The 72089-nt window shown below is 46.8% G+C and overlaps 1 protein-coding gene across 1 annotated transcript; it reads left to right on the top strand.

The window, feature by feature from the left end:
- The first annotated feature begins 16116 nt into the window (after positions 1-16116).
- On the top strand, positions 16117-47716 carry LOC132825024 (aldo-keto reductase family 1 member D1-like). Its single transcript, XM_060840025.1, has 9 exons — positions 16117-16257; positions 19129-19296; positions 20393-20509; positions 22092-22169; positions 32107-32229; positions 34426-34535; positions 41852-42017; positions 46987-47069; positions 47415-47716. Exons 1-9 carry the CDS (start codon positions 16165-16167, stop codon positions 47455-47457), a joined length of 981 nt encoding a protein of 326 aa, XP_060696008.1. The 5' UTR covers positions 16117-16164; the 3' UTR covers positions 47458-47716.
- Positions 47717-72089: the final 24373 nt, after the last annotated feature.

The raw sequence follows: 72089 nt of genomic DNA, 5'->3' as shown, positions 1-72089 counted from the left end.
CATATTTGTATCTCTATCTCCCGCTCGCTGGTCAGAAACCAACATTGGTTCAATCCCAACGTTGTTACCGCACACTTTCTATTTCTGCTCATATTGCCACACTATTCGAGTCCTCCATAGTGCCCTCCTTCAGCACAGCTGTGATATCCTCTCTAACCAGTAATGCAACTCCTCCACCCCATTTACCTCCCAGCCTATCCTGCCGGAAGCATCTGTATCCTGAGATATTTAATTAGATTAGATTAGATTACTTACAGTGTGGAAACAGGCCCTTCGGCCCAACAAGTCCACACCGACCTGCCGAGGCGCAACCCACCCATACCCCTACACCTAACACTACAGGCAATTTAGCGTGGCCAATTCACCTGGCCTGCACATCTTTGGACTGTGGGAGGAAACCGGAGCACCCGGAGGAAACCCACGCAGACACGGGGAGAATGTGCAAACTCCACACAGTCTGTCGCCTGAAGCGGGAACTGAACCCGGGTCTCTGATACTGTGAGGCAGCAGTGTTAACCACTGTGTCACCGTGCCGCCCAAACTTGCAATAACACCATGTTCCCAGGTACTAATCCAAGCCCTAAGTTCATCTGCCTTATCTTCCACATTTCTTGCATTAAAAAAAATTGCACCACACACCATCAGTCTCTTTGTGTTCATCATCTGCTCCCTACCTACTCTTCGCGTTAGTCACACTGACTTCACTATCTAGTTCCTTACAGGCTTTAGTTACTAACTCCTTACTGTCCACCAACCTCCTCATTTGATTCCCATTCCCCCTGCGACATTAGTTTAAACTCTCCCCAACAGTGTTAGCAAAAACACCCCAGAGGATATTGGTTCCAGTCCGGCCCAAGTGTAGATTGTCCACTTTGTAATAGTCCCACCTCCCCCAGAACCAGTCCCAAAGTCCCAAACATCCATGCCCCTTTCTCCTGCACTATCTCTCAAGCCACTCATTGATCCTGCCTATTTTTTTCCTTTCTACTCTGACTAGCAATCCTGAGATTACTACCTCTGAGGTACTACCATTTAACTTGGCTCCTAACTCCCTAAATTCTGCTTGTCAGACCTCATCCCATTTATTACCTATATCATTGGTGCCCCAGTGCACTTTGACAGCTGGCTATTCACCCTCCCCTTTCTGAATGTTCTTCAGCTGATCTGAGACATCTCTGCCTGTGCACCTGGGCGATAATATACCATTCAGGAATCCCCTCACCCACTCACCTCCTCACTCTCCCACTCACCTCCTCACTCTCCCCACTCCCACTTAGCTCCTCACTCTTCCCACTCCCACCCAGCTCCTTACTCTCCCCACTCCCACTTAACTCCTCACTCTCCCCACAAGCACTCACCTCCTCACTCTCCCCACACACACTCACCTCCTCACTCTCCCCACTCCCACTCACCTCCTCACTCTCCTTGCTCCCACTCACCTCCTCACTCTCCACACTCCCACTCACTTCCTCACTCTCCCCACTCCCACTCAACTCCTCACTCTCCACAGTCCCACTCACCTCCTCACTCTCCCGACTCCCACTCACCTCCTCACTCTCCCCACTCTCACTTTCCTCCACACTCTCCCACTCAGCTCCTCACTCTCCCCACTCACACTCACCACCTCACTCTTCCCACTCCCACTCACCTCCTCACTCTCCCATTCCCCATTCAGCTCCTCACTTTCCCCACACCCAGTCACCTCCTCACTCTCCCCGCTACAACTCAGCTCCTCACTCTTCCCACTACCACTCAGTTACTCACTCTCTCACTCAGCTCCTCACTCTCCCCAATCCCACTCAGCCCCTCACTCTCCCCTCTCCCACTCAGCTCCTCACTCTCCCCTGTCTCACTCAGGTCCTCACTCTCACAACTCCAATTCAGTTCCTCACTCTTCCCACTATCACTCAGTTCCTCACTCTCTCACACAGCTCCTCACTCTCCCCAATCCCACTCAGCTCCTCACGCTCCTCACATCCACTCAGCTCCTCACTCTCCCCTCTCCCACTCAGCTCCTCACTCTCCCCATTCCACTCAGCTCCTCACACTCCCCACTCCCTCTCAGCTCCTCACTCTCTCCTCTCCCACTCAGCTCCTCACTCTCCCCACTCCCACTCACCTCCTCACTCTTCTCACTCAGCTCCTCACTTTCCCCACCCCCTCTCAACTTCTAACAATCCCCGCTCCAACTCAGCTTCATTACTCTCCCACTCAGCGCCTCACTCTCCCCACTCGCACCCAGCTCCTTACTCTCCCCACTCCCACTTAGCTCCTCACTCTCTCCACATGCATTCACCTCCTCACTCTCCCCACACACACTCATCTTCTCACTCTCCCAACTCCCAGTCACCTCCTCACTCTCCCCACTCTCACTCTCCTCCACACTCTCCCACTCAACTCCTCACTTTCCCCACTTACACTCACCACCTCACTCTTCCCACTCCCACTCACCTCCTCACTCTCCTTGCTCCCACTCACCTCCTCACTCTCCACACTCCCACTCACCTCCTCACTCTCCCAACTCCCAGTCACCTCCTCACTCTCCCCACTCTCACTCTCCTCCACACTCTCCCACTCAGCTCCTCACTTTCCCCACTCACACTCACCACCTCACTCTCTCCACTCCCACTCACCTCCTCACTCTCCCATTCCCAACTCAGCTCCTCACTCTCCCCAATCCCACTCAGCTCCTCACGCTCCTCACATCCACTCAGCTCCTCACTCTCCCCTCTCCCACTCAGCTCCTCACTCTCCCCATTCCACTCAGCTCCTCACACTCCCCACTCCCTCTCAGCTCCTCACTTTCCCCACTCACACTCACCACCTCACTCTTTCCCACTCCCACTCACCTCTTCACTCTCCCATTCCCCACTCAGCTCCTCACTCTTCCCACACCCAGTCACCTCCCAACTCTCCCCGCTCCCACTCAGCTCCTCACTCTCCCCACTCCAACGCATCTACTCACTCTCCCCTCTCCCACTCAGCTCACTCTTCCCACTACCACTCAGTTCCTCACTCTCTCACTCAGCTCCTCACTCTCCCCAATCACACTCAGCTCCTCACGCTCCTCACACCCACTCAGCTCCTCACACGCCCCTCTCCCACTCAGCTCCTCACTCTCCTCACTCCAACTCATTTCCTCACTCTCCCCTCTCTCACTCAGCTCCTCATTCACCAGCTCCCACTCACCTCCTCACTCTCTACACTCCCATTCACCTCCTCACTCTCCCAACTCCCACTCAGCTCCTCACTCTCCCCACATCCACTCAGCTACTCACTTTCTCCTCTTCCACTCAGTTCCTCACGCTCCCCACACCCACTCAGCTCCTCACTCTCCCCTCTCCCACTCAGCTCCTCACTCTCTCATTCAGCTCCTCACTCTCCCCACTCCAACTCAGTTCTTCACTCACCCCTCTCCCACTCAGCTCCTCACTCTCCCACTCAGCTCCGCACTCTCCCCACTCCCACTCAGCTCCTAACTCTCCCTGCTTCCACTCAGCTCCTAACTCTCCCTGCTCCCACTCAGCTCTTCACTCTCCCCACCTCCTCTCAGCTCATTACTCTCCCGCTCAGCTCCTTCATTCTCCCCATTCCCACTCAGCGCCTCACTTTCCCCACTCCCACTAAACTCCTCACTCTCCCCTCTCCCACTCAGCTCCTCATCCTCCCACTCACCTCCTCATTCTTCCCACTACCGCTCAGCTCCTCACTCTCCCATTCAGCTCTTCACTCTCCCCCTACTACTAAGCTCCTCACTTTCCCACTCAGCTCCTCCTATCCCCTTTCCCACTCAGCTCCTCACTCTCCCTGCTCCCACTCATCTCCTCACTCTCCTCACATTCCCCACTCCCACTCAGCTCCTTCACTCTGCCCATTCCCACTCAGTGCCTCACTCTCCCCACTCCCACTCAGCTCCTCACTCTCCCCTCCCACTCAGCTCCTCACACTCCCCACTCCCACTCAGCTCCTCACTCTCCCCACTCCCACTCAGCTCCTCACTCTCCCCTCCCACTCAGCTCCTCACACTTCCCACTCCCACTCAGCTCCTCACTCTCCCCTCTCCCACTCAGCTCCTCACTCTTCCCACTCCCACTCTCTTCCTCACTCTCCCCACTCACAATATCCTGCACACTCTCCCACGCAGTTCCTCACTGTCCCCTCTCCCACTCAGCTCCTCACTCTCCCACTCAATTCCTCACTCTCCCCACTCCAACTCATTTACTCACTCTCCCTTCTCCCACTCAGCTCCTCACTCTCCCCACTTCCACTCAGCTCCTCACTCTCCCCTCCCACTCAGCTCCTCACACTCCCCACTCCCACTCAGCTCCTCACTCTCCCCACTCCCACTCAGCTCCTCACTCTCCCCTCCCACTCAGCTCCTCACACTTCCCACTCCCACTCAGCTCCTCACTCTCCCCTCTCCCACTCAGCTCCTCACTCTTCCCACTCCCACTCTCTTCCTCACTCTCCCCACTCACAATATCCTGCACACTCTCCCACGCAGTTCCTCACTCTCCCCTCTCCCACTCAGCTCCTCACTCTCCCCACTTCCACTCAGCTCCGCACTCTCCCCTCTCCCACTCAGCGCCTAACTCTCCCCGGTCCCACTCAGCTCCTCACTCTCCCCACTCCCACTCAGCGCCTCACTCTCCCCACTCCCACTCAGCTCCTCACTAGCCCCTTTCCCACACAGCCCCTCACTAGCCCCTTTCCCACACAGCCCCTCACTCTCCCCACTACCTCTCAGTTCCTCACTTTCCCACTCACCTCACTGTCCCCTCTCCCACTCAGTTCCTCACTCTCCTCACTCTCCTCACTACCATTCACCTCCTCACTCTCCCCACCCCCACTCAGCTCATTACTCTCCCACTCAGCTCCTCACTCTCCCCATTCCCACTCAACTCCTCACGGACCCTTTTCCCACTTGCCTCCTCACTCTTCCCACTCAGCTCCTCACTTTCCCCACTCCCACTTAGCTCCTAACAATCCCCACGCCCACTCAGCTCATTACTCTCCCACTCAGCTCCTCACTCTCCCCTCTCCCACTCAGCTCCTAACAATCCCCACTCCCACTCAGCTCATTACTCTCCCCACTCCTACTCAGCTCCTCACTCGCCCCACTCCCACTCACCTCCTCACTCTCCCGACTCCCACTCACCTCCTCTCTCTCCACACTCTCACTCTCCTCCACACTCTCCCACTCAGCTCCTCACTCTCCCAAATCACACTCACCACCTCACTCATACCATTCCCACTCACCTCCTCACTCTCCCATTCCCCACTCAGCTCCTCACTCTCCCCGCACCCAGTCACCTCCTCACTCTCCCCACTCCCACTCAGCTCCTCACACTCCCCACTCCCTCTCAGCTCCTCACTCTCCCACTCACCTCCTCAATCTTCCCACTCAGCGCCTCACTCTCCCCACTCCCACTCAGCTCCTCATACTCACCACACCCACTCAGCTCCTCACATTCCCCACTCCCACTCAGCTCTTCACTCTCCCCACTCCTACTCAGCGCTTCACTCTCCCCATTCCCACTCAGCTCCTCAGTGTCTCACTCACCTCCTCACTCTTCCCACTCAGCTGCTCGCTCCCCCCTTCCCCACTCACCTCCTCACTCTCCGCACTCCCACTCAGGTCCTCACTCTGTCCACACCCAGTTACCCAGTCACCTCCTCACTCTCCCCGCTCCCACTTAGCTCCTCACTCTCCCCACTCACACTCACCACCTCACTCTTCCCATTCCCACTCACCTCATCACTCTCCCATTCCCCACTCAGCTCCTCACTCTCCCCACACCCAGTCACCTCCTCACTCCCCCCGCTCCCACTCACCTCCTCACTCTCCCCACCCCCACTCAGCTCCTTATTCTCCTCACTCTCCCCACTCCCACTCAGCTCATTACTCTCCCACTCAGCTCCTCACTCTCCCCCCTCCCACTCAGCTCCTCACGCACCCCTCTCCCACTCACCTCCTCACTCTTCCCACTCAGCTCCTCACTTTCCCCACCCCCACTCAGCTCCTAACAATCCCTACTCCCACTCAGCTCATTACTCTCCAACTCAGTGCCTCACTCTCCCCACTCCCACTCAGCTCCTCACTCTCCCCTCTCCCACTCAGCTCCTCACACTCCCCACTACCTCTCAGCTCCTCACTCTCCCACTCACCTCCTCAATCTTCCCACTTAGCTCCTCACTCTCCCCGCTCCCATTCAGTCCTCACACTCCCCACTCCCACTCAGCTTTTCACTCTCCCCTCTCCCACTCAGCTCTTCACTCTCCCCACTACTACTCAACGCCTCACTCTCCCCAATCCCACTCAGCTCCTCACACTCCCCACTCCCTCTCAGCTCCTCACTGTCCCACTCACCTCCTCCCTCTCCCCGCTCCCACTTATCTCCTCACTCTCCCCACACGCACTCACCTCCTCACTTTCCCCACTCCCACTCACCTCCTCACTTTCCTTGCACCCACTCACCTCCTCACTCTCCCCATTCCCACTCAGCTCCTCACACTCCCCACTCACTCTCAGCTCCAAACTGTCCCACTCACCTCCTCACTCTTCCCACTCCCACTCAGCTCCTTCACTCTCCCCACTCCCACTCAGGTCCTCACTCTCTCCATACCCAGTCACTTCCTCACTTACCCCGCTCCCACATATCTCCTCACTCTCCCCACAGGCACTCACCTCTTCACTTTCCCCACTCTCACTCTCCTCCACACTCTCCCACTCAGCTCCTCACTCTCCCAACTCACACTCACCACCTCACTCAAACCATTCCCACTCAGCTCCTTCACTCTCCCCACTCCCACTCAGCTCCTCACTCTCCCCACACCCAGTCACCTCCTCGCTCTCCCCACTCCCACTCAGCTCCTCACTCTTCCCAATACCACTCAGTTCCTCACTCTCCCACTCAGCTCCTCACTCTCCCCAATCCCACTCAGCTCCTCATGCTCCTCACACCCACTCAGCTCCTCACTCTCCCTCTACCACTCAGCTCCTCACTCTCCCACTCAGCTCCTCACTCTCCCCACTCCAACTCACTTCCTCACTCTCCCCTCTCTCACTCAGCTCCTCTTTCTCCCCGCTCCCACTCACCTTCTCACCCTCTACACTCCCACTCACCTCCTCACTCTCCCCACTCTCACTCTCCTCCACATTCTCTCACTCAGCTCCTCGCTCTCCCCACTCCCACTCACCACCTCACTCTCTCCACTCCCACTCACCTCCTCACTCTCCTCGGTCCCACTCAGCTCCTCACTCTCCCCACAGCCAGTCACCTCCTCACTCTCCTCGGTCCCACTCGGCTCCTCACTCTCCCCAATCCCACTCAGCTCCTCACGCTCCACACACCCACTCAGCTCCTCATTCTCCCCTCTCCCACTCAGCTCCTCACTCTGCCACTCAGCTCCTCACTCTCCCCACTCCAACTCAGTTCCTCACTCTGCCCTCTCCCACTCAGCTCCTCATTTTCCCCACTCAACTCCTCACTCTCCACACTCCCGCCCAGCTCTTAACTCTCCCCCTCCCACACAGCTCCTAACTCTCCCCGCTCCCACTCAGCTCTTCACTCTCCCCACCTCCACTCAGCGCATTACTCTCCCACTCAGCTCCTTCACTGTGCCCTTTCCCACTCAGCTCCTCACTCTCCCCACTCCTACTCACCTCCTCACTCTTCCCACTGCCACTCAGCTCCTCACTTTCCCACTCAGCTCCTCACTATCCCCTTCTGACTCAGCTCCTCTCTCACCCCACTACCACTCAGCTCCTCACTTTCTCACTCAGCTCCTCACTCTCCCCACTCCCACACTGCTCCTCACTCTCATCACTCCCACTCATCTCCTCACTCTCCCCACCCCCACTCAGCTCATAACTCTCCTCACTCTCCCCATTCCCACTCAGCTCATTACTCTCCCACTCAGCTCCTTCATTCTGCCCACACCCACTCAACGCCTCACTCTCCCCACTCCCACTCAGCTCCTCACTCTGCCACTCCCACTCTCCTCCTCACTCTCCCCACTCACACTATCCTTCACATTCTCCCCACACCCACTCACCTCCTCACTCTCCCCACTCACACTCACCTCCTCACTCTCCCCATGCCCACTCAGCTCCTCATTCTCCCCACTCCCACTCACCTCCTCACTCTCCCCACTCCCACTCAGCTCCTTACTCTCCTTGCTCACACTCACCTCCTCACTTTCCCACTCATCTCCTCACTCTCCCCACTCTCACTCTCCTCCACACTCTCACTCAGCTCCTCACTCTCCCCACTCCCACTCACCACCTCACTCTCTCCACTCCCACTCACCTCCTCACTCTCTCCACTCCCACTCACCTCCTCACTCTCCCATTCCCAACTCAGCTCCTCACTCTCCCCACTCCCACTCAGCTCCTCACTCTCCCCACTCCCACTCACCACCTCACTCTCTCCACTCCCACTCACCTCCTCACTCTCCCATTCCCAACTCAGCTCCTCACTCTCCCCACTCCCACTCAGCTCCTCACTCTCCCCACTCCCACTCTCCTCCTCACTCTCCCCACTCACACTATCCTTCACACTCTCCCCACTCACACTCACCTCCTCACTCTCCCCACTCACACTCACCTCCTCACTCTCCCCACTCCCACTCACCTCCTCACTCTCCCCACGCCCACTCAGCTCCTCATTCTCCCCACTCCCACTCACCTCCTCACTCTCCCCACTCCCACTTAGCTCCTCACTCTCCCCACTCCCACTCACCTCCTCACTCTCCTTGCTCACACTCACCTCCTCACTTTCCCACTCAGCTCCTCATTCTCCCCACTCCCACTCACCTCCTCACTCTCCCGACTCCCACTCACCTCCTCACTGTCCCCACTCTCACTCTCCTCCACAATCTCCCACTCAGCTCCTCACTCTACCCACTTCCACTCAGCTCCTCACTCTCCCATTCCCCACTCAGCTCCTCACTCTCCCCACACCCAGTCACCACCTCACTCTCTCCACTCCCACTCAGCTCCTCACTCTCCCCACACCCACTCAGCTACTCACTCTTCCCACTACCACTCAGTTCCTCACTCTCCCACTCAGCTCCTTCACTCTCAACTCTCCCACTCAGCCCTTCACTCTCCCCACACCCACTCAGCTCCTCACTGTCCCCCCTCCCACTCACCTCCTCACTCTTCCCACTACGACTCAGTTCCTCACTCTCCCACTGAGCTCCTCACTCTTCCCACACCCACTCAGCACCGCACTATCCCCTCACTCACCCCACTCCCTCTCAGCTCCTCAGTCTCCCACTCACCTCCTCACTCTTCCCACTACCACTCAGTTCCTCACTCTCCCACTCAGCCCCTCACTCTCCCCTCACCCACTCAGCACCGCACTATCCCCTCACCCACTCAGCTCCTCACTCTTCCCACACCCACTCAGCACCGCACTATCCCCTCACCCACTCAGCTCCTCACTCACCCCACTCCCTCTCAGCTCCTCAGTCTCCCACTCACCTCCTCACTCTTCCCACTACCACTCAGTTCCTCACTCTCCCACTCAGCCCCTCACTCTTCCCTCACCCACTCAGCTCCTCACTGTCCCCTCTCCCACTCAGCCCCTCACTCTCCCCTCACCCACTCAGCTCCTCACTGTCCCCTCTCCCACTCAGCCCCTCACTCTCCCCACACCCACTCAGCTCCTCACTGTCCCCTCTCCCACTCAGCCCTTCACTCTCCCCACACCCACTCAGCTCCTCACTGTCCCCTCTCCCACTCAGCCCCTCACTCTCCCCTCACCCACTCAGCTCCTCACTGTCCCCTCTCCCACTCAGCCTCTCACTCTCCCCACACCCACTCAGCTCCTCACTGTCCCCTCTCCCACTCAGCCCTTCATTCTCCCCACACCCACTCAGCTCCTCACTGTCCCCTCTCCCACTCAGCTCCTCACTCTCCCCACACCCACTCCACTCCTCACTCTCCCCACTCCCACTCCGCTCCTCACTCTCCCCACTCCCACTCAGCTCCTCACTCTCCCCATTCCCACTCAGCTCTTCACTCTCCCCACTCCCACTCAGCTCCTCACTCTCCCCATTCCCAACTCAGCTCCTCACTCTCCCCACTCCCACTCAGCTCCTCACTCTCCCCACTCCCACTCTCCTCCTCACTCTCCCCACTCACACTATCCTTCACACTCTCCCCACACCCACTCACCTCCTCACTCTCCCCACTCACACTCACCTCCTCACTCTCCCCACACCCACTCAGCTCCTCATTCTCCCCACTCCCACTCACCTCCTCACTCTCCCCACTCCCACTCAGCTCCTTACTCTCCTTGCTCACACTCACCTCCTCACTTTCCCACTCATCTCCTCACTCTCCCCACTCTCACTCTCCTCCACACTCTCTCACTCAGCTCCTCACTCTCCCCACTCCCACTCACCTCCTCACTCTCCCATTCCCAACTCAGCTCCTCACTCTCCCCACTCCCACTCAGCTCCTCACTCTCCCCACTCCCACTCTCCTCCTCACTCTCCCCACTCACACTATCCTTCACACTCTCCCCACACCCACTCACCTCCTCACTCTCCCCACTCACACTCACCTCCTCACTCTCCCCACTCCCACTCACCTCCTCACTCTCCCCACGCCCACTCAGCTCCTCATTCTCCCCACTCCCACTCACCTCCTCACTCTCCCCACTCCCACTCAGCTCCTTACTCTGCCCACTCCCACTTAGCTCCTCACTCTCCCCACTCCCACTCACCTCCTCACTCTCCTTGCTCATACTCACCTCCTCACTTTCCCACTCAGCTCCTCATTCTCCCCACTCCCACTCACCTCCTCACTCTCCCGACTCCCACTCACCTCCTCACTGTCCCCACTCTCACTCTCCTCCACAATCTCCCACTCAGCTCCTCACTCTACCCACTTCCACTCAGCTCCTCACTCTCCCATTCCCCACTCAGCTCCTCACTCTCCCCACACCCAGTCACCACCTCACTCTCTCCACTCCCACTCAGCTCCTCACTCTCCTCACACCCACTCAGCTACTCACTCTTCCCACTACCACTCAGTTCCTCACTCTCCCACTCAGCTCCTTCACTCTCAACTCTCCCACTCAGCCCTTCACTCTCCCCACACCCACTCAGCTCCTCACTGTCCCCCCTCCCACTCACCTCCTCACTCTTCCCACTACGACTCAGTTCCTCACTCTCCCACTGAGCTCCTCACTCTTCCCACACCCACTCAGCACCGCACTATCCCCTCACTCACCCCACTCCCTCTCAGCTCCTCAGTCTCCCACTCACCTCCTCACTCTTCCCACTACCACTCAGTTCCTCACTCTCCCACTCAGCCCCTCACTCTTCCCTCACCCACTCAGCTCCTCACTGTCCCCTCTCCCACTCAGCCCCTCACTCTCCCCTCACCCACTCAGCTCCTCACTGTCCCCTCTCCCACTCAGCCCCTCACTCTCCCCACACCCACTCAGCTCCTCACTGTCCCCTCTCCCACTCAGCCCTTCACTCTCCCCACACCCACTCAGCTCCTCACTGTCCCCTCTCCCACTCAGCCCCTCACTCTCCCCTCACCCACTCAGCTCCTCACTGTCCCCTCTCCCACTCAGCCCCTCACTCTCCCCACACCCACTCAGCTCCTCACTGTCCCCTCTCCCACTCAGCCCTTCATTCTCCCCACACCCACTCAGCTCCTCACTGTCCCCTCTCCCACTCAGCTCCTCACTCTCCCCACACCCACTCCACTCCTCACTCTCCCCACTCCCACTCCGCTCCTCACTCTCCCCACTCCCACTCAGCTCTTCACTCTCCCCACTCCCACTCAGCTCCTCACTCTCCCCATTCCCAACTCAGCTCCTCACTCTCCCCACTCCCACTCAGCTCCTCACTCTCCCCACTCCCACTCTCCTCCTCACTCTCCCCACTCACACTATCCTTCACACTCTCCCCACACCCACTCACCTCCTCACTCTCCCCACTCACACTCACCTCCTCACTCTCCCCACTCCCACTCACCTCCTCACTCTCCCCACGCCCACTCACCTCCTCACTCTCCCCACTCCCACTCAGCTCCTTACTCTGCCCACTCCCACTTAGCTCCTCACTCTCCCCACTCCCACTCACCTCCTCACTCTCCTTGCTCACACTCACCTCCTCACTTTCCCACTCAGCTCCTCATTCTCCCCACTCCCACTCACCTCCTCACTCTCCCAACTCCCACTCACCTCCTCACTGTCCCCACTCTCACTCTCCTCCACAATCTCCCACTCAGCTCCTCACTCTACCCACTTCCACTCAGCTCCTCACTCTCCCATTCCCCACTCAGCTCCTCACTCTCCCCACACCCAGTCACCACCTCACTCTCTCCACTCCCACTCAGCTCCTCACTCTCCCCACACCCACTCAGCTACTCACTCTTCCCACTACCACTCAGTTCCTCACTCTCCCACTCAGCTCCTTCACTCTCAACTCTCCCACTCAGCCCTTCACTCTCCCCACACCCACTCAGCTCCTCACTGTCCCCCCTCCCACTCACCTCCTCACTCTTCCCACTACGACTCAGTTCCTCACTCTCCCACTGAGCTCCTCACTCTTCCCACACCCACTCAGCACCGCACTATCCCCTCACTCACCCCACTCCCTCTCAGCTCCTCAGTCTCCCACTCACCTCCTCACTCTTCCCACTACCACTCAGTTCCTCACTCTCCCACTCAGCCCCTCACTCTCCCCTCACCCACTCAGCACCGCACTATCCCCTCACCCACTCAGCTCCTCACTCTTCCCACACCCACTCAGCACCGCACTATCCCCTCACCCACTCAGCTCCTCACTCACCCCACTCCCTCTCAGCTCCTCAGTCTCCCACTCACCTCCTCACTCTTCCCACTACCACTCAGTTCCTCACTCTCCCACTCAGCCCCTCACTCTTCCCTCACCCACTCAGCTCCTCACTGTCCCCTCTCCCACTCAGCCCCTCACTCTCCCCTCACCCACTCAGCTCCTCACTGTCCCCTCTCCCACTCAGCCCCTCACTCTCCCCACACCCACTCAGCTCCTCACTGTCCCCTCTCCCACTCAGCCCTTCACTCTCCCCACACCCACTCAGCTCCTCACTGTCCCCTCTCCCACTCAGCCCCTCACTCTCCCCTCACCCACTCAGCTCCTCACTGTCCCCTCTCCCACTCAGCCCCTCACTCTCCCCACACCCACTCAGCTCCTCACTGTCCCCTCTCCCACTCAGCCCTTCATTCTCCCCACACCCACTCAGCTCCTCACTGTCCCCTCTCCCACTCAGCTCCTCACTCTCCCCACACCCACTCCACTCCTCACTCTCCCCACTCCCACTCCGCTCCTCACTCTCCCCACTCCCACTCAGCTCCTCACTCTCCCCATTCCCACTCAGCTCTTCACTCTCCCCACTCCCACTCAGCTCCTCACTCTCCCCATTCCCAACTCAGCTCCTCACTCTCCCCACTCCCACTCAGCTCCTCACTCTCCCCACTCCCACTCAGCTCCTCACTCTCCCCTCTCACACTCAGCGCCACATTCTGCCCTCTCACACCAGCTCCTCACTCTCTCCACTCCCACTCAGCTCCTCACTCTCCCCTCTCCCATTCAGCTCCTCACTCTCCCCTCTCCCACTCAGCTCCCCACTCTCCCCCCACTTCCACTCATTCGTATAATTTCTATCAGTGATTGACAAAAGCAGACACATGACCAACCCCTGGAAAGCACAGCTGCTGACAGGCAATCCTCTGCCATCATGTTCTGTCTCCTGCTGTTTAGCCAATTATGTATGTAATTGGCGCGCTCACTCTGAATCTCAAGTGACCTGACTTTACTAATTGGTTTGCCATATGGAACATTGTCAAAGCTTTACTAAAATCCAGATAGACAGCATCTACTGACCTGCCATCGTCATTCTATTTGGTAACTTCCTCAAAAAACTCAATCAAGTTTGTGAGACATGTTGCACAAATGCATGCTGAGCAGTTTTTGCCTCTCTCAATGTCCATAAATCCTATCATTTGTAATCACTTCCAACAATTTACCCACAACTACAGAGGTAGGTCCTTCTAATCCAGAGATTGGGTCATTACCACTGCTCCACAAAAGCCACCTTAAGGAGGGATATATTTGCTTTCGAAGCAGTTTAGAGAAAGATTACTTTGTTGATGAAGAGGTCTGTCTTCTGAGGACAGATTGAATAGATTGGCTTCTACTTACTGGAGTTTAGAAGAATGAGAGGTTATCTCAGGGAGACATTTGGAATTGCGTGCGTGGCCAGGAGGGGTGTGGGAAATATGCTGCACAGGTTAGATCTTTCCCTAGTGGGGGGAGATCTAGAACTAGGGAGCACCATTTCAACAGAAGGGCTGCCCCATTTCAGATGGAGATGGGGCAGAATTTCTTTTCTCAGTGGGCCATTTGACTGAAGAATTCTCTTTAACCGAGAGCAGTGGTGTCTGGATTATTGGATATATTCAGAGCTGAGTTAAATTGATATTTGATCAACAGCAGAGTCAAGTGGTATGGGAGTCAGGCAGGAAAGTGGAGTCAAGGCCACAACCGAATAAGCCATGATCTTGTCAAATAGCGGAACAGGTTTGATTGGCCAAATTCTATTCCTGCTACTATTTCATATAACCTTATTTTTCTTTTAATAAAGAACTAGTTCTTTGAATTGTCCTCATTTATTTTTGCAGGAAGTAACCATTAAGCACAATTCTCTCAGACCTCTCAGCTTTTTACTGAAGGGTCTTCCTGCACAACATTCTCTGACATTTTTGCTACATTCCACACAGCTGATTGCAGAAGCAATCTTTATTTATAAACCATTGCCCTTTACTGATGTTTAACTAAGATTAATGTTCAATTTGTAAACTGCTGAATAGCAAGATTCAATCTGCTGGTTTTAAACAACAAAGTGTAAATAGCCATGACTTTGCAAAGTAACTCTCTCTGCAAAATCTCTCTCAGCAGCATCCTTACTTTTGGAAAGTCCTACTCTGTAAAAATCTATCCCTAAGGAAAACCCTCTCTCTGGAAAATCCCTCCTTCTAAATGTCTTTCTCTGTTATGTTTAGATTAGATTCCCTCTAGTGTGGTAACAGGCCATTTGGCCCAACAAGTCCACAGTGACCATCCAAAAGTAACCCACCCAGACCCATTTCCCCCTAATTAATGCACTTAACCCACACATCCCTGAACACTATGGCCAACTCACCTAACCTGCACATCTTCAGATTGTAGGACGAAACCCACGCAAACACAGGGAGAATGCACAAATTTCAGACAGTCGCCCAAGGCGGGAATCAAACCCATGTCTCCAGTACCGTGAGGTAGTAGTGTTAGCCACTGAGCTACCATCTGTTGTCCTGTAGTATGGAGATAACCATTCGGTCATTCCACCTCCTGCTTTCCCCTTCTCTGTCATTGTCTGTGATCACACGTTCTCTCCACTAAACTTCTCTCCATTATCCTCCTTTCTCCACTATTCCATTCTCATCACTATCACCCTGTCCCCATCATCCTTCTCTTGTCACTATCACTGTCTCCACTATCCCTCTCTCCTCACTATCTCACTCTACTGTCTGTCTCTTCATTCTCTCTCTCTCTACCATCCCTCTCTCTATATCTCTCTTCACTATCACTCTCTCTTCCATCCTTCTCTCTTCACTATCTCTCTCCATCATCCCTTTATCTTCAAAATCTCTCTCGCTCACTCTTTTTGTTTCCTCCTGTTCCTGTGCAGACACCCACGACATTGAAGTCCCATTGTGGGAACAAGCTCATGGGACATTTACCTGAATCTTTGTGTTTGAGGTGGTAAATGGGTTGATGTAAAGACTACCTTGTCATTGGCAGCTCAGTGCAGGCAGCTGTGGGAGGATGAGTTTACCCATGGTGCTGTCGGTGAATGTGCTGTTAGCATCCATCTGTGTTATCATGAAGATGAGCAGTTGACTAAGCCTGGACTTTCTCTGCACCCATTTAGCAAAGTTTAAAAGCTGCTTGAATAAATATGCTAAAGCTACTAGATGAACGCAAAAGGCAGACAGTTAACGGTGATATGTTTATCTGGCATTTTCAGTTAGTCCCTCCCTTTTTTGTCCTTGTGGGTGGTTGCTGCTGAAAACAAAGTCGGATTTTTGACTGGAACCAGGAACCGAAATGGACTTATCACCACAAAACCATCGAATTCATTTAAACGACGGAAATACCATTCCGATTATTGGGCTGGGAACATACTCTACACCCAAAATAGTAAGTGTGTGTCTTTTAGTTTCAATCTGTCTCTGATGCCTGTTACTTTCTTTATTGGTCTCGCTCTCGAAAGGTTGAACATTGCTCCGTCATCAAGTGAACACAACACAGAGTAATCGATTTGGATTGTCACTACGCAGACAGGGATAAAGCCAGGCAATTTTCGAGCTCACTGACCCTGGCCTAGAATGAAATTACCCCGAATGGTCAGGTTTCACTCTCTGGGCTGGTGGGGCTGCAGGTCGAAGCAGAATAATGCTCTTCGTGGGTAACCAGAGTCGGTTGGATGATAATTATTAGCAGAGCGTGTGCTGCCAGTGCACTGCACTGAGTCTCCAGTGTGCCCCTCCATACGCACATACATCCTGACAAACATATACACTCAGACACACACTCTCAGACACACATACGCTCAGGTAGACATATCTACACGCACCCCGACACACATACACTCAGCTAGACGTATTACACACAGACACACGCACACTCAGACAGATATATATACACACTCTCAGACACACATACACTCAGCTAGACATATATACACACGCTCAGATAGACATGTATACACACACTCACAGGCACACATATATACACACAGAGACATATATACGCACATTTACGGACACACATATATACACACTCAGACAGACATATATATACGCTCAGACACACATATATACACAGACACATATACACACACTCACAGGCACAGACAGACAAAAATACACACTCACAGACACATATATACACACACTCAGACAGACATATATACAACCACTCAGGCACAGACAGACATATATACACACTCACAGACACACGTACACTCAGACGCATGCACAGGTACACAAACTCAGACACACACTGAACACACAAGAACACGCAATCTTGCACGCATGTACATTCTACCAAACATGCATACTGACACACACACACACACACACACACTGACACACACAGGAACGGTTATACACCAGCTGGGGTTTGATCAAGTATTCAGAAAGGCACTGCACCTCTTCCCTGTTTTCATATTGCTGCCCCATTTCTGGTTTCTAATGCGGTGTAAACTCTGAGATGTGAAGCCATGTGAAATATTGACAGCCAGAAAATGTGCTCACTGGACAGACTCTGAGTAAAAAGTGAGGTCTGCAGATGTTGGAGATCAGAGCTGAAAATGTGTTGCTGGTTAAAGCACAGCAGATTAGGCAGCATCCAAGGAACAGGAAATTCGACGTTTCGGGCCAGAGCCCTTCATCAGGAATGAGGAGAGGGTGCCAGGCAGGCTAAGATAAAAGGTAGGGAGGAGGGACTTGGGGGAGGGGTGATGGAGATGTGATAGGTGGAAGGAGGTCAAGGTGAGGATGATAGGCTGGAGTGGGGTGGGGCGGAGAGGTCAGGAAGAAGATTGCAGGTTAGGAGGGCGGTGCTGAGTTGAGGGAACCGACTGAGACAAGGTGGGGGGAGGGGAAATGAGGAAACTGGAGAAATCTGAGTTTATTCCTTGTGGTTGGAGGGTTCCCAGGTGGAAGATGAGGCGTTCTTCCTCCAACCGTCGTGTTGTTATGTTCTGCCGATGGAGGAGTCCAAGGACCTGCATGTCCTCGGTGGAGTGGGAGGGAGAGTTAAAGTGTTGAGCCATGGGGTGGTTGGGTTGGTTGGTCCGGGCGTCCCAGAGGTGTTCTCTGAAGCGTTCCGCAAGTAGGCGGCCTGTCTCCCCAATATAGAGGAGGCCACATCGGGTGCAGCAGATGCAATAGATGATGTGTGTGAAGGTGCAGGTGAATTTGTGGCAGATATGGAAGGCACCTTCCCCTGCAACCGCAGGAAATGTAAAACTTGCACCCACACCTCCTCCCTTATTTCTCTCCAAGGCCCCAAGGGATCCTTCCACTTTAACTCTCCCTCCCACTCCACCGAGGACATGCAGGTCCTTGGACTCCTCCATCGGCAGAACATAACAACACGACGGTTGGAGGAAGAGCACCTCATCTTCTGCCTGGGAACCCTCCAACCACAAGGAATGAACTCAGATTTCTCCAGTTTCCTCATTTCCCCTCCCCCCACCTTGTCTCAGTCGGTTCCCTCAACTCAGCACCGCCCTCCTAACCTGCAATCCTCTTCCTGACCTCTCCGCCCCCACCCCACTCCGGCCTATCACCCTCACCTTGACCTCCTTCCACCTATCACATCTCCATCACCCCTCCCCCAAGTCCCTCCTCCCTACCTTTTATCTTAGCCTGCCTGGCACCCTCTCCTCATTCCTGATAAAGGGCTCTGGCCCGAAACGTGGAATTTCCTGTTCCCAGCAACACATTTTCAGACTCTGTAATTGGCCTGATCGTGGAAAAATTCAAGCAGAAAACTGAATTTGTGCAGTTGGGCACATTTGCTAGTTTGTGGTTTAATCAGTATTATAATGTTCATATCTGAATTGAAACATCGTCAATAGAATCTCGGTCTGGCTTCTCGAATCTAGATTTTCGACGAAACGTTCATAAATGCAAAGCAAAACCGAAAAGAACTGCGGATGCTGGAAATCAGAAACAAAATTGCTGAAAAAACCTCAGCATCTGTAGAAAGTAACCAGAGCTAAATTTTCAGGTCCAGTTTCCAGTTCTGAGGAAGGGTGACTGATATGAAACGTTGGCTCTCGTTTCTCCGCACGCACATGGGTCTCTGTCCAGTGGTAATGAAATGAGAGGAGAGAGATACCGGTAGGTGTGATAGCAGTAACCTGACAGGAAGTGTTGCCCTCTGAAGGTTCGGGCTATTAACCTGACTGAAAATGTGATAATATAGTGAGCTTTATATGTTATAACAGCTTATAAACTGTGCTCTGAGCACTGTCACATTGCTTTTTCTCTGTCATAGACTGCCAAAGGTGCGTGTTATGAAGCGGTAAAAATCGCGATTGATGTGGGATACCGACACTTTGATGGAGCCTTGGTTTACGGTAACGAAGATGAAATTGGAAGAGCCATTCACGAAAAGATTGCTGACGGTACAGTGACACGTGAGGACCTCTATTACTGTGGCAAGGTAATTCATCTTCCCCCTCTCCCTCTCTCTGTCCACATCCTTACTTGGAGCTGCTGACCACCAGTTTGTTTTGGTTTCACACACATCCTGCATTTTGACATTTGCCCCCAGATATTGACCATTACTCAGCTATTCAACTCCGCGTGATCGCAGAGAGTTTGATCTTAATCTCAATTGGCCTCCTGCACTCACCTGCAATCGCACATTATCTTGCACATGCACAGACTTGGTGTATACATCCACATGTAAACACACAAAGCCATATACACACATGCTGTTAATATAACAGAACAACCTCACACATACAGGTAGTAAGTTACAAATCACACAACACCAGGTTATAGTCCAACAGGTTTAATTGGAAGCAGCTGCAAATGTGTTGCTGGTCAAAGCACAGCAGGCCAGGCAGCATCTCAGGAATAGAGAATTCGACGTTTCGAGCATAAGCCCTTCATCAGGAATAAGAGAGAGAAAGCCAAGCAGGCTAAGATAAAAGGTAGGGAGGAGGGACTAGGGGGAGGGGCGATGGAGGTGGGATAGGTGGAAGGAGGTCAAGGTGAGGGTGATAGGCCGGAGTGGGGTGGGGGTGGAGAGGTCAGGAAGAGGATTGCAGGTTAGGAGGGCGGGGCTGAGTTGAGGGAACCGACTGAGACAAGGTGGGGGGAGGGGAAATGAGGAAACTGGAGAAATCTGAAATCTTAATTGGAAGCACACTAGCTTTCGGAGCGACGCATCCAATCAGGTGATGGTGGAGGACACCTGACACCACAACCAGCTGATGAAGGAGAGTCTCTCATAAAGCTAGTGATTCCAGTTAAACCTGTTGGACTATAACCTGGTGTTGTATGATTTTTAACTTTGTACACCCCAGTCCAACACTGGCATCTCCAAATCATACAGGTAGTATGCATTTGTACGCGCACACACAAACACACATGCATTCACACAGACTCACAGCTCACTGCACTGGTATCCATGCTGTTTGCAATCGGCAGTTGGAACTGTGAATGTAATTGCAGCAATAGAGAAGGTTGTGAAGTTTTCAAAAACAGATTGTCAGCTGCTTCAGTTTGACAGAGTGACTTGATACTTTCAGCTGTGGAACACCTTTCACCCACCGCACCTGGTACGACCCAGCTTGGAGAAATCCCTCAAACTGTTGAAGTTAGATTACATCGACCTGTACATTATTGAGCTTCCATTGGCATTTAAGGTGAGTCAATGCCCTCCTTGGTGCTGCTTTTTCACTGCTTTTCTTCTTGAACTGCCCCTAATGTCTTGCCATCTCCTTGACCATACTGCCTCTTATTGCAGTACAGTTTCTCAGGCATTTGCTGTCCTCCACCACCTCATCCAAATCTCCATTCTTTACTGGTCAATCTAGATAGTGAGCATCAGCAGGTACTTCAACTATTGGAGGCTGCAGTCAATAATTCCTGCACCAGAGATTCAACAGGGATCCGTCAATTGTGATCAGGAACAGGAAGGCACCCTATCTAAGTTGTTGTTATTTAAGTGCTGAGCCTGAGAGTTTTGTACCATAACAATTGAAGTATTGTGAGAAACGAAGCTCACTGCCAAATAATTTTGGTCTGAGTCAAACTCCAAAGCAGTTCTTGCAAGAGCGAATGTCACACAAAAGAAGGCAGTTGCATTGCTCTGAGCAGCTACTCATCTAATCGGTTGACTACATCTGTCTGTGGAGAAAGTGAGGACTGCAGATGCTGGAGATCAGAGCTGAAAATGTGTTGCTGGAAAAGCACAGCAGGTCAGGCACCATCCAAGGAGCAGGAGAATCGACGTTTCGGGCATGAACATGAAGGCTCATGCCCGAAACGTTGATTCTCCTGCTCCTTGGATGCTGCCTGACCTGCTGCGCTTTTCCAGCAACACATTTACATCTGTCTGTGGCCTGTTGTTAGCGTGCAACTCTGCCTTGATAGCTGAGTCTAATTACTTCTGCTGACACAACACTGAGTCTTTATGACTTCTGAGTATGTGACTTTTGCAGAAGTAACACTTACACATTTTCCACAGTATGGAATATTTTATCGTATTATAACTGTCCCTGTCCCACTCACGGAACTGTCACATCGGGGTCTGATGGGGTACTGCTACATCGGGGTCTGATGGAGTACTGTCACATCGGGGTCTGATGGGGAACTGTCACATCGGGGTCTGATGGGGAACTGTCACATCGGGGTCTGATGGGGAACTGTTACATCAGGATCTGTCTCAAAAGCTGATGTGTAAAATAGAGAAGTCATCTCCTTGTCTGCTCCTGTCTCCACATGAAATCTGCAGGCTGCTTCTCATCTCTTCACATTCACCTCCCATTATCCTACCTCTCAGAACATGCTCAGGGACAAGTTTGCTGTTTGGAAAGTCCCTGGTCCATTAACGTGCCCTATAAGTGCCTAAGGTTCATAGGAATCATTTCAATGAAAGAATTGGTCCTCAGCCCTCTCTCCTAAGGCTGTGTGCTGAGTGCCCTGATCATTTTGCTTTGTTTTTCAGATCTCAGTCTCTGGGTCCAGCTGATTGTCACAGATTCCTGTAGATTCCTTTTGCAATGGTTCATTCTCTGCTATTGCCCGGAGATCTAATCACCTATTTTAGCATATCTCTTTGAGCAAGGTTTTAATTATGTCTTAATTTCTTCTTCATCTTTCTTGCTGTCATATTTAGTTTTATAACATCTCCATAAAGTGTATGATGAGTTTACATTAGGGGTGCTATATAAATGCAAATTGCTGTTGTCATTTCTTTTAACTCTTTGCAATTACCCATTGCAGCCGGGAGGTGTGTTTTATCCCCGTGATGAAAATGGGAAGTATTTGTATCATCCAACTGACCTGTGTGCTACCTGGGAGGTAAGCTGGGAGTGTCCTATCTTTACACCATCCAAATAATACACACTGCTTCTTGCTGAGAACTCAAAAACTGGTCAGCATCAAACAAAAGAGTCACAGCCTAGTTAATGCATTGTGAATTAATTGACAAACTTTTACATGTCTTGCCCAATAAGGTTCAGTGCAGTAAATGAAAGCTTGTTGTTGTACTGATATCAGGTTTAATTCCGTTAAGCATCGACTAGGCGATGGCCTAGTGGCATTATTGCCAGATTACTAATCCTGAAACTCAGCTGAATTTCTGGAGATCTGGGTTCAAATCCTGCACAGCAGATGGTAGAATTTGAATTCAATTGAAAAAATCTGGAAATAAGAATCTACTAATCATTGTGATCCACTGATCACAAATTCATTGTCAACTGTCAGCAAACTCATTTGGTTCACTAATGCCCTTTAGGAAAGAAAATCTGCCTTCCTTATCTGGTCTGGCCTACATGTGACTCCAGACCCACAGCAAAGTGATTGAATCTCAAATACTCTCTGAAATGGCCTAGCAACCCATTCAGTTGTATCAATCGTGACAAAGTCTCAAAGAAATGAAACCGTCGGATCACCTGGTACCCACCTTGGCATTGGAAAAGACAAAAGCAGAACAGCCCTGTTGATCATCCAAAGTCATCCTCACTAATGTCTGGGGGCTAGTGCCAAAATTTGGAGAGCTGTCACACAGACTAGTCAAGCAACTGCCAGATGTAGTCATATTCACAAAATCATTCCTTACAGGCAATGTTCCAGACGCTACCATAACAGTCCCTGGAAATGTCCTGCCTCACTGAGGGAACAGACCTAACAGAGGTGGAAGCACAGTGGTATATAGTCAGGATGGAGTTCTCCAGGAGTCTACAACATTGACTCCAGACCCCATGAAGTCTTATCGCTTCAGATTGACAATGAGCAAGGAAACTTCCTGCTGATTACCACGGTCCTCCCTCGGCTGATGAATCAGTCCTCCTCCATGTTGAACAACAATTAGAGGAAGCACTGAGGGTGGCAAGGGCACAGAATGTCCTCTGGGTGGGGGATTTCAATGTTCACGAGCAAGAGTGGCTCAGCAGCAGTCCTACAGATTGAGCTGGTTGGGGACATAGCTGTTGGATTGAGTCTGCGGCAGATAGTGAGGGAAACAACACGAGGGAAAAACATACCTGACCTCACCCTTATCAATCTGCTGGCTGTAGATGCATCTGTCTATGACAGCATCAGTAAGATGGTGGACTGGGCACCCGTGAGGCTCTGTGACCAACAAATGCAGCAGGATTGTACTCCAGCACAATATGTAACCTCATGGCCCAGCATATCCCCCCCACTCAACCATTACCATCAAGTCAGGGGATTAACCCAGGTTCAATGGAGAATGCAGGAGAGCATACCAGGAGTAGCACCAGGCATACCTGAAGATGAGGTGTCAACCTGGTGAAGCTACTAAGCAGGAGTACTTGCATGCTGAACAGCATAAGCACCAAGTGATAGACAGAGCTAAGTGATCCCACAACCAACAGATCACATCTAACCTCTGCAGTTGTGCCATTTCCAATCGCGAATGCTGGTGGACAATTAAACAACTCACTGGAGGAGGAGGCTCCACAAATATTCCCATCCTCAGTGATTGAAGATCCCAGCACATCAGTGCAAAGGATAAGGCTGAAGCTTTCGCAGCAATCTTCAGCCAGAAGTACCGAGTGGATGATCCATCTCAGCCTCCTCTAGTGGTCACCAGCAATATAGATACAAATCTTCAGCCAAGTCGATTCATTCCATGATATCAAGAAACGGCTGGAGGCACTGGATACTGCAAAGACAGTGGGCCCTGGTAACAGTCCGGTAATAGTCCTGAAGACATGTGCTCCAGAACTTGTCACTCCCCTAGCTAAGCTATTCCAGTAATTGCCCAAGCATGTCATGTACACAAAAAGCAGGACAAATCCAACCCAGCCAATTACTGACCCATCAATTTACTCTGGATAATCAGTAAAATGATGGACTATGCTATTAAGCAGCACCCACTCAACACTAACCTGCTCAGTGATGCCCAGTTTGGATTCCGCCAGAGCCACTCAGCACGGGACCTTGTTACAGCTTTGCCCAAAAATGGACAAAAGGGCTGCTGAATTCCAGTGGGGAGGTGAGAACGACAGTCCTTGACATCAAGGCTGCATTCGACCGAGTGTGGCATCAAGAAGCCCTAGCAAAACTGGAATCAGTGGGTATCAGGGGGCAAACTCTCCAGTGGTTGGAGTCATACCTGGCACATAAGAAGATGGTCATGGTTGTTGGAGAGCATTCTTTTCAGCTCCAGGACCTCTCTGCGGGAGTTCCTCATGGCAGTGTCCTCAGCCCAACCAACTTCAGCTGCTTCATCAATGACACCACCCTCCCAATCATAAGGTAAGAAGTGGGGAGGTTTGCCAATGATTGTGCTACATTCATCACCATTTGCAACTCCTCAGATACTGAAACAGTTCATGGTCAAATGCGACAAAATCTGGACAATATCCCGGCTTAAGCTGACAAGTGGCAATTAACATTCGTGTCACACAAATGCCAGGCTATGACCATCATGAATAAAAGCAATCTAACCACCACCCCTGGCATTCAAAGGTGCTACTATCACTGAAACCCCACTACCAACATCCTGGAGTTATCATTGACCAGAAACTCAATTGGACTCACTACATAAACTACATATGGGCGGCACAGTGGTTAGCACTGCTGCCTCACAGCGCCTGAGACCCGGGTTCAATTCCCGACTCAGGCGACTGACTGTGTGGAGTTTGCACATTCTCTCCATGTCTGCGTGGGTTTCCTCCAGGTGCTCCGGTTTCCTCCCACAGTCCAAAGATGTGCGGGTCAGGTGAATTGGCCATGCTAAATTGCCCATAGTATTAGGTAAGGGGCAAATGTATGTATGGGTGGGTGGTGGGTCGGTGTGGACTTGTTGGGCCGAAGGGCCTGTTTCCACGCTGTAAGTAATCTAATAAACACAGTGGCTACAAGAACAAGTCAGGAGCTAGGAATACTATAGGAGTAATTCACCTCCTGACACATCAAAGCCTGTCCATCATCTACAAGGCACAAGTCAGGAGTGTAATGGAATACACAGTGCAGCCAAAATAACACTCAAGAAGCTTGACAGCATCCAGTACAAAGCAGTCTGATTGATTGACACTACATCCACAAACATCCACTCCCTCCACCACTGTTGTTCAGTAGCAGCAATGTGTACTATCTACAAAATGCACTGCAGAAATTCACCAAAGACCCTCAGACAGCACCTTTCAAACCAATACCACTTCCATCTAGAAGGACAAGGGCAGCAGATGTATGGGAACACCACCACCTTCACAAGTTACTCGCCATCCTGACTTGGAAATATATCGCTGTTTCTTCACTGTTGCTGGGTCAAAATCGTGGAAGTCCCTCCCTAATGGCATTATGGGTGGACTGCAGTGGTTCAAAAAGGCAGCTGACCACCACCTTCTCAAGAGCAACAAGGGATTGGCAATAAATGCTTGCCCAGCCAGCGATGCCCCATTCCTCAAAATGAATACATTTCAAAAAAGTTAAAACATCCAATATGTTTCACAACATAATCTTTCTAGAGACTTTTCAGCGTGCCACTTCAAATCAGAACAACTCTGAATAATTAATTCCATTCCTCAGTAATGTGTGGGGTAAGTTTTATCATATCTGTCCATTCTCCTTTGGTGAATTTTTTTGAAAATGTATTCAGGAAACATTCATACTTTATTCATGTTCTTAACACATCATTGGTCAACCTCTGACAATTATCAGTCACAAACTGCACTGCCTTCAATGATTAAATGAAGTAGTCAGGAAATTCACCGTTTGCCAGATTTCAAAATGGCCTCAATATTGAACACTCAGTTAATATAATGGACAGACTATATACAACAAAGGGTGAATGCATGTTTGTCTTTTAAAATGCAATGCAATATACTGTCTAAGTCAAAGGGGAGATCCTTAAGATGGCAGATGATGAAAACAAATCTGAGGAAGAGGATGATTTTGTCGGGTCTCAGGGAATGGGATATGTCTGGTGATTATACAGTATTTATTCAAACTAATTGAGGTCAATCCTCATGATTATATGGAATTAGTTGCAAAATCTAACACTCAGAGCAGCTGGTGGGAATAAATGTTGCACCTGATACTATGTAGCCTTGCCTCCGGACCAGGAGACCTGAGTTCAAGTCTCACCTATTCAGAGGTGTGTAATAATATCTCTGAACAAGCTTGTTAGGAAATATCAATATCATACATTGTTTGTTTGTGATGGTGGTCCTAAGCAACAAGACGTGTTGGGGTTGAGTTAAAGCTAAATAATGAATGATTGATTTATTGTCACTTGCATTCACTGCAGTGAATAACAGATTAAATACAGTGAAAAGTATCACCATTCACCACAATCCAGCGCCATTTGAAAAGTTTAAGGATAAAAGTTATCATTGAATGATAGTCCTGAGCTGACTCATCAACATTGCCTGTGCCACCACCCCTCCACTACCACCTTGTCACTGCTCGCGCTAGCCCTTTAATGTAGGAGTTGCCACTCTTTAGGCACCATCTCTTCGCCACTGGAGCCACCTCACCACGCTATTGCCAATGCCAGGACCTGTGCTAAACCCACGCTCATTCCACAGCCAGGAGTCCCCAGCTCCTTTGGTGCCTCAGTGACACCAGGTGTCTTAGCTCTGTGCATACCATCACTGTCGCTTCCGCAGCCGCAGCCTGCAGTCCCCACTCTGGGCCAACTGCATCTGGGAATCTCTGGCCCGACCAGGCTGCTGTTGCCGTCTCCGTCTGGCTGCCTTCCTCCAAGATGTCACCCTGCCAACACCGCAGCCTTGAAAAGACTGCCATTGCCACTGCTGATCGCTGGAGGAAGCTTTACCCCTGCCGCCACTGCCTCCAATAACCATGAGGAGCCGTGTCCAATGCTGCCTCCAGCCAGCAGGAGGAACCATGTTCCATGCACAGCCAGCTCTAGCAGCTGGACCGATTTTGGCTACTAACCTGCTGCAGAAAGCTGCAAATAAAATAAAATAAAATGAAAGAACAACATGAAAAAGATCAGAGGGAAAAAAGGAAACATATGAGAATTTATGAGCCCCTAGCAACTGTCCACATGCTACTCCATTGCCATCTTGAGGTTGTAAATAGTGGGAATGTGAGTGACTACGCTACACATCCACAGATCAATTGTTGCTCAGGTGCCTGAGGGCTCTAGTGGATGTATGGGTGCAACATTTGCAGAACATGCAGAAATAGCTACTGGCCCATTTAAATACTAATAGCCTGTTCAAGAAGGTAGCCAAAAAGTGAGGTTGAAAAAATGTGTTTAAAGAATGGAGAATAATAAACCACAGTTCAACTGCTGATTCTGTGTCCACAAGCAACCCTTGCATCTGAAAGCAATCATATACTGCGGAAACAGACGTTGAGGGGTGTCCTGACAAATATTATCCCTCACCTTTAGAAGCAAAATGAATAATTCCAAGTGATGTCTCGTCATGAAGTCACCCTTTATTTACTTGGTGCATAGCACAAAACACTGACCCAGCTAGCACAGAACTACCTCCTAGAATGAACAGAACCTCTGACACTTCCGTTTGTATCTGTCAGCAAGGACTCCCTAATTTGACCTGGTTAACAACCTCAATCATGGAACTCAAATTCTATGAGATCCATTTTTCTGATATTGCTCCAATCACTACATCCCTCCCTCTCTAAGCCCTGGGACATAAACCCATCCTCCTGTAGTTTCTCCTGGGCATTTTTGCACCAGGTCCAGGTCTGCCTCAGATACTGGTGGCATGGACCACGCCATAGCCTACCTCTTGCACCTGAAACATCTGGGAAGAAATTCTTCTTCAGGTGACACAGGCATAACAGCTGCATCATCAGCTGTGTCTTTCTAGGCCTTGGAGATTTCTTCAAGGCGAGGTGGATTGAGAGAATCTACGGGTTCTGACTGCCTCGCTAGAAATTCTCAGGGTGCCAGGTTTTTTTTGTTCTTGCCCCATTTGCGAGGGGGCATTTCAGCTTACCGATTCAGGACTGCCTCTTCTACCTGAATTTTGTACGTCATGGGACCTTATCCATGTGAAGCCATTTCCATGGTTTTGACACCAAATCTCATTCCCTGAAGTAAAGTGTCTCTCTCGCTTAGAGGAGTCTTATATCTGGCATTAGCGCTCCTGATGCTGTTACACCCTTTCCCCCAGGTGTGGGAAGATCAGGTTTAACTTGGTATGAGTTTTCTCAACACTAGCAACTCTGCTGGAGCTGTCCCTGTAGTTGCATGAGGGGTGGTCCTATTATCAAACAGGAACCAGAATGGTTTGGTAATGAGTGAAGTTATATAGGCTGTTTCTTTAAGCATGCCTTCCAAGTTTGGACTGCTCTTTCTGCCAGACATTGGACGTTGGATGATATGGATGTGTCCTTGAATGCTGAATGCTATTTGAATTTAGGAAATGCTCGAATTCACTGCTCGTCAATGATGGCCTGTTGTCTATGACCAACAGCTCTGGCAGTCCATGTATTGCAAAAGACACTTGGAACTTTGAAATTGTCATTACTCTGTTTGAGGAATTATCTCTATATTCATCCAACCACTTTGAATGAGTGTTCATAATGACTAAAAACATAGAACCAGCAGAGTCAGTGTGTAATCAAATCCAGGGTTTACCTGGTCATTCCCACGAATGTGGGGGAGCTACTAGCGGTAATTTCTGTCCTTATTGGCACTCTGGGAACTGCCCCACAAACCTGACTATGTCAGCAACTCATTTTTATTGCCACTGAAAAAACTCCATGAAAGCTGGTATCCCATCACCAAGCCATGTGCACAGTACATGACACTGACAAAGCTCACACAGAGTGAACAGTCCTGTTTATATCTGTCAGCCTGGGCTCCCTGATTGGACCAGGTAACAGCCCCAAACAGGGAACTCTATAAGATATATCTTATACTCTATGAGATATTGATATTGTTTCAATCACTACGCAAACAAAATGAAAAAGGTTATTAAGAGTACCAGTAGCTTCTGAAACTCTGGCTCAAGTACTTTGGAGAGCCCCTGTTGTGTTAATGGATAAAATGTTCATATTGCTGAGCTTACAACATGTCAAAATATCATTAGTTTTAGTTATCACAGAAGTTTCAAGGTTTCAGATCAGAAGATTCAGGAGCTTGGTTCAAAGGGTGAACAGTTGCACTTAGCAGGCAAATCAAAAATCTGTTCAAGGGAGCCAGGCATTACAACTAAAGTACTATAATTCATGGGTCTTTCTAACTGGGAGACCTTGGAAATAAGAACTGAAAATATTGTGAAAGGCTCATGTCAGTGGGCTCAGAAATGGATCATAAAACCATCTTCACTGTCCAAGGAAGAGGAAACTGGTAAAAGTGAGTTAAGAAAAAACTTAGAATTGAGACAGAAGTGAACTTTCTATGGAATTGAGTATCTGAAAAAGGATAGTGTTGGGGAACAGGTTGAAACTTTATGCTTCAATTTATGTTAAGCTCTTTCCTACTGTTAATATCCATATTGTCTGGACTTTTTTTCTTTTGTTTACAAAACTTAATTTTGGCTATTAAAGACTGTCTGCAGCCTCATGTTAACACCTTTCAGTGAATATCCAACTGAGACACCAAAAATTAAACATGCTCTATTAAGCCAAGTTTCCTTCCTAAGTAATATACAAAATAATAAATGAAACACTTGGTTTTGATTTACAACAGATAGAATTAAAAAGCAGAGAAGTTATGTTATTTTTGTACAGAGCCTCAGTTAGACCACTTGCCCAATTTTCTGAATAGCTTTGGTCTTCATGGATTGAAAGGTTGAAAAATTAGTTACTGGAAAAATACATGAAATGAAAGGACTATTAGGAAAGGGTACAAAAAGATGTGGCCTCTTTTCTAAGGAAAAGAGTCTGAGGGCATAATTTCTAAGAGTTGGTTAAGGTTATTAATGGGTCAATTGGATATTATTTCACGTGACCAATGTCATATACTTTGACTCAAGGATATGATCATCAGACAGGAAACTCGAAATGTGATCCAAGTCATCTGGGGACATCTTACATACCGGACTGTACCTTTCTGTAGGTTTTTGTGCACCATGTTTAGACGTATTATTAATGCAAAGTGTTCAGGTAGAAAACTCCATTATGTGGAAATGGTGAGCTGATATGGAGTCGAGGAGTGTGGTGCTGGAAAAGCACAGCTGGTCAGGCAGCATCCGAGCAGCAGGAAGAATTAATGTTTCAGGCATAAGCCCTTCATCCTGATGAAGGCTCACACAATGAATGACTCAGTTTGTAACTAAATAAAATTATTTCACAAGATTCAGATGTGGGATGAAATAGAGGGTGAAGTCTGTATCCCCAGGTCCGGTTACCGCGCATTCAGTTAGCTGCAGTTTACCGCGGCCCAAATATATTAGAGGGCAAGTTCCAGAACCAGGAACCAGGAGGCTGCCAGGAAGGTACATTTCCTATTTAAATGAATGGGTTCACACCTATCTGCAGTTTTGGACTTCCACAATAGGTCTTGGAATGTATGCCCCGTGGGTACGGGATGGTGGGGGTGGGGGGGGGCGGGGGGGGGGGGCGGGGTGGGTGGTGGTTCTATTGTATTGCAGCTGAGAACTAGCCATTTGGATACAGGAGGTAGAAGACAGAGGACGGTGGTGGAGGGTTGCTTTTCAGATTGGAGGCCTATAGACAGTGGTGTTCCCTATGGATCATTGCTGGGTCAATTTCTTTTGCCACCTATATAAATGATTTAGATGTGAACATAGGAGGAATGGTAAGAAAGCTTGCCGATGACACAAAAATTGGAGGTGCAGTGGACAGTGAAGAAGGTTACCTCAGATTACAATGGGATCTTGATCAGTTGTGCCAATGGGCTGAAGAGTGGCAGATGGAGTTTAATTTAGATAAATGTGAGGTGCTGCAATTCAGAAAGGCCTATCATGATAAAACTTATATGCTAACAGGTTAGGTGCTGGGGAATGTTGCTGAAAAAAAGAGACCTTGGAGTGCAGGTTCACAGGTCCTTGAAAGTAAAGTTGCAGTTAGACAGGGTAATAAAGAAGGCATTAGTATTCTTGCCTTTTTTGGTCAGTGAACTAAATATACGAGTTGGGAGGTCAAATTGGGGCTGTATAGGATATTGGTTAGGCTATTTTTGGAATATTGTGTGCAATTCTGGTCTACCTCCAATAGGAAGGATGTTGTGAAATTTGAAAGGGTGAAGAAAAGATTTACAACGATGTTGCCAGGGTTGGAGGTTTTGAGCTACAGGGAGAGGTTGAAATGGCTGGGGCTATGTTTCCCTGGAAAGTTGGATGCTGAGGGGTAATCTTACAGAATTTTGTAAAAACATGAGAGGCATGGTATATAGGGTGAATAGCCAAGGCCTTTTCCTCAGGTTAGCGGAGTCCTAAACTGGAGGACATAGGTTTAGGTGAGAAGAGAAAGATTTAAAAGGAACATAAGTGGCAATTTTTCACACAGAAGACGTTGTGCGTATACATTGAGCTGCCAGAGGAAGTGATCAAGACTGATACAATTACAACGTTTAAGAGGCATCCGGACAGGTATATGAATAGGAAGTGTGTAGAAGCATATGGGCCAAATGCTGGCAAATGAGACTAGATTAATTTAGGATAGTCCTTTGACTCTATGTCAGTGCAAAAATGAAAGTGAAAATGATTTTTATTCGATACGAGAAAAGAAAATATTGGAATTACTCATCAGGTCTGCTACATCAGTGAATTGAGAAACAGACTGATCATTTCAGTCCATTTTGAAGTGATGGAATCTGCAATGCTTTGTTACTATATCAGGATTTTTTACTTGCTAGGCCCTGGAAGCATTGAAAGATGCTGGTTTGGTCAAATCAATTGGGGTGTCGAATTTTAATCGCAGGCAGTTGGAGCTGATCCTGAACAAACCCGGTCTAAAGTACAAGCCAGTGGTAAACCAGGTACTGTCTGTTTCTGACATGTAATCCTTTAGTGCTTCACACTGAGTTATTTCAGCCATTATGTTGAAACCTGCAGTCTGAAGGAGCTCCCTTTGTCCTGGTGTATGTTTTACCATTTACTTTGTTCAGACTGTCATGTGGATATTATTGCTAATCACATCTTGGTCTGTCGCTCTCAATTTGTAACATCTTATCCTCCTTTAAGTACCTGCCTTTCCCCAAACCTCTGACATCTCATCCAACATCCTATTACTCACCTAAGTATATTGTAAAATTTCTCGCCAAGATATCTTCACTACTTCCTAACCCCAGCCTCTGCTGCTGGGTGACTCCTCATCCTCGCTGATTCTAATCTCCATTCTGCTCCTTTACATCCTCCACCTGATGAAGGACCAACACGCTGAAAGCTTGTGATTTCAAATAAAACCAGTTGGACAGTAATCTGGTGTTGTGTGGCTTCTGAATTTGTCCAACCCAGTCCAACATTGGCACCTTTATATCACATTAATGTCCACCTACATTGGCCATCAGGAGCTTCGAGCCCCCATCATCATTTGTAAACTCATGGCTAACCCTCAGTTCCATTTTCTTGCCCCATCCCCACAGCTTTTAACTACCTTAGATTTAAACAATTCCTACTTCTCTTTATTTTGATCCAAAACAGCTCACCCTTTATTCTAAGACTGAGTCTCCTCATTGCAGACTCTCTAATCAGAGGACAAGTCTTTAAACATCTAGCCTTTGGTGCTCTCTCAGATTATTTTATGTTTCAATTAGATCATTCACATACTTCTCTAGGGTACAAATCCATCTCAGTGCAACTCTTATGACAGATAATACTCTCATTCTAGGAATCAATGTCATACCATTTTCTGCACTACCTCTCAGGTAAGTAAAATCCTTCCAAAGCTATGGAGCAAGACTGTACTGAATGTTTGAGGCGTGGTCCCTCCAAACACCTGGACAATTGCTGCAAGACCTCAATTAAAATAAAACAAAGAACTGTGGATGCTAGAAATCTGAAATAAAAATTGGAATTGCTGGAGACATGCAGCAGGCCTGCTAGCATCTGTGGAGAGAAAGCAGAGTTAACATTTCAAGTCCAGTGAGATTCTCCAGAACTGAAGGCTTTGCTTTTAGACTCTAAATTCTGACATTCTTGATTACTTCCTGTAGGGTGGTTAACTTGCAGGAGGTTGCCAAATCCATCGAAATACATATTAAAAGGTTTATCATTTAAAATAGTTTGCATTTCTATGTATAACCTCACACTTGCCAGGATCACGCTCCATCCAACATCTTTTTTACACTCAACTAACATATATACCCATCTTTAATTCTCAGCAAAATGTGGATATATTCTCTCAGTAATATTAGTTTATAAAGTAGCTAAGGTCTGCACTGACCATATGATGCTAATCAGAAAGAAGCAGTCAATTGGAAAATAATCCTCTGTTTTCTGCTCTTGAACAAATCCTCTATCTATCCTTAAATATTTCTCTCAACCTTTCACAACCTTTCACCTTGCCATGTGTTTTGAAAATTGAAATGCATTGGCTTTGCTAGTAGTTACATCCCTCAAAAAGAATCATCCATTTGTGAAGCAGGTTGACCCCTGCCTGATCATACACTGATTTTCGAAGTGTCTTTTGCTGCTGTTTTATTTTGAAGTTTTCCCAATGACTGAACGAGATTAAAAGTGGATATTAATTCCCTGTTTGCTGTCTTCTGTTGTCATGTTACATTTGCTAATTTAAGGTTCACTGGCACTGTTGTCAATTCTGAGAAATCTACTGTAGCCCAAAATCAGACATCAGGGCTAATGCATGTATTTAATATTTCTGTCCTGTTTTTAATAGGTCCATATTGATTTTACACCCTATCTTCCATGTTTGCATACTTATGGAAGCTCTTTTGTTTTATTCATCCCTCATTTAAGAAGTATTTCGATGTCACTTTCACAAAGCATACAAGGTTTTGGGCTAAGTGTTGGAAAATGGGAATGGGCTGGTTAGATGGTTGTCTTTGATTGGTGTGTGCACAATGGGCTTTTTCTTTACTGTAGATCACTATGACCAATGACTCATTGACTCTGATGTTTTATTTTCTCTCTCTTTATGAATCTATGGTCATCCTTGGCTGTCTACTGGTCAAAAATGACAGCAATGTTAACTTTTTAATCTTTCTTCTGCTCAGATTGAATGTCATCCATATTTTACCCAAACTAAGTTCAAGGAGATTTGCGACTCCCATGGCATTGTCATTGTGGGCTACAGCCCCCTGGGAACCTGTCGGGATTCTCTCTGGTAAGTAACCTGCTTACCTTTACCTCACTAACTCTCTGAGATGCTGACTCCCTTCTAGAAATAGAATTAGAATTAGCTTTATTGTCACATGCAGTCAAATGAGTGCAGTGAAAAGTTCACAAAGTTGTCACTTATCATGCCATCTTAGGTACAAAGATGTCTAATCTTAGGATTAAATTAGAAAAGTAAAGAAATAAAACATCTACTATTACAGTCCCTTCAAGCACACCCCGCCAGGCCTCACTTCCAGTCTGTGCCAGGCCTCACTTCCAGTCTGTGCCAGGCCTTGCTTCCAGTCTGTGCCAGCCCTCGCTTCCAGACCGCGCTGGGCCTTGCGTCAAAACCATGCGGGGCTTTGCCTTAGACTGTGGCAGGCCTTGACCCCAGAACACATCGAGCTGAGCCGAGCTGAGCCGAACCTTCAGACCATGCTAGGTCTCACCTCCAGCCCATAGCCAGCCTCATCATAGACTCCGCCAGGCCTCGCCCTCAGACCATGCCAGGCCTCACCTCCAGTCCACTCCACACGATTCCCTCCAATCCTAGCCAGGCCTTTCCTCCATAGTCCATGCTGGAATCTCACCTCCATTAGACCATAAGACCATTAGACATAGGAGCAGAATTTAGGCCATTCAGCCCATCGAATCTTCTCTGCCATTCAATCATGGCTGATAAGTTTTTCAACCACATTCTCCCACTTTCTCCCCGTACCCCTTATAAACCTTGCCTCCAATCCCCTAGAGTGCATCAGGCTTTGCCTCCATTCCATACCAAACTCAACAGCTGATAGCCCACCGAGTTCCTGAGTTCAGGCTCCAGGACTACTGAAACCAGGGGTCCTCAATCCAGGTGCTGCCACCACTGCTGCTGACAACCCTCCGACACTGATCCGTATGCCCCATGATGTCAGAAGATCAAGAAAAGTAAAGGGCAGAACAGGAGGAAGAGAGAGAAGGATGTAGATGACTTGGTTCATACAGATTCAGGAGTCCGAACATCCCTACCATGCAAGTGCTGCCATCTTGGTAGACAGTGCATAATTCCAGCATTCCCCTTGTTTGAGGGCAGGATAGTGGAGAGGGATGGGAGGGGGATGAGGGTATGACGACGAGAGGTGGTGTTTTCATTTTCCTGTGATGATTCCTGCCCAAAGGTCAATTTTGCATTATATGTGAACAATTAAAGACCTCAACCTTCTGGTAGTTTAGCAATGGCAGACTTATCTATCACCATGCAGGCAGAATACCTAGGCAGGCACAAGAGAGTGGGTGTCTTGAACAAGTACCATATCAGGGTGGTGAAGAAGACATTGGTACACTTGCCTTCATTGGTCAGTGCATTGAGTGTAGGAGTTGAGATGTCATGTTGAGGCTTAACAGGGCACTGGGTAGGCCACTTTTAGAATACCTGGACTGTGTGGATTTCTGTAGGACAGATGTTGTTAAGCTTGAGAGAGTACAGAAAAAATATACAAGGATGTTGCTGATACTGGAACATTTCAGCAATAGGGAGAGGCCGTATAGGCTGGGGCTTTTTTTCTCTGGAATGTCAGAGGCTCAGGGGTGACCTTATAGAGGTTTGTAAAATCATGAGGGGCATGGATAGGGTGAATATCCAAGGTCTTTTCCCCAAGGTGGGGGAGTCCAGATCTAGAGGATATAGGTTTAAGGTGAGATGGGGAAGATTTAAAAAGGACCTGAGGGTGGTGTGTGTATGGAACAAATTGCCAGTGGAAATAGTGGACGTTAGTACAATTACAACATTTAAAAGGCATCTGAATGGTAGATGGTTAGGAAGGGTTGAGAGGAATAAGGGTCAAATGCTGACAAATGGAACTGGGTCAAATTGGGATGTCAGGTCGGTGTTGTTGAGTTGGACAGAAGAGTTTGTTTCCATGTTGTATGACTTGATGTCCTGTCCCATTGCTGGGACAGAGCCAGTAGAGCTGCTGGCACAGCAGTATACGGCCGGGAGGGAGTTGCTTTAGGAGCCCTCAACCCAAGTCTCATGGCCTCAGGTTAGACGTGGGTAAGGAAATCTGGTGATTACCACCATCCTCCCCATGGTTGATGATACAACACTGAGAGTGGCAAGGACACAAAATATACTGTTATTGGGAGATTTCAATGTCCATCACCAAGAGCAGCACAGAAGCAGTGTGGTTTCAGAGTCATACAGCACAAAAACAGACCCTTCAGTCCAAATAGTTCGTGCCGATCATAATCCTAAATTGAACGAGTCCATCCTACCTCCGCTTGTTCCGTATCCCTCCAACCTTTCTTATTCATGCACTTATCCAAATGCCTTTTAACCATACCTGCACTCATTACTTCCTCTGGAAGTTCATTCCACAGACAAATCATTCTCTGTATAAAAACATTGCCCCTCGTGTCCTGGATGGGTCCGAAAGGATATTGCTGCGATACTGAGTCTGCAGGTGGTGAGACTCACTAACTGCCAGCAGCAGATGTCCATGACAGTATTGGTAACATTGTCCACCACACAATCCTGTGCAGGCAAAGTCTCGCCTTCACAATGAGATTATCTTCCATTCTGTTATGTGGCACTATCACTGTGCTAAATGTGACAGACATCAAACAGATTAGATTAGATTAGATTACTTACAGTGTGGAAACAGGCCTTTCGGCCCAACAAGTCCACACCGACCCGCTGAAGCGTATACCACCCAGACCTGTACTCCTACACTTACCCCTTCACCCAACACTACGGGCAATTTAGCATGGCCAATTCACCTGACTTGCACATTTTTGGACTGTGGGAGGAAACCGGAGCACCCGGAGGAAACCCATGCAGACACGGGGAGAATGTGCAAACTCCACACAGAGAGTCGCCTGAGGCAGGAATTGAACCTGGGTCTCTGGTGCTGTGAGGCAGCAGTGCTAACCACTGTGCCAACATGCCGCCCATCTAGCAATTCAAGAGTGGGCATCCACGAGGAATTGTGGGCCATCAACAGCAGCAGAATTGTACTCCAGCATAATCTGCAATCTCATGGTCCAGCATATCCACCACTCAACCATTACCATCAAGCCCTGGTTCAATGGAAAGTGCAGACAGCATGCCAGAAGCAGCATCAGGTATTATGAAAAATGGTAGCTTCACCAGGTTGATATCTCAAAACCTGCATGCCAAACAGCATCAGCAGCAAGTGATTGATGGAGCTAAGTGATTCCACAAACCCTGCAGTCCTGCCACATCCAGTCATGAATGATGGTGAACAATTAAACAAGTGCCTAATGGATGATCCATCTTGGCTTTCCTCCAGTAGTTCCTAGCATGACAGACTCCAGTCTTCAACCAATTTGATTCACTCTATGTAGTACTGATTGATTTAATTTATTGTTATGTGTGCCTAAGCACAGTGAAAAACTTTGTTTGTGAGCAGTACAGATCATAGGGTGAAAGAAAACTTGGACAGAACAAGGCATACAGGTTACGCCACACAGGATGTACTTGAGGCAAGATCAACATTAACAAGGTCAGCATTATTTGAAGTCAGACAGTCCTTTCATCAGTCTAATAACGGGAAGAAGCTGTTCTTGTTCCTACTGGTGCATGTGATTAAGCTTTTGTATCTCCTGCCTGTCAGAAAAGGTTATAGGAGAGCATTACAGGGTGGGATGAGTCTTTGATGACGTTGGCAGCTTTTCCTCGGCAATGAGATCCTTATTGACATACCAAATTTCTTGAGCTGCCTGAAAAAGGAGCGGCATTGTTGCACCTTCTTGGGAAGTCCTGGACAGTTTGTCTGTTATCATCACTCCTTAGAACTTGACACTCTCAACTCTCTTAACCTCCGCTCCATTTATGTAAATGTAAATTGTTGTTTGATATCCATCCTACCACGGTGGTGTTGGCAGCAAACTTGTAGATGGTGTTCCTTCGGAATTTGGCAACACAGTTATAGGGTACGAGGAATACAGTAGGTTGCGAATGCATCCTTACGGGTTCCAGTGTTCAGTGTTATCGCAAAGGAGGTGCTGTTGTCTATCTTCACTGATTGCAGGCTAAGGGCCAGGAAACTGAGAATCCAGTTGCAGAGGGTGGGGTCAAGACCTAGGGGTCTTGGAGTTTTGGGATCAGTCTGGAGCTGTAGTTGATGAGCAGGAATCTGATGTAGGTGTCCTTGTTATTCAACTGTTTCAGGGATGAGTGCAAGCTTAGGGAAACAGCTTCTATTGTGGAACTGCCATGTCTGTAGGTAAATTGCAGGGAATCAAGGCAGCCTAGGAGACTGATATCAAGAAACAGTTGGAGACAGTGGATTCTGCAAAGGCTATTGGCCCAGACAACATTTCGGCAATAGTACTGATGAGCTATGCTCCAGAATTTTCTGCTCACCTAGCCAAGCTGCTCCAGTTATTTTACAACCCTGGCATCTAACTGACAATGTGGAAAATTGGCCAGGTATATCATGTACATAAAAACCAGGACAAATCCAATCCAGACAATTACCACCCCATCAGTCTCCTCTTGATCATGAGTAAGGTGATGGAAGGTGTCAATGCCATTAGACAGCACCTGCCCAGCAACAGCCTGCCCCTTTCCCTGGATGGCGGTCCCTACTCCCAATGGATATGTTCTCAAGTCTCCTTCCTGTAGCAGTGACCCCCTCACTCTCCCCCATCCTCATATGTTTCCTTTCCCTACGTTTCTCTGGTTGGTCCTGATGGATTGACAGTAGCCCACCCTTTGAGCAGCTGAAGTGGACAGTCCCAGAGAACAGGTGCCCAGGGCGGCATGGTGGCTCAGTGGTTAGCATTGCAGCCTCTCAGCCACCAGGAACCCGGGTTCAATTCCTGCCTCAGACAACTGTCTGTGTGGAGTTTGCACATTCTCCCCATGTCTGCGTGAGTTTCCTCCAGGTGCTCCGGTTTCCTCCCACAGTCCAAAGATATGCAGGTTAGGTGAATTGGCCATGCTAAAAATTGTCCATTGTGTTAGGTGTGGGAGAATGAGTCTGGGTGGGTTGCTCTTCGGAGGGTCGGTGTGGACTTGTTGGGCTGAAGGGCCTGTTTCCACACTGTAGAGAATCTAATCATCTAGTCTGATCCCTGCATGGTTGCTGCATATCTTCCTGACTGTGTAAACCCTAGGCCCCAGGCTGACTTTATCTACTCCCTGGACTGCAGTGTCTGAATGTGAACACTCCAACTGGACACTATGACCAATCCCCTGGACTGGTTTTGGAGACTGCCCTTGACTCAGTGTGCCAGGGTGCCCCATGATAGATGGGTACCTCCATGGTCTTCGGTGAGGACTACTGCCCTTAGACTTTGAGAGCAGCTTTACCGGCTTGCTGCTAGCTCAATGTGTTTATGGTGTAAACTGCTGCCACAGGGAGTGGGTATGTGATTGACATAGCAGACTGCCGTATAGCAAGATGTCCATCCTCTTTGACAAAGGACATCAGGACAGGCTGTGTGGCCACCCGCAGGGAAGGAAGGATGCTGTGAGCAGGCAGGTAGGATGTTGATGAGAAAGCATGAAGAGAACAAGCAGGCAGCCCTGAGGTCAGTCTAGTCCAATCCCTGTGCAAAAGGCACCCCGTAAAGCAGCGTCTCAATGCTAATTGCTGGGATGGCCTGTATAGCAGTTCTGTATTCCCTCAGTAACCTTGAACAGGATTGGAAAGGCTCTACATAACTAATCACCAGGTACCTCCTCTCACCTCCACATTGAGATTTCTCAACATCTAGCTTGTTCAGCGTTTTGGTAAAACAGGAGCTGATTCTTATTACTATTTCCTTTTTTGTTTTACCAAGAAGTGCTATTGTAACCAACTGAGCAACTTCCCACCACCAAAATCACCATGACTTTTCTTTTACCTTTTTTTTTAACTATTAATTGCCACCAGTAAAAACACTGTGTAGCCAGTTTAATATTACTCACAAAGGCCATTATTGGCAATGCAAACCATCAAAGGTTGGGAGGTGGGGAAAGTGTGTGGTGTCGGGAAAATGGGAAGGGACTAAATCAAAATAGAGTTAGGGGAGAGACAGGAATCTCATTATTTTTCTCTTTTTGAGCAAGGAAGCTGATCAAGCAATAACTATCTTTAACTGGCAACTTGCTACAGCCAAGACAGGATTTGCAAATCGATGATCAACTTGAGCACCCTCTTGTGGCACAATGGTAGTGTCCCTATCTCTGAACCAGGAGGCCTGTATTCAATCCCCATCTGCTCAAGAGGTTTGTAATAACACCTCTAAGCAGATTGATTAGAAAAATAGGCTAAATAAAAAAAAATGGTCAATTTGTTAGGGATGCCTCCTCTAGTCAACACCTCCTGAAGTGGTGTTTAGATCAGAGTGGTGCTGGAAAAGCACAGCAGATCAGGCAGCATCCGAGGAGCAGGAAAATTGACATTTCGGACAAAGCCCTTCATCAGGAATCAGGAATTTCTGAAGTGGGTCTTGAACCCAAAGTTTCTGGCCCAGATGTAACAGTTGATTCGATTCCCTACAGTATGGAAACAGGCCCTTCGGTCCGACCAGTCCACACCAACCCTCCGAAGAGTAACCCACCTAGATCCATTTCCCATATTTACCCCTGACTAAGGCACATAACACTACAGGCAATTTAGCATGGCCAATTCACCTAATCTGCACATCTTTCAATTGTGGGAGGAAACCGGTGCAAACCCATGCAGGCACGGGGAGAATGTGCAAACCCCACACACAGTTTCACGAGGCTGGAATCGAGCCTGAGTCCCTGGTGCTGTGAGGCAGCAGTGCTAATCATTGAGCCACCGTGCCGCCTTAACCGTAACATTAGTATCACTGCATCACAGGCTTGCTGCTCAATATTTATTTGACCCAAAACAGATTACCAGTCGGCTTTCGCCTTGGTGTTTGTGGGATCTTACTGTGGACATTTCATGTGCTGTATTTCCTGCAACAGGGCAGCGATTACACTTTTAAAATAGTTAATATCTATAATTAACTGGCTCAATCTGTATTCACTAACTACAGTCAAGGTAATACAGCTATTTCCCACAGGCCTCAGTGAAATGATCTGAGATTCTGCACTTTTTTTTCTCTTTGGACTGATTATTAAAGCTCTCTTCACGGTAGTGCGAGTGTGGGCTGACAGCCAGTGAAGATTTGGCTGTGAGACCCTCAATCATTGAATAGCTTGGCAACCATTCCTATCCTGACTCTTGGCAACAAAATGGTAATGGGGAAAAAATATCATTAGCTGGGGAATTATACCCAACAACATGACTTACCATGAAGGGATGCACTTCGGGAGGAATCTTTAAGCTGCAAAGTCAAGCTTGCCTTTATCTGCAGGGTGAACATAAAGATTCCCTCTCTGCTGGATGACCCTGTGTTAAACTCCATAGCAGCAAAATACAAGAAGACCAGTGCCCAGGTGGCCCTGCGTTTCCAGCTTCAGCGGAACATTATTGTCATTCCTAAAAGTTTTAACCCAGAACGTATCAAACAAAACTTTGAGGTATGGACTTGTTTAGTTATTTTACTTTGAGCTGCAATGTTGTTTTGTTGTATTTAACATTGGGATCTAGATGCAGTGCTAACTGAGGTGTGACTGATCTATTCTGATATCTCCGCTCCACATGAGCCATTGCCATCTCTCTTTCTCTCAGCCATTCAAGTAGCTCCAATTCCTTTCTCCCTCATCGATGAAAGGCATCCTGTAATATTCATATCAACTGTGTCACAAGTTACATGCTTATAACCACTTTCTGACATGAGGTTTTTCGTGAATTGTGATTAATTAGTCACAATCCTATTTTCACGGATTTAGGATCTTCTTCGTGAAGAAGGTTCAGCCTTTCATTTTCAGAACAGAAGGACTGGAGTCAGTCATTCAGCCCCTCAAACCTAAGCATGAGAGAACATTGATATCCCATGAATTTCTGGAAGAATAGAGAGCTGTTTTTAATATCCTTATGTAAATAAAGAGTTCAGACTACAATGGATAGAGAAAATTTTACTCTACATTAGGAAGAGCTTGACTGTGCAGTACAGATACCCAAAGCCCAGAGGAACATAGCAAGAGTTATTGTAGCATTCTCTAGACATCAAAAAGCAGAAAATAGTATAGAAACAGTGCAGAGTACAAAACCTGGTCTGCACTTTGCATGAACAGTGTTTTCTAAGTTCACCTTTGAAAATTTTGAACTAAGTTTTGACTCTGTACCCTTGTCCTCATCTAACTCATTTGTTTTCCATAATAACATGACAACTTTGTTGCAATAATTTCTTCCTTATTTGATTCCAAGGAATTAAACCCTTATTTACTTAATCCCTCCTCATAAGTTAACCCCTGGACTCCAGGTTTCCCTCCAGCCAGCATCTCCTTCTACAGATGAGATGCCTAGAGCTGCTCATGCTCAGTCAGCCTATAGCCCCTCTCAATTCCTTACATAGTAATGTTGAACCATGACAATCACCCAACACTTCCAAATGGGAAATTGCTAAACTTAAATCGCTTAACTCTCTGCTGAGGAGGGATTGTAGGAGTTGTAGGGGTTGAGCCCATATAACATTTTAAGAAGTATTTAGATGAGCACTTGCAATACCAAGGCGTACAAGATTATGAGTCAAGTACTGGAAAATATGAATAAAATACCTAATTGTTTTGACAGGCACAGACTTAATGCGCCAAAGGGTTTTTTCTCCATACTGTCCACTTCTTTAACTCTATGACTAAATGAGATTACTTCTCTGTATTTGAAACTCTGCAGAATACAGACTCAGTTCACCCAATATTTGTTGACATCCTAACTACAAGTCCTGTGATCTTTTTTAGTCTCCCCCTGTGGTAAAATATTCTTCCTGAGGATGCTTGGCTTTGCAGATCAGCTGAGAGGCCTTTGTCTTGTTTCCTTTCAACAGCAGTTTTGCCTGCTTTCTGGATTCAGCAGAGAGACTTCCTGTCATTTTTATGTGAAACATTGGGATTTTCTCAGCAGTGACTCTCAAAGCACATTAGCAAGGGTTGAAATGAAGCTGGCTTTTATCCCTTGAGTTTTCCTGAAAAGAGCAAACACAAACATTTCTGCACAATTCAGAGCTTCACAATGGGTTTTTGCTGAGAGTAGTTGGCCCTCATTTTCTCTGGGACCACAAGAGATCGCAGTCCCATTTATCCAGCCTTACCTTATTCCTTACAGAAATTGTAATTTCATGCTCCTTTGTTCATTTCAGGTGTGACATTCCAGGTGTCCTATCTAAACTGTCACTGAAGTTACATCCACAATCATCTTTTGGCTCCATATCTTTTCAAAAACAACATGTTCTGATTTCAAGTCCTGTATATCTGAACATAGGGTTTTAATTGTCATGTACCTGATACCACCACCCCCCTCCATTTCCTTTGATCTTCAATATTTCCATTTTTCACCATTTTGGAAGTCTTCTGCTGTGTCCTTATCAGATCAAAGATGAATTCTGTGCTGAATTCATTTACAAGTGTTTCATCCAATTACTTAGACTGTCAGCATTTCTATCATTCTATGTTTTCAACTATACTGCACACAATCCCACTTATTTTTGTATCATCAACACATTTGAATATGTGATTTTTTAAAAATTTCCATCTGAACATTTAAGGCACTACAACACCACTAAAACACTTTGTCCACTGGATTATCACCCTGTTTTCTTATTCTCTGTCTCCTGTTCCTCAGCCAGTTTCCAAACCAAGTCAACACTTTGCTTCCTTTACAGTAATTTCACAGGCTTTATCTTTATTTAATAGTCACTTCTAGAGTCATAGAATCAAAAAGGTCTCTAGTACCCAAAAAAGGCCCTTTGGCCATTTACATCCCACACCAGTCAAAACAACCACCTAACTATTCCAGAGTCTAGCTTAGAGTGGTGCTGGAAAAGCACAGCAGGTCAGGCAGCATCAGAGGAGCAGGAAAATTGACATTTCAGGCAAAAGCCCTTCATCAGGAATGGAGCTCCATTTCTGATGAAGGGCTTTTGCCCGAAACATCAATTTTCCTGCTCCTCGGATCCTGCCTGACCTGCTGTGCTTTTCCAGCACCACTCTAATCTAGACTCTGGTTTCCAGCATCTGCAGTCCTCACTTTTGCCTACCTAACTATTCCAGCACTTGGCTCTTAGCCTTGGCATCACAAGTGCACATCTAAATACTTCTTCAGTGTTATGAAGGTTTCTGCCTTTCCACCCTTTCAGGCAGTGAGTGCTAGATTCCCATCATCCTCTGGGTGATAATGTTTCTCCTTACATCACCAAAAAATCATCTGCCCCTTACTTTAAGTCTATGTCCTCTAATTATTGATCCTTCCATCAAAGGGAAAAATGTCTTCCTATCAGATAATACCCTATCTATGCCGCTCATAGTGTTATGCATCTCAATAATGTCCCTTTCAATCATATCTGCTCTAAGGAAATCAACCCCACTTTGCTCAATCTCTCATCATAACTTTCCAGCCAAGACAACATCCTGGCAAATGTCCTCTGTACCCTCTCCATTGCTATTACATCCCTCCTAGAATGTGGATTCCAGAACTGCACACAATACTCCAGCTGTGGCCTCACCTCTTATGTAGATTCAGCATGACTTCTTGAGCTCTATGCCTCAGCTAATACAAGCAAGTATTCCATCTGCCTTCTTAACCACTTTAACCACCTATCCTGATACCTTAGGGAGCAGTGGACATGGATACCAAGATCTCTCTGAACCTCAGTGCTTTCTAGGGTCCTACTGTTCATAGTGTATTCCCCTATCTTGTTTACAACCCCAAGTGCATCACTTCACATGTATTCAAGTTGAATTCCATTTGCCACTGATCAGTCTATCTGAGCAGCCAATCTATATCTTATTGTACTCTAAGGCTATCGTCCTTATGATTTACCAAACCACCAGCCTTTGTATCATCTGTGAACGTACAAATCAACCGTCCTACATTCGATTCTAAATCAGTTATATGATCCGCAAATAACAAGGGCCTTAACACTGACCCCTGTGAAATCCCGCTGGATATAGATTTTCAGCCCTTAACCTGATAGCTCAATTGTGGATCCAATTTGCCAAATGTCCTTGTGTCCCAAGGGCTCTTTCTTTGCTATCAGTCTCCCATGCGGGACCTTATCAAAAGTCTTTCTGAAGTCCAAGTAGAGTACATCAAAAGCAATGTCCTCAAGTCCTGGTCACGTCTAGAAGAAATTCAATCACGTTAATTTTACATGATGACCCTTTAAAAGAACGATGCTGACTGATCTTGATCTACAAATGATCCTGTCCCTCAGAATTGCTTCTAATTGTTTCCCTATTTTAATGACCAGCCTGTAGTTTCCTGCTTTATCCCTTGTTCCCTTCTTGAGTAACAGTAATCATTGGCTGTCTCCCAGTCCTCTGGCACCTCTCCTGTGGCCAGAGAGGAATTAAAAACTTTTGCAACTGTCCCAGCTATTTCTTCCCTGCCTCACTTAAAACTTTGCATACATTTCATCTGGCCCTGGAGAATTACCTATTTTTTAGCTGGCCAGACCATTCATAGAACCTCCTTCTCTATCTATGCTAATTTCTTTAATTGTATCACAACCCGTATCTCTAGTTTCTACACCCATGGCATCTCTCTCATGAGTGAATACAGTATTCATTTCAAATCCTACCTACATCCTCTGGCTCCACAAATTGCTACTCTGCTTCTTAATGGAGCCTACTCTTTAACCCATTATCCTTTTCCACTTACTTATTCCCTGTCAGTATCCTTTCAAGTCCACTTTAATATCTCCTAATCTTCCTTTTAAGTTCCTCCTTGCATATTCTATAATCCTCTAGGGCTTCCTCTGTTTTCAGCCCTCAGATTTTGCAATAAACCTCCCTTTTTCTCTGAATCCAATCCTGAATATCCCTCAATATCCATGGTTCACAAGATTTGGTGGTACCATTCTTTCCCTTTATTGGGACATGTGCTGAACTTTATCAAAATAAGATCCATAGACATTTCACCATCCACTACTTTAGTCACATCTTCAACATGATCAGCTTCATTAGGCATGATCTATCCATTACAAACACACGCTAACTCTCCCTGAAAAAAATCTAGGAGACTCAAATCTACATGTTGGGCTAACTGGTCTATAATACCTGTGTTTTCTCTTTCACTGTTCTTAAGTAGCTGAGTGACATGCTTTCATTTCTACTGGAATAATCATGCATTGGGTGAACATCGGAAGATTATAGGTTAGGGCACCTATAGTGCTCTCAACAACCCTGGAATGTAAACCATCTGGACCTGGAGTGGAGTAGATGGTTGTAACTCTTCACTGTCATTATTTTCTTCATTATTGTTGACCTTTTTTTTGAGTTCTGTCTCTGATTTATTATGATTTCCTTTGGGAGTCTGACTTGCTGCCTTTTTCCTTTTCTTCCCCTGAATTTGATCTCATAATTCAACCTTTGTTTTTCTCTTCTTCCTTAGATTTTTGACTTTTCTTTGACAAGTGAAGAAATGAAAATGGTTAGCAACCTCAACAGGAATGAACGATATGTGGAGCTTTTGATGTAAGTTTCCTAATCCCTATCAGCAACATGACCTTCCACATCGAACGCAGCCTCCACACACCCAAAGTAAAATCCTCACCAACCCCGATGGCTCATGGAAGAGATGTTCCATTTGCTGCCTTATTGTTCAATAGAGAGGTTCATCTCATCCTCTGACAACACTGCCCAATGGCAGTAATTGCAAAATCATTAGTAGTAAGTTGATGATCCCTTTATCTACACCACTGGCACGGAGGTTAACTATGTCATCTTTGTTGCCACTCAGCTGAGACTGACCAAATCAACAAATCTAGATTAACATGTATTGGCTTGCCTTAACCATCAGTCTTTGTTCCATCCCGGCAGGTGGAAGGATCACCCAGAATACCCATTTAATGACCCATACTAAGCTCCACAGTTCATTGTTAGAGGTGTCCAGGAGCAGGAGTAGGAGCAATGCCAAAGTCCTGGATGAAGAGGGACAAAACCAAATTGGGGCCAAAATGCCAAACAATGTTCAAGTCTTCCAACAGAGAAAAGTGATTGAAAGTAAAAGCAAGTCTGAACGCTTTGTTTCTCTTTTCTTCCCTGGTCACATCCAGAACAGAGAGTGTTCGACATATAATCCAATAAAGTGCAATGACTCTGCGAGAAACAAATGGCAAGAGTTCTTTCAGATCAGACATATGCTTTTTCTGTACTTATTGTTGTTGACTGATAATAGAGAGAAAGTGCATCTTCATTGCCCATGAGAGGAGATATTTTGAAGTTCAGTTTAGTTGCTGATTGTTGGCCATTTCTGAGTCGCAGTGCATGACAAACTTGAGCAGCATCACTTTGTTCTGTTGAGCTTCTCCATGCAGCACTTGGCTATGTCTGTAACATGATTATTGTTTCCCCTGTCGAAAAGTGTGGTACTGGAAAAGCACAGCCAGTCAGGCAGCATCCGAGGATCAGGAGAGTCGATAGGAGGGCAGAAAATCCTGATGAAGTGCTTATGGTCAAAACGTCGACACAGGATGCTGCCTGACTGGCTGTGCTTTTCCAGCACCATACTTTAGAACTCTGATCTCCAGCATCTGCAGTCCTCACTTTATCCAAGTATTGTTACCCTGTAGAGATGGAGGCGCAGCTTTTAAACTAAATCAGAGTTTCCAGGTCTCCAGGTCTCTCTCTCTCTCTCACTCCCTCCTTTGTCTGTCTTTCTTTCTCTCCTCTAAGCCACATCCCACTATTCCCTCAGCCTTTCTTTTCTCTTCCCTATTCCTTGATTCTCTCTGTCTCTCCTAACAGTTCCTCCCTCTTTCCAATTTTTTCTCCCTCTGTCTCCTTTCACAAGACCATACATTTCTTGCCCCAGTGTTTCTGTCTCACCCCAGTCTTTCTTACTTGGCATAGTCTTAATTCCCTCTGTCTCCTTTCGCAAGGCCTAATGTTTCTCACCCCAGACATTTTCTCTCGCCCTATTCTCTCTCAGCACATTCTCTCGCTCATCCCAGTCTCTCTCTCTCAGCACATTTTCTCTCTCTCACCCCAGTCTCTCTCTCTCTCTCTCTCTCTCTCTCTCCCTGGTCTCTCTCTCTCTCTCAGCACAGTCTCTCTCTCTCTCTCTCAGCACAGTCTCTCTTTCTCTCTCTTGCCCCAGTCTCTCTCTCTCTCAGCCCAGTCTCTCTCTCTCTCGCCCCAGTCTCTCTCTCTCTCTCTCGCCCCAGTCTCTCTCTCTCGCCCCAGTCTCTCTCTCTCTCTCTCGCCCCAGTCTCTCTCTCTCTCGCCCCAGTCTCTCTCTCTCAGCACAGTCTCTTTCTCTCGCCCCAGTCTCTCTCTCTCTCGCCCCAGTCTCTCTCTCAGCACATTTTCTCTCTCTCGCCCCAGTCTCTCTCTCTCTCTCTCTCTCGCCTCAGTCTCTCTCTCTCTCGCCCCAGTCTCTCTCTCTCAGCACAGTCTCTTTCTCTCGCCCCAGTCTCTCTCTCAGCACATTTTCTCTCTCTCGCCCCAGTCTCTCTCTCAGCACATTTTCTCTCTCTCGCCCCAGTCTCTCTCTCAGCACATTTTCTCTCTCTCAGCACAGTCTCTCTCTCTCTCCCTGGTCTCTCTCTCTCTCAGCACAGTCTCTCTCTCTCTCTCAGCACAGTCTCTCTTTCTCTCTCTCTTGCCCCAGTCTCTCTCTCTCAGCCCAGTCTCTCTCTCTCTCGCCCCAGTCTCTCTCTCTCTCGCCCCAGTCTCTCTCTCTCTCTCTCTCGCCCCAGTCTCTCTCTCTCTCTCGCCCCAGTCTCTCTCTCTCTCTCTCTCTCGCCCCAGTCTCTCTCTCTCTCGCCCCAGTCTCTCTCTCTCTCTCTCTCGCCCCAGTCTCTCTCTCTCTCGCCCAAGTCTCCCTCTCTCTCTGCTCAGTCGCTCTCTTTCTTTCTCTCTCTCTTGCCCCAGCCTCTCTCTCTCTCTCTCTCTCTTGCCCCAGTCTTTCTCTCTCTTGGCACAGCCTCTCTCTCTCTCTTTCAGCACAGTCTCTTTTTCTCACCCCAGTCTCTCTCTCTCTTGGCACTGTCTCTCTCTCTCCCTCCCTCTCTCTCTCATCCCAGTCTCTCTCAACACATTTTCTCTCTCTCGCCCCAGACTCTTTCTTTCAGTACATTCTCTCTCTCTTGCCCCAGTCTCTCTCTCTCTGTCTCTCGGCACAGTCTCTCTCTCTCGGCACAGTCTCTCACTCTCAGCATAGTCTCTCTGCGTCTTCCCAGTCTCTCTCTCTCTCGGCACAGTTTTTCTCTCTCTCTCTCTCTCTCTCAGGACAGTCTCTTTCTCTCGCCCCAGTCTCTCTTTCTCAGCACAATCTCTCTCTCTCTTTCTCTCAGTACAGTCTCTCTCTCTCTCTCGCCCCAGTCTCTCTCTCTCTCTCTCGCCCCAGTCTCTCTCTCTCTGCACAGTCTTACTTTGTCAGCCCAATCTTTCCCTCTTGCCTTTCTTTCTCATTCCAATCCATCACACACACTTGGCATAGGCACTGTCTTTATCCTAGATCTTCCTTTCCCCCCAAATCTCTCTATCTCACCCTCCCTCCTTGCACCCACAAGCTCTCTCTCCACTGCCCCAAAATCTTTCTCTCTCTCTCTCTCTCTCTCCCTCTGTGTCTCTTCAGACACACAAGTGGATCTTAGTCTGAATGTCACAGGAATTGTGTCAAAATGCAGTCTTTGACGGGGCACTGGGTTTCTGTGGCTCCCATCTTTGTGGATACTCAAAAGTAGCTGAATGGATTGTTGTCTGTAAACACTTCAAATCTGCACCAATCAGAATGTCTCTACATTCTGAAATATAGCCCACCTCAAGTGATCAGTTTGACTTTCATACTGGAATAATTCTCCCTGTTTCTCTCGCTCGCTTTGAGACTCCAATTGACATAAAGTGTAACTATTGGCTCCTGCTTGAACATGTGACAGCACTGTTCCTTGGCCAAGGACACTGGTGGTGGTTTCCAGTACATGAGGGAGTTGGAAATCTGGGTAGTCAAGTCTGGGTGATAATATGGGCTTCTGCTTATGATGTGTCTTCACGTACTAGACTGTAACCCCCTCTGATGCTCTCTGAAGCATCACTCCTCATACATCCTTTCCAACCAGGTTTCCGCAACTTTTTCTAATTCATTCTCAGCAAATCATGGAGAGGGTCAGTCAACTGGGCATAACCTTGCATTAACTTTCGATAGTAACCAGCTAGACCAAGGAAACCATGCATTCTCTCTCAGCACAGTCTCTCTCTCTCGCCCCAGTCTCTCTCTCTCTCTCTCTTTCAGCCCAGTCTCTCTCTCGCCCTTGTCTCTCTCTCTCTCTCTCTCTCTCAGTACAGTCTCTCTCTCTCGCTCCAGTCTCTCTCTCTCACCCTCCTCTCTCTCTCTGTACAGTCTCTGTGTCTAAGGGCCACTTTTCTACCGCTCAGACTTCCTCATTTTCACCAAGAATGTCTTCTTTGGTAACAGAGTGCCCAAGGATTGAACCCTTGCACTGAAAATGTTGGCACTTCTCTGGTTTGACTTTCAAGTTAAACTACAAAAAGCAGGCTAAAATGATGTTCACTCTTACAAGGATTTCCATGATGGCCAAGCTAAAAGTAAGTATATCGCCCAGGAACACAAGGAGGGAGAAGAAATTAAAGTCACCAGAAGCTTTATCCAATCCACACATGGAGGTGGCAGGGACATTACAAAAATTTCAAAAATCACTGGAGTCTGGGAAAGTCCCAGATGATTGGAAAATGGCTGTTGTAACTCCATTATTCAAGAAAGGATCAAGCCAAAAGATGGAAAATTATAGGCCGATTAGTCTAGCCTCGGTTGTAGGCAAAATTCTAGAATCCATCGTAAAGGATGAGATTTCTAAATTCTTGGAAGTGCAGGGTCAGATTAGAACAAGTCAGCGTGGATTTAGTAAGTGGAGATCATGCCTGACAAGCCTGTTAGAATTCTTTGAAGAGGTAACAAGTAGGTTAGACCAGGGAAACCCAGTGGACGCTGCTGAGTAGGGTGGTGTTCGAGGTGACCTACTGGTATGAATTGAGGATTGGCTATCTGACAGAAGGCAGAGAGTTGGGATAAAAGGTTCTTTATCGGAATGGCAGCCGGTGACAAGTAGTATCCTGCAGGGTTCAGTGTTGGGACTGCAGCTGTTCACTTCATATATTAATGATCTGGATGAAGGGACCTGGGGGCATTCTGGTGAAGTTTGTCGATGATACGAAGTTAGGAGGACAGGCAGAGGTAGTTCTGAGGAGGTGGGGAAGCTGCAAAAAGACTTAGTTCAGGAGAGTGGTCCAGGAAATGGCTGATGAAATTCAACATGAGCAACTGGGACTTTGGAAAAAAGAATACAGGCATGGACTATTTTTTAAACGGTGAGAAAATTCATAAAGCCAAAGTACAAAGGGATCTGGGAGTGCTAGTTCAGGATTGTCTAGAGGATTAAGAAAGCAAATGTAATGTTGTAATTTATCTCAAGGGGTTTGGAATATAAAAGCAACGATGTGCTTCTGAGACTTTATAAAGGTCTAGTTAGGCTCCATTTAGAATACTGTGTCCAATTTTGAGCCCCACACCTCAGGAAGGACATACTGGCACTGGAGCATGTCCAGTGGAGATTCACATGGATGATCCCTAGAATGGTAGGCCTAACATACGATGATCAGCTGAGGATTCTGGGATTGCATTCATGAGAGTTTAGAAGGTTGAGGGGATATCTAATAGAAACTTATAAGATAATGCGTGGCTTAGAAAGGGCGCTGGGAAGACTGTTTCTGTTAGGCAGGGAGACCAGGACCTGTGGACACAGCCTTAGAATTAGAGGGGGTCAATTTAGAACAGAAATGAGACATTTCTTCAGCCAGAGAGTGCTGGGCCTGTGGAATTCATTGCCACGGAGCGCAGTGGAGGCTGGGTCGTTAAGTGTCGTCAAGGCAAAGATTGATAAATTCTTGATCTCACAAGGAATTAAGGGCTAAGGGGAGAATGCGGATAAGTGGAATTGAAACACCCATCAGCCATGATTAAATAGTGGAGGGGACTCGATGAGCCAAATGGCCTTGCTCCACTGCTATGTCTTATGGTTTTATGGCCTGATTGCAGACCCAAATGGCATTCTTGTGTATTGTGAAGTTCCCTATTGAGAATGGCCAACTTTCCAATATTGTGTTCAATGATGAGAAACTGCTTACAACCATGTGCCAAATCAATACCTGCGGAAATACTTTACACCTTTGAGAAAGGGTAATACTTCCTCAATCCAAGGTAAGCAACTTTATGAGGCTTTGCATTGAATGCCTGATAATTGACATAGATCTTCAGTTTTCTAGCTTTCTTTCTCATAGTGACTGTGGGGGAGGTGGACAGACTGGTTGAGATTTGAATGACATCTCGTTCCAAAGGTAGTCCAGGACTTCCTCTTAATGATGGTAGTGCATTAAGGAATCATGACTGCACAGTGATCTTCAGTCAGTGTCCTCTCGCTCACCAGAAGACAATACCCAACATTATCATCATCTTTATTAAAAGTCTTCCCTACTTGCTGAGAGTAGAATCAAGCTGCCTCACCTGGGTCTCACAAATGTCCATCTTTGAAGTGATGTCAGAAATGACACCTTCATTCAGTCTACCTTCCATGGCAGCAGGAGGGTTAAAGACACCACAAGGTCATGCTGCAGCTGTACAAAACTCTGGTTCGGCCGCACTTGGAGTATTGCGTACAGTATTCCTATCACCGCGTTATAGGAAGGATGTGGAAGCTTTGGAAAGGGTTCAGAGGAGATTTACTACGATGTTGTCTGGTATGGAGGGATGGTCTTATGAAGAAAGATTAGATTACTTACAGTGTGGAAACAGGCCTTTCGGCCCAACAAGTCCACACCCACCCATACCCCTACATATACCCCTTACCTAACAGTACGGGCAATTTAGCATGGCCAATTCACCTGACTCGCACATCTGGACTGTGGGAGGAAACCAGAGCACCCGGAGGAAACCCACGCAGACACGGGGAGAACTTGCAAACTCCACACAGTCAGTCGCCTGAGGCGGGAATTGAACCCAGGTCCCTGGCGCTGTGAGGCAGCAGTGCTAACCACTGTGCCAGCGTGCCATGGAAAGGATTCAGAGGAGATTTACTAGGATGTAGCCTGGTATGGAGGGAAGATCTTCCAAGGAAAGGCAGAGGGACTTGAAGGCTGTTTTCATTAGAGAGAAGGTTGAGAGGTGACTTAATTGAGACTTTTAAGATAATCAGAGGATTAGATAAGTTGGACAGTGAGAGCCTGTTTCCTCGGATAGCGATGGCTAACATGAGGGGTCATAGCTTTAAATTGAGGGGTGATAGATATAGGACAGATGTCAGAGGTAGTTTCTTTACTCTGAGAGTAGTAGGGGTGTGGAATGTACTGCCCACAACAGTAGTAGATTCAACAACTTTAAGGGCATTTACAGTTGATCATTGGATAAACTTGTGCATGAAAATAGAATAGTGTAGATTAATGGGCTTCAGATTGGTTTCACATGGTGGCACAACATCGAGGGTCAGTACTGCGCTGGAATGTTCTATGTTTTAAATTCTGTAAGCTGTGGAGTAGATCCTGAAAATGAGAGATATGACATTTAAGAAGAATAGGAAGCTCTCATTCACACTCTTTGTAGCCTGTGTTTACTGGCAATTTGTGACTTGATCGACTGAGGATATTGAGAATACTCGTGATGTTGTGGTTGAATGCATTTAGATGTTTTCGGGCATTCTGGCAAAATATGTACGGTGAGTGCACATTGCAAAGTCTGCATACAGGGCACAATTATCCTTGACCTTTCTCAGTACAATCGACGTTTATGAACCGGTATAGAACTTTATAACTATTCAAGTAGCAGGCAATTAGGTTTTTTTTAAACCCACTCCCCCAATGATCCCTGGTCTTGAAGCCTCATGCCAGCAATCCCCAGCTGGTCACCATCAGGCTTTGCTCGAACATCACATGTCATATGTAGCTGAGCTCCCACTCGGTGTAACTCTGGGAGCTGTCCTCATCATTGAGGGAGGGCACTTAGGTATATCACCAATTTCAGTAACAGAGATGTTTATGTCCCCTCATGCTAGCCATCACCATCCAAGGGAAAAAAGCTCTCACTTTCCAACCTATCTAATCTACTGATTATCTTATATGAGTCAATTAAGTCACCTCTCAACCTTCTTCTCTCTAATGAAAACAGCCTTCAAGTCCCTCCGCCTTTCCTTGGAAGATCTTCCCTCCATACCAGGCTACATCCTAGTAAATCTCCTCTGAATTCTTTCCAAAACTTCCAGATCCTTCCTATAATGCAGTGACTAGAACTGTACACAATATTCCAAGTGCGGTCAAACCAGAGTTTTATACAGTTGCATCATGACCTCGTGGTTCTGAAACTCAATCCCCCTACCAATATAAGCTAACCTTCTTAATATCTGCCTTCTTAACAACCCTATCAACCTGAGTGGCAATTTTCAAGGATCTATGTACCTGGACACTGAGATCTCTCTGCTCTTCTACACTACCAAGAATCTTACCATTAGCCCAGTACTCTGCATTCCTGTTATTCCTTCCAAAGTGAATCACCTCACACTTTTTCACATTAAACTCCACTTGCCACCTCTCAGCCCAGCTCTGCAGCTTATCTATGTCCCACTATTACCTACAACATCCTTCATCACTACCCACAACTCCACCAACCTAGTGTCATCTGTAAATTTACTAATCTATCCTTTTATGCCCTCATCCAGGTCATTTATAAAAATGACAAACAGCAGTGGACCCAAAACAGATCCTTGTAGTACACCACTAGTAACTGAACTCCAGAATGAACATTTCCCATCACTCTGTCTTCTTTCAGCTAGTCAATTTATGATTCAAACCGCTAAATCAACCTTAATCCCATGCCTCTGTGTTTTGTACAATAGCCTACTGTGGGGAACCTTATCAAATGCCTTACTGAAATCCATATATACCGCATCAACCGCTTTACCCTCATCCATCTGTTTGAGATAGTCACCATCTCAAAGAACTCAATAAGGTTTGTGAGGCACGACCTACCCTTCACAAAACCATGTTGACTATCCCTAATCAATTTATTCATTTCCAGATTATTATAAATCCTATTTCATATAACCCTTTCCAACACTTTACCCACTAGTGAAGTAAGGCTCACTGGTCTATAATAATGGTTGTCTCTACTCCCCTTCTTGAACAAGGGGACAACATTTGCTAACCTCCAGTCTTCTGGCACTATTCCTGTAGACAATGACAACATAAAGATCAAAGCCAAAGGCTCTGCAATCTCCTCCCTGGTTTCCCAGAGAACCCTAGGATAAATCCCATCTGGCCCAGGGAACTTATCTATGTTTACACTTCCCAGAATTGCTAATGCCTCCTCCTTGTGAACCTCAATCCCGTCTAGTCTAGTACTCTATATTTCAGTATTCTCCTCGAAATCATTACCTTTTTTCAGTGTGAATACTGACGAAGCTTAATAGTTTAGCGCTTCCCCTATCTTTTCTGACTCCACACACAACTGCCCACTGCTATCCTTAATTGGCCCTAATCTTTCTCTAGTCATCCTTTTATTCCTGATATACTTGTAGAAAGTTTTAGGGCTTTCCTTGATCCTATCTGCCAACGACTTCTCATGTCCCCTCCTGGCTCTTCTTAGCTCTCTCTTTAGGTCTTTCCTGGCTAACTTGTAACTCTCACCACCCTAACTGAGCCCCACATCCCATGCTAATATAAGCCTTCTTCTTCCACTCGACAAGAGATTCAACTTCCTCAGTAAACCACGGCTCCCTCACTCTACCAGTTCCTCCTTGCCTGACAGGTATATACTTACCAAGGACACACAGTAGCTATTCCTGGAGTAATCTCCACGTTTCAATTGTGACCATCCCATGCAGTTCCCTTCCCCATCGTATGCATCCTAAATCTTGCCTAATCATATTGTAATTGCCTTTCCCCCAGCTGTAACTCTTGCCCTATATACCTATCCCTTTCCATCACAAAAGTAAACATAATCGAATTATGGTCACTATCAGCACAGTACTCACCTACCTTTAAGTCTAGCACCTGGCCAGGTTCATTACCCAGTACCAAATCCAATGTGCCCTCGCCCTTTGTTGGCCTGTCTACATTCTGTGTCAGAAAACCCTCCTGCACATATTGAACAAAAATTAAACCATCTAAAGCATTCGAACTATAGTAGTTCCAGTCAATATTTGGAAAGTTAACGTCCCCCATAATAACTACCCTGTCACTCTCGCTCCTTTCAAGGATCATCTTTGCTTTCCTATCCTCAACATCCCTGGAACTATTTGGAGGTTTATAGAAAACTCCCAACAGTGTGACCTCTCCTTTCCTGTTTCTAATCTCAGCCCAAACTACCTCAGTAGAGGAGTCCTCAAATGTCCTTTCTGCTTCAAATGTCCGTAATACTGTCCATGACTAACATTGCCACACCCCTACCACCTCCCTTTTACAATCTTCTCTGTTCTTACTGAAAATTCTGAATCCTGGAACCTGCAATAACCATTCCTGTCCCTGCTCTATCAATGTCTCTGAAATGGCCACAACAACTAAATCCCAGGTACCAACCCATATTGAAAGTTCATCCACCTTATTCTGAATGGTCCTGGCGTTGAAGTAGATACACTTCAAATCACCTTCCTGCTTGCCAGTGTCTTCTTGCGACCTTGAACCTTAATTCTGACCTCACTACTCTCAACCTCCTGGACACTGGAATTACAATTTAGGTTCCCATGTCCCTGCTGAATTAGTTTAAACCCAACCAAAAAACATTAGTAAATTTCCCACACATTCTGCCCCCCCCAACCCCATGACATTTTCACCCCTCTGGTTCAGGTGAAGATCATCCTGTTTGTCCCACCTATCCCAGAAAGAGCTCCAATTAGCAACCATGTGCATATAATTATACCTGATCTTATTAATTTACTTCAATGTGCAAAACATGTTCTGAACTATACACACAGTCAAATTGAGAGCTTTTCGTTTTCTTTTTGCCATATTTATAATATCTAGTCTTAATTGTTGATGCATTTTTTAAAATTTCTGTCTCTTCCTGCCATTCTTTCACCCTCATTTCCCAGATGATTGTTTTCATCTCCTACATTGTCTCCACAAAACTTTGGAGTAACTGCATTTTTCCACAGTTGATTCCAATCGGACACTATTTAGTGTAAAACTATCTCTCTTATCCTCATTATGGGGTTGAGAAGAACACTGGCCCGAGCACAATTCAGTTGCCGAATGTACCAGGAATACTGGCCCACTGTCTCCAATACTAGCGTCAGTGCCCCATCACCTCTCCTACACAAACATTGAGCTTGGCCTGTTATCTCAATAAAGCCAATCTCCAACATTTTCCCTTTATTTTGATTTAAATTGATAATTAATATCCTCTTAAATGCCTGAATTGGGTCAGCCTTCACATCATTTACAGACAGTGCATTGCAAGTCTGAGCTACTTCTGTGTTTTCTTCACAAATTGCAGTTCGCTTCTTTTGCAAAACACTTTTAAACATTACCTTCTGGTCCTCCTGAGAGCTGGAACAGTTTTTCACTATTTATTTGCCCAGACTCCTCATAAATTTGAAAATTTCTATGATGATATCTCCTCTCTACCTTCCCCATTCCAAGTCCCAACTTCTCCATTCTTTCCTCAGAACTGAAGTTTCTCATCCCTGGAAACAGTATCATAAACCCTTTCTGCAATATGCCCAATGCATTCACATTCTCCTGCTAGTGTGGCACTGAGGGCTGTCCACAATATTCCATCTATGGTCTAACTAGTGTCCTGGGTACTGCATAACACCTCTGCTGTTATACTCTATGCTCCTGTGAACAAAGACTGTCCTGCCGTCCTTAATTAAAATGTAAGTTTACAACTAGGTCTCTCTGTTCTGTACACCATGTACAATAAGGCAATGTTTGCTGATGTTGGAGCTGCAGAAGAAGTGCACATGCATGACTTACTTGAAAATTAGCATGTGCATGGTTCCAGAATCATTATGTCCGAGCTTCAGATGTGAAGTCCACACTGCGCACATGTGTACAGAACAGGCATGACATTGAAATGGGAATCAGATGGGGGGGGAATGGTGGGAGTGAGGTGACAAGGAGTGCAGGAGTCAGGTGTGTGCCTGTATGTGTATCTCTCTATATATGTGGCTGTGTGTGCTCTGTTGTACGTGTGTGTGTGTGTGTGTGTGTGTGTGTAAGGGGGTGTTCTGTTTGTATGTGTGTATGTCTCTGTTCGTGTGTGTGTGTGTGTGTGTGTCTGTGTGTGTCTGTGTCTGTCGGTCGGTCGGTATGTGTGTGTATGGGTGTGTGTTCTGTTAGTATCCCTCTGTCCACCTCTTCTCAGGTCCCACTCTCCTACTTAACCCCGCCTCCCTGAATGCATTTGTATGTTCATGTATGTTTAAAAATGGTATATATGTGCTGAAGTCAGCAAACACGGCCTTCCAGTAATACTCTTTGTTTTAAACTATATCTCCTTGTTCTTGGCACCAAAAACCATTCTCTTTGTTGAACTTCAATTGCCACTCATCCGCCCACTCCACCAACTTGTCAAAGTCCTTTCTGAGTATCACATAATCCTCCTTTCATATTCCCAAATTTTCTATCATCTACAAGCTTTGAAATTGTCACCTGTACATCAAAGTCTTGTTCATGCTTATATAGGAACAAGGCATTTTACTGTGCAGGTATTTGTAATTCTCTTCAGTATGATTTACTGGTGATGTGCATGGAATGTATTAACCTAGGGCATGAGGAGGATATGACCCTTCAAATGTACAACTTACATATGATGTGGAGGCTTGCGGCACTGGCCATTTGTGTGAAGCCTGTGCAGTGGCAGAGTGAGACTGAGTAATGTTTCTGTGTGTGTGTGGATAACAGAGAGAAGAAAGTGCCAATTAGCCTTGCTGAGTGCAGGAGATCATTGATCTGTGGTCAATTATGTGGCACTGATGCATGCTGTGATTGCTCCCAGTCTGGACAATTGATGGCATGGCCTCTTGGTGCCAATCTTCAGGACCATAAGACCATAACACCAAAAGGCAAAGGAGCAGAAATTAGGCCATTCAGCCCATCGTGTCTCTCCACCATTCAAACATGGCTGATAACTTTCTCAACCCCATTTTCCCCGTTTCTTCCCGTAATCCTTGATCCCCTTGACAATGAAGAATCCATATATCTCACTTTTAAATATACTCAAAAACCTGTCCTCCACAGACATCTGTGTCAGTGAATTCCATAGATTCACCACTCTCTGGCTGAAGAAGTTTCTCCTTATCTCCATTCTAAAAGGTCATATTTCCTCTTAAGGCAAGGGCAATTAGGATGAGCAATGTATGCTGGGTCCTAATGTATCCTGACCCTTGGGTCCTAGTTTCTCCTACCACTGGAAGCACCTTCCAAACATCCACTCTGTCCAGGCCATTCAGTATTCTATAAGTTTCAATAAGCTCCATCAAGTGTAGACCCAGAGCCCTCAAACATTACTAATATGTTAAGCTTTTCATTCCTGGGACCATTCTCAGGAACCTCCTCTGAACATGCTCCAGGGCCAATACAACCTTCCTGAGAATATTCCAAATGTCATCTGACCAGAGCCTCAGCAGTATATCCTTGTTTTTATATTCAAATCTCTCATAATAAATGCCATCATTGTATTTGCCTTCCTAACTACTGACTCAACCTGCAAGTTTACTTTGAGAGAATCCCTTTCTAGAACTCTCAAGTCTCTTTGCACTTCAGAATGGTCGTGAAGTGGGGATTGGTGAAGACAGGCAGAGGGTGCAACCTGGTTGGTCAGTGGGAGGAATGGATCCAGTAGGTGGCATGAAGGAGTAGCGTAAGGGGGGAGGGGCTGGGAAGGGAGTCGGAGGATGGGGAGGAAGGTTATTTGAAATTGGAGAACTCAATGTTGAGTCCTCCAGGCTGCCCAGATGGAAGATGAGGTATTGTTCCTCCAATTTACGGTGTGGTCCATTGTGACAATGGAGGAAGCCAAGGATAGTCATGTTGGAAAGGGAGTGGGAAGGGGAATGAAAAGGGGCGGTGATTGGGAGCCCCTGTGGACCCAACTTCGATGCTCGGTGAGCCATTCCCTAAGTTTACGTTCAGTCTCACTGACGTAGAGAAGACCACACCAGGAGCACCTGATGTAGTGAATTGGGTTGGAGGAGAGACAGGTGAACATCTCTCTGACCTGGAAGGACTATTTGGGGCTCTGAATGGAGGTAAGGGGGAGTGGTGTACTAGCAGGTTTTGCATCTTTTCCCTTTGCAGGGGAAGGTACCGGGAGGGTTCAGGAGGGGTTGGTAATGAGAGTGGCGCAAACCACAGACTATCGAAGGGAATGGTCCTTGCGGAAGGCAGAGAGGGGTGGGGAGGGGAAGATGTTCGTGATGGTGGGTTCTAGTTTGAGTAGTGTTTAAGGATGCTGCGTCGGCTTCGGAGACTGATGGTGATAGATGAGAACGAAGGGGAACTCCGTCTTTATTGCATTTTGAGGGGGCCGGTTTAGAGCGGGGGAATGGGGAATGGTGGTGGTGCAGTGGAGGGCTGTCTGGATGATGGAGGGAGGAAAAGCACATTGACCAAAATAAGTGGACATCAGGGATGCTTGGGAATGGGATGTCTCCTCATTCGAGCAGTTGTGGCAGAAGCGGAGGAATTGGGAGAATGGCATGCTGTTCTTGCAGGATACGGGTGGGAGGAGGTGTGGGCAGGAAGTCTGTGGGTTTGTAGTAAATCTCCATCTGGACACTGTCACCAGAGATGGAAATGGAGAGGTGAAGAAAGTGGAGGGAGATGTCTGAAATGGATCAAGTGAATTTGAGGGCGGGGTGGAAGTTGGAGGTGAAGTCAATGAACTTCACCAGTTCAGCCTAGGTGCGGGATGCTGCACCAACGCAGTCATCGATAGAATAGTTGGGGCATCGTGTCTGTGTAGGTACTGAGGAGGGACTGTTCGATGTGGCTGACAAAGAATCAGGAGTGGCTGGGTCCCATCCAGGTATCCATGGCCACCCCTTTGATTTGGAGGAAATGGGAGGAATTAAAGGAAAAGTTGTTGAGGGTGAGGACCAGTTCAGCGAGGCAGAGGAGGTATTGGTGGAGGAGGACTGGTTGGGTCTGTTGGAGAGGTCCTGTATTCTTCCAGCCTCTTGCCTACACCTTCATGAATGACATTCCTGGGGTTCAGAACAATGATTGTCAAAGGTTTTTGAGAATTCTCTGATCTGCAGGAACTCTCCAATTGACCTGTAAATATGATGCCAGAACCTTCAACTGTAGACAATCCTGTAAGGCTGGTTTGACACATTTGATTTGCCAAATTACACACTCACAGAATAGATAATGAACTGAGTTGCAGGTCATTAAATGAGATGGCTCCCAAGGTATTGATGGACATCATGCCATTTAAATGATCTCACTCTATCCTTTAACTTTAAATTAAATACCATGGTCAACATGGTATTTAGCAAGTTGTTTTCTCCTCCTGTTTTCTATCCCTTTTGTTGCATTTTTTTGTTTTGCTTCATTCCTACTGGGTTTCTCTCTTTTTCTTTCTCTCACCTCGTTGCTCTCCTTCTCTGGTCTCTTTTTGTTTCCAGCTATCAACTGACTGTGGTTTCATTTTCATGCTCAGTGTTATAACCTCATTTGGGAAGGTATCTGAGCAGAGGTACCTGAGACACCAGCATTTGTCCGCATCAGGAAGTGGAATGAGATTTGGTTGGATCCAAAAACCTGAGATTAGGAGAAGTCTATTTCTTGAAGGAATAAGAAGAGTTAATTTTGCCTCTTGGAGCTGTTTCAATATTCATAAGAACAGAAGATCATAAAAAAAGCAGGAAATTGCAACTTGACCTCTGAACTCGCTTCTAATCATTGTTGATTATGGCCTTGACTGCAACCAGTACTAAATTCCTTATGCTGAGGTAATCTACTGGTTAACAAATCTAAACTATTTTCTCCTTTTCTCAGGAGCACTTATGCATTCATCTTTAGCTAACAACCCTGCAGGACTCCCCATACTGAAACTAAAACTAAAATTGTTTTTAAAGTATGGATGTTTCCCCACCACATCGAAAATAACAAGTGTATAATCTTCAATCAGAAAATATAACAGAGCACACTGTATACTTGATATGGTTGTAAACCCTCCCAATCTAAACATTGGAAGCTATCTCTCAAACTCTTTCAAATTAAATCACCATGCCTGCCGAAATACAGAAAAGTTAATACATACACTTCCAGTGAATATTTACTAGTTAAATCCTGTTATATATAATAGTTATATAAATGAATTAAATCCTGAGCGAATTTGATCGGGTGGATGTTGAAAGGATGTCTTCTCTAGGGGGTCATAGTTTGAAAACAGGGGCCACCCATTTAAGACAGAGATTGAGTCATAGAGTTATTCAGCACGGAAACAGATCCTTTGGTTCAACCAATCTGTACCGACCAAAATCGCAAACTAAACTGGTCCCACCTGCCTGCAATAGACCTATATCCCTCCACGCCTTTCCTATACATGGACACATCCAAATACACAGGAAAATACACAGAAAACCTACATGTCACCAACTCAAAATGCAAGACTATAAGATGAAGGAGCCATTCAGCCCACTGGGTCTGCTGCGCTACTGAATGAGATAATGGTTGATCTGATAGTCCATTTTCCTGCCATTTGCCATGACCTCTGATTCCCTTACTGATTCAAAACCTATCATAACCTTGGACATATTTAATGACCCAACCTCAACAATTCTCTATGGTAATGAATTCCAAATATTCACACTTTGATGGAAGAACTTCCTGGTGAATTTACGTAGAGGTTGTAAGCAGTATATATGGGCTCTTAAGGTGTTTTAAGTGCTATGGTCTAAAATTATTTCAAGTCCTAGCCCTGTAAACATGAAAAAGTAGATTATAAATAGTAAAGCAATGAAAATGAACACCCCAAACTTTTGACTATATTTCATGAGAGTGGAGGAGAAAATGAGGACTGCAGATGCTGGAGGTTGGAGTGGAGTGTGTGGTGCTGGAAAAGCACAGCATGTAAGGCAGTATCTGAGGAGATTCAATGTTTCGGGCATAAGCTCTTCATCAGGCATGTGGAAGACTGCATGCCTAAAATAATCACACGTCACACCCTTGACCCCAAAACAAAAAGAAAATACATGGAAGGTTGCTTCCATGGAGGTCTGACAATGGAGTTTGGAGGTTTCCTAACACCAGCTTTTGACTGCATTTTCTCAGCAATCAAGTGTCCTCAAGTACTGAGAGTCACAGAGGTGTACAGCACAGAAGCAGACCCTTTGGTCCAATCTGTGCATGCTGATCAGATATCCCGACCTAATCTAATCGCATTTTCCAGCACTTGGCTTATATCCCTCTAAATCCTTCCTGCTTCTCAGATTTCGCCCATCCAGATGCCTCTTAAATGTTGTAAATGTACCAGCCTCCATCACTTCCTCTGGCAGTGCATTCCATACACGCACCACCCTCTGCATGAAAAAATTGCCCCTTAAGTCCCCAAACATCACTATTTTTATGGGGAAAGTGAGGACTGCAGATGCTGGAGATCAGAGCTGAAAAATGTGTTGCTGGAAAAGCGCAGCAGGTCAGGCAGCGTCATAGGAGAATCGACGTTTCGGGCATAAGCCCTTCTTCAGGAATGAGGAGGGTGTGCCAAACAGGCTAAGATAAAAGGTAGGGAGGAGGGACTTGGGGGAGCCCCTCCCTCAAGTCCCTCCTCCCTACCTTTTATCTTAGCCTGCTTAGCACACCCTCTTCATCACTATTTTTATGTCAGGTATTTTTTCCATTGTATATTTTTGCATGCAGTTTATACCAGAAAGAATCAGAGCAACATTGTAGCACTGTGATGATACAATTTGGCCAGCAGGTGGTGATGCTTTATCTTTTCTCTTCCTGAGATGCAGCTTGGCCTGCTGTGCTTTGACCAGCAACACATTTGCAGCTGTGATCTCCAGCATCTGCAGACCTCATTTTTACTCAATTAAAATGCTGTCTGATTAAGCTCACTTTCCATTTCTTTCTCACATCTCATTTTTTAAAGTGTCAGAGTTAAACTGACTGCACAATTCCCAAACGCATTATTCTATTGCTCTATCATTTGCACCTTTGATATCCTCATTATTTGAAGGTGGGATTTTCAACAGTCCTTGATTTTTCTTGGAGTCTCTGGAAAGATCCGGGGAAGCGAAAAACACGGACTAGGGAGGAATGAAGAGAGAGTAAAGCACAAACTGCAAGTGAGAAACAGAGAAACATAAATAGGAGAAAGGGAGAAAAACAGAAAAGGAGAATGAGAGCAAGAGAGACCAACTGTGCGCATGATAGAAAGCAAGAAAATCACAAAGTGATCACAGAGAGACGGATCACAAAATATTATACAGAGAACCAAGTCCTAAATAAGAGTTAAATATTGTTAGAGCATGTTTTCACTAGCGAAAGCCAGTTTGCAATGTTTAAAGTAGAGGAATTCCACTGGACCTAATGCTCAATGTCATTCTGCAGTTTATTCTGCACTGAAAAACAGAAAAGAATGGCCGAACACAGCCGAGAGTTGATTCCCAAGAGTTTCCAATATTATGACTGGAGTCTTCACTGTGGCAGAGTTACCCATCTATAGGGACCCAGGGAGCACTGGGACGAACTACGGCAATTCAATCAAACCAACAGTCGTTGTGAGGACCTGGATACAGTCTCACAGAAACCACAATCAACTCTGGACAAACGGTCAAGGTTAATGAATACATCTTCAAAGACCATATCACAGCTACTGCAGCACTGTCCGTCATTAGCAGCACATTGTGCTTTGCAGTCATCATCTCACCACAAACCCAGCTTCATGCATCTCTCCTTCCACATAACCAAGAATTACCACAGCAGGTAGGCAGTGATGAAGCTGAAACACCACCCTGAGTGTTGCCAGCCCTCTAGAGATGACCTGAGCAGCTTGAGGATACATGGAAGGCTGATATGTTCCCAGCACCCATGGGGTCATCCCAGAAGTCAGAAGGAACTGAAGGTTATTCTAACCACTGGCCAATTAACAACTGTTTCACAATGCAGAATAAAAGCACAATATTGAAACAGATTTCCACAGTGGGAAGGGATATGAAAGAATGAGGGTGGGGATCTCAGAAATGGGGAGGGGAGCAGGTGGCGATAGGGAAAGAATGGGAGGTTTGAGGATGTCAGCTGGGAGGTTGGTGCATAAAGTCTCCCATTCTCCCTCCTCCCCACTCATGGTCCAATTCTCTCCCACCAGTTCCTCATACCTCTCTCCCCCTCCCCACTAGTCCCTCTCAACTCTCCACAACCACCCTACCCCCCAAACCTGTTCACAGTCTCATCCTGCTTAAAGCTGACTCTGAATTCTGTTTTAAGTGCACAGTGTCAACAACCACAGCCAGAAAAGATTCCCCAGTTTGTTTTCCTTCACTGGTTATTGGTTACTAATTACCTAATTAGTAAGAGAGTTGATTACTTTGTGAAACAGTTGCTCTGAGTCGCCTTCAGGTAAGCATAAGTACCTGGAGAAGAGAGACATTGCCAAACAGAAAGCCCTAACAAACCAACAGAACCAATCCAGTGAAACCACTTAACTGCTTTCCCAGCTTTTCTCTCCACCCAGAACACTTTTTTTTTGTCTATGCATCCGGTATGGAAGTTTATTCCCATTGCTCTGCTATAATTCTCATATGGGTTGGGGTTGCAAGTGGCTGGTTGCTGTGAGTGGTCTGGGATGTACAAGGTGATGACAGTTCCTTGGATATCTAACGCTGATCTGCATTGTGGCCACAAATGATTCATACTTTAACGGAGTGGATTCTTTTCCAATTGAGGAAGAGTTCATGACAGCCACTCTTGATGCCTTGTGGGTGTCATTGATTGGGCCTGAGTTTGTGGAATGCAGAATTAGCTGTGAATCCTAATGCATATAGCCAAGGCTCTGTCTGCATGTGCTCCAAGCTATTCTGCATTGCTGCAGTTTTTCACAAAACAGATCATTACCAGTGACATCACAGGGGTCCAGAGTCCTCATCAATCCTACCACAGGAAACATCTCCTCGAATTCTTTAACTTCAATCCCTGGAATGTCGGTGATTGAGGGGTTACCTTATGAAGATTTACAAAATTATGAGGGACATGGATAGGAGAAATAGACAATGTCTTTTCTCTGGGGTTGGGGAGTCCAGAACTAAAGGGCATAGGTTTAGGGTGAGAGGGGAAAGATACGAAAGAGACCTAAGGGGCAACTTTTTCACACAGAGGGAGCTGTATGGAATGAGCTGCCAGAGGAAGTGGTGGAGGCTGGTACAATTGCAACATTTAAAAGACATTTGGATGGGTATATGAATAGGAAGGGTTTGGAGGATATGGGCTGGCAGGTGGGACTAGATTGGGTTGGGATATCTGGTCGGTGTGGACAGGTTGGACCAAAGGACATCTGTTGGACATCTCTATCTATGACTTGGTTTATACTGCTAGAAACTGTGCGCCTTGATAATTGGGGAAGATGCGGCCTTCAGTGAATGTGATTTGCTTCACACAAGCTGCCAATCAGCCCACAATGTATTTGCTGCGTTACTGCATTGGTTCCAGACCAGAAAAAAGCTTCAAGTAGCAATCCTATACTTGGTCTGTCCTTTGTTCACTCCCTCAAACCAATGGGGGAGTCAGCCAGTCAGAAGTATGCATGGAATATATGGTGATACCAGTCAACATGGAACCCAAACCACACACAAGGCACACAAATGTAAATGATGTTATTAATAAATAGATCTCTCATCAAGGACCGACCAAAAGTGCTACATTGTTAATCCAGAGACCTAAATAACATTCTGGGGACTTAGGTTCAAAGCCCACCAGGGCAGATGATGGAATTTGAAGTCATTAATAAATTTGGAATTAAAAGTCTAATGATGTCTAATGAAAAGTCTAATATTCATTGTCAATAGTGAACCGTCTGGTTCACTAAAGTCCTTCAGGGAAGAAAGCTGCCATCCTTACCTGGTCTGGCCTTCATGCAACTCCCACAGCAATGTGGGTGACACTTAACTGCCTCTGGACAATTAAGAATGGACAACAAATTCTGGCTTACCCAACAAAGTCTTCATCCCAAGAATGAATAAAAAAAAAACTCACTGAGGCAAGGCAATGCCAATGAAGCATCAATTAGGAATACTTATTCTTTTTTTTAAAAAGGGAAGGCCAAAACTGACCTCATATTACAAGGGCTGAAAGTATCCCCAATCTAATTATATAACCCTTAAGCAAACTGCAGATATAAAGAACATTGACAGTGATGCAATTGGAAGTACCATAGGTTTCTATATCTTAGAAGAGATGTGCTTAAGAAGCAATTATAATGTGGTACAGTCCACACTCGATAATCTAACTGCCTACACCTGGTCTGAAATCACATGGACTAATAGTATTTGTCTTAAGTGTTAATATGGGCTTCTCAGAACGGATATCTTTTTGCTGGAGCAGTTATTATTGGCCTATGATATATTTCTTACAAAGATAATACATGGTTTGGAAAGGATGGACGCTAGGAAATTTTTTCCGTTAGGCGAGGAGCCTAGGACCCGTGGACACAGCCTTAAAATTAGAGGGGGTCAATTCAGAACAGAAATGCGGAGACATTTCTTCAGCCAGAGAGTGGTGGCCTGTGGAATTCATTGCCGCAGAATGCAGTGGAGGCCGGGACACTAAATATCTTCAAGGCAGAGATTGATAGATTCTTGATGTCTTGAGGAATTAAGGGCTACGGGGAGAATGTGGGTAAATGGAGTTGAAATGCCCATCAGCCATGATTGAATGGTGGAGTGGACTCGATGGGCCGAATGGCCTTACTTCCACTCCTATGTCTTATGGTCTTATGGTGTTCTTACAATCGTCCAGGGAACAAGCCCATTAGCAGCAACATTAAAGACTCCAGGCTACAACATCAAGTCTGCCCATGACCTGACCAACATATACTGTAACTGATTTGATGCAATTGGCAACTTTAAAGGTGATGCATTGTTGCATCTGAGTGATGATGCCCAACCAGCATCTCTTAAGTGCACATCCACATTCATGAGAAGATCAAAGCGGAATTAGATTCCAGGAGCAAAGCAACATCCTCTGGAAAATCAAGAGTGTCACTGACATGTGCAGCTCCAATCCTTGCATTTCAAAGAAAGATGGCTGTCTACATATACATTTAGTAAACATTGTACTAAACAGAAGCCCATCAAGATTCCTGCCCCGGAAGAGGCTCATCCCAAGTTCTCACACCCTAAACATTTTCCAAACTCAGCGCTAAGAATCTTTGAAAGTAAAGTCGCAGGTTGACAGGTTAGTGAAGACTGCATTTGGTATGCTTGCCTTTATTGGTCAGTGCATGAAGTATAGGAGTTGGGAGGTCATGTTGCAGCTTTACAGGACATTAATAAGCCACCTTTGGAAGCCTGCATTCAATGCTGGTATCCCTGCTATAGGAAGGATGTTGTGAAACCTGAGAGGTTTAGAGAAGATTTACAAGGATGTTGGCGGTGTTAGATGGTTTGAGCTATAGGGAAGAAGCTGCATAGGCTGGGGTTATTTTCCCTAGGGCATCAGAGGCAGAGAGGTGACTTTATGGAAGTTTATAACATCATGTGGGGCATAGATATGGTGAAAAACCAAGATCTTCTCCAGAAAGTAGCAGTCGAAACTAGACGGCATAGGTTTAAGGTGAGAGGGGAAAGATTTAAAAGGGACCTAAAGGGTAACTGTTTCATGCAGAGGGTGGTGCGTGTATGGAATGAACTGCCAGAGGAAGTGGTGGAGATAGGTATAATTACAACATTTAAAAGGCATCTGGATGGAAATATGAATAGGAAGGGTTTAGAGGGATACTGGCCAATGGGACGAGATCAATTTAGAATACCTGGACAGCATGGATCAAAGTTGGATCAAAGGGTTTGTTTCCACGCTATAGAACTGTATGATTCTAATAGGCATTGGTCCATTCCAGTTTTCCTGGAGTCACAGGAACAGACAACATTTTGGAGATCTTTTGTTAGATATTGTTTTCTCAGATTATATTTATATGATCCACCAGCCAGGATATATTCCAACAATATTTGGATTGTATCACGGAGAACCTATTCAAATGGCTCTCTATTACAATCTTGGAAAAAATTGACACAAGCATGACACAAACCTTCATTGGCTCATGAAAACAGCAAGGAAGCTTGGTTTTGGTTTCAACAGTAAAAGAAAAATCAACTAACATGAGGCAAAGCAATTTCTTTAACAACTTATCCATCGCCCAGTGTTAGACTTGATCTTTTCCAAAATAGAAAAGGTACAGAAGATGGGTTTACCACAAAACAAACATGATTTACAAAGGGTCTGGTCTTCTTTAACTTTCTATTAAGCTACAGGAGCAAATGCTGGGAGAAAGGTTTTTTAACACAGTTTCAGCTAATAAAAACCACATAAAAGTCATAGAGTAACTAAAATGATTATCTCGCATAGGAAATTACATGCCTTACGAGTATGCCATGATATTATCCCAAACTCAAATCACTTCATGAAAAATAAAGGTATTGAAGAACTGTAAGGTGGTCACTGAGCTGAAGGTGCAAACCAACTACTATAATATTTCTACTATCTACAAATCACAAGTCAGGAGTGTGATGGAATAATCCCCTGGGTGGGTGCAGCTCCAATAACACTCAAGAAACTCGCAGCCATCTGTGGTGATTGGAACCAGCTGACTACAAGATCTTTGATTAGGGTTGTTAACCTGGGCCGATCAGGAAAGCCCTGGCTGACCAATGTAACCAGGAGACCCCGGTGTAACTGGAGAAGGATCATGCAGTATCCAACAACACTCTGGAGATTTTCAGGGAAAGGTGGGCACTGCAGGGAGTGCAGCGTATTATTTCCCCCTCCAACTCTATTTTGATTTGATCCCTGTCCTCCCCTTCACTGTTTGATCACACAGCATTGCCCATTGATGAGAAGGGCACTGCTTGTCACTGGCCACTCGGGTGTTTCCTTTCTTCCTGGTGGTGGAAATTGAATAAAGATTCGTGCACCTTGTGTCTTTCACTGTGTCCCATACCTGCACACACACAACATGGGTATGGGGGAAAGATGGGGGAAAGAATAAGGACTACCGCAGTTAGGCAATAGTGTGGGGGTTTAATTAAAAAAATAAATTTTTTTTTAAAATAAGCAGGAGTGTCAGAGGTTCTGTTCAGTCTGAGAGCTGGCTCTGAGGGAGCTGGATCAGTGTGTGTGTGTAAAAAAAAATGTAACCAGGAGACCCGGGTGTAGCTGGAGAAGGACCATGCGGTATCCACTAACACCCTGGAGATTTTCAGGGAAAGGTGGGCACTGCAGGGAGTGCAGCGTATTATTTCCCCCTCCAACTCTATTTTGATTTATTCCCTGCCCTCCCCTTCACTTTTTGATCACACAGCATTGCCCTTTGATGTGAAGGGCACTGCTTGTCACTGGCCATTTGGGTGTTTCCTTTCTTCCTGGTGGTGGAAACTGAATAAAGATTCATGCACCTTGTGTCTCTCACTGTGTCTCCACCTGCACACACACAACATGGGTATGGGGGAAAGAATAAGCACTATCGCAGATAAGAAAAATGTAAACAGGAGATTTAGAGTCTCCTCAGTTTGGAGCACTGACTCTGTGCTGGCTGGTGCTATAGTCAATGTGTTACTACTGGCTCTGAGGGGAAGAAAATGTAACCAGGAGACCCGGGTGTCTCTGGAGAAGGAGCACGCGGTGTATACCAATACCCTTGAGCTGATCAGGGAGACGTAGGGCACCGCAGGGTGTGGAGTGCATAATTTCTCCCTCCAATTCTATTTTGATTTAATCCCTACTCTCCCCTTCACTGTTTGATCACGCAGCATTGCCCTTTGTCAAGGGGAGCACGACCTGTGACTGGCCACTTGGTGTTTCCTTTCTTCCTGGGGGTGGAAAATGAATAAAGATTTGTACGCCTGTTGTTCCTCACTGTGTCTCACACCTACACACACGACATGGGTGCTGGGGAAAAGTAAGCACTACTGCTGTCAGGCAGTAGTGTGGGGGTAAAAGAAATAAAAAAACATAATTAGGAGATTTAGAATCTTCTCAGTTTTGGGGACTGATCCTGTGCTGGTTGGGTTACAGTCAGTGTGAAAAAAATGTAACCAGGAGACAGGGCAGCGGTGGATGTACGGTTCATGGCCACTGCCATTCGACACCTTAAAATGGCAGTGCTGGGACCTGACTTTGTGCACCAGGTGGAGGATGCACAGGTGTGCGATGGAATCCCGTCTGCACTTACTCCAGCCCAGACGGAATGTAACCAGGAGACTAGATTAGATTTGGGTGGCACGGTGGCACAGTGGTTAGCACTGCTGTCTCACAGCGCCAGAGACCTGGGTT

Source organism: Hemiscyllium ocellatum, chromosome 19, assembly GCF_020745735.1.
Source record: "Hemiscyllium ocellatum isolate sHemOce1 chromosome 19, sHemOce1.pat.X.cur, whole genome shotgun sequence".
NCBI classification, from domain to species: Eukaryota; Metazoa; Chordata; class Chondrichthyes; order Orectolobiformes; family Hemiscylliidae; genus Hemiscyllium; species Hemiscyllium ocellatum.
The sequence above is the reverse complement of the archived record's forward strand: the minus strand, read 5'-3'. Positions and strand labels throughout refer to the sequence as shown.

Bases quoted from the DNA above. Each gene is read 5' to 3' on its own strand.
- LOC132825024 (XM_060840025.1), top strand. From the start codon at position 16,165: ATGGACTTATCACCACAAAACCATCGAATTCATTTAAACGACGGAAAT. The intron at 16,258-19,128 runs GTAAGTGTGTGT...TCTCTGTCATAG, and splicing joins CATACTCTACACCCAAAATA to ACTGCCAAAGGTGCGTGTTA. The intron at 32,230-34,425 runs GTACTGTCTGTT...TCTTCTGCTCAG, and splicing joins ACAAGCCAGTGGTAAACCAG to ATTGAATGTCATCCATATTT.